This window comes from Gossypium hirsutum, chromosome D06 (assembly GCF_007990345.1).
Source record: "Gossypium hirsutum isolate 1008001.06 chromosome D06, Gossypium_hirsutum_v2.1, whole genome shotgun sequence".
Lineage (NCBI taxonomy): Eukaryota > Viridiplantae > Streptophyta > Magnoliopsida > Malvales > Malvaceae > Gossypium > Gossypium hirsutum.
In genome coordinates, this window is record NC_053442.1 from 14,481,340 (window position 1) to 14,553,428 (window position 72,089).

A 72,089-nucleotide genomic window follows, 5' to 3' on the forward strand; every position below is an offset into this window, starting at 1 on the left:
TCCAACATCACTCGAGAAGGCCTCGATATGTTTGAAGTTGTCCTCCAACCATTCCATCTCGATCCAACTAGCCATAAACTTGTTCGACACCTTCTTTCATAGTTGCTTACATGTTTCACTTCAACCGGCACTCGCCAATAGCCTCGTAACGACTTTCCCATTGACCGGTAGACTGAGTTGTAAACCAATATCCTTGAGTGTAATTGTACACTCACCGTAGGAAAGATGAAATATGTATACCTTCAGTCTCCATCTTTCCACCAAAGCACTGATAAGTGGGAGATCCAATTTAGTCCCCCGAGCATGCATGCCACGTATAAGAATCCCACATCTCGCAAGTGCCCATGAATGACAATCGATGCACTCACATTTAAATTATGTATGTACGTCTCCAAAATATGATCTTCAACCTGAGTATAAACATAAAAAATTAATAATGTTAACAACATAATAATTAACTAATTAGAATTTTTTAATTTAATAATATTTTCTTACCATTTGTAATTGAATGCCGGAGATGTACTTGTCATCTAAACAAATAAGTTGATTTTTCATTTTACAAATTATAAGGAATAAAACAAAATCGAAGAGAATAAGATTCAGAGAATCATTTAAAATTAAATTATCGAGAGAATTAAGAAGGCACAATTGTAAAAAATACCCTTAACATTTATGCGTATTGGGGTTTAAGCCCTTAACCTTTTTTTTGGATTGAAACTCTCAATATTACGATTTTTCCAAAAGTCAACCCAATTTTACTGGGATATGTAAGTTGATCGTCAATCAACCGTAGATAGATGAATGCTTGACCAATTTTAAATATGCCTACCCCTTCTCACATTTCTTTCTTTCTTTCTTTCCCTTTACTCTCGCAGTCTGCCTATCTCCAACTCCAATAAGCCCTCTCCATTTCACTTTCTCCCTAAACGTCTCAACCCTAACCACTGTCGCCTTCCCTTTCACTCCTCACTGTCCCAACCCCTACCACTGATCATTTTCCTCTCACTCCTCACCGTTGATCTCACCATAAACATCCCAAAATCTTCGGCATCATCATCGTTGTCATTCTTCATCTCTATCTCCATCCTCATCCTCCTTCTCCCCACCATCATCAACATCCAATCCATCTCTCTTATCCTTCATTAGGCTTGCCGCAGCCGGAGGCTTAAATGAATATGAAGATTGACCGCGAGTGTTGCGTCCGAGATCAGATTTCATTATCACGGTCCCAAAATCTCCAGCGTCGTCATTGTTGTCAAAGTTTGTAGGAAAAAGTAAAAAGATTACTCATTATTGTAACCCATTTTCGAGTATAGCTTGCTCTTCTATGGTCCAATCCATGGAAATACCAAAGCCAAATCAAACTCAGCTAACATAAATCCGCTAATCAGCCTCCTTCAGCTCTTCCAAAACATAACTAAAACCTCCAACAAAGAGAAAAAAATGCTCAACAAAGTATCCTCTTTGTCGTTTTGCCTTCTCAAGAAAACCCAAAACGAAAAACAAAAGAAGATCGACTTAAATTTTACTAGATCTAGAAGAAAAAAGAGAGGAAAAAAAGGATTAGAAATCTATGGCTCTGATTTTTCTTTCTCAAACATTATAATAAAAAAGTCGATGTGAAAATCTAATCAATCGATGATTGAACACAACAACGACAACAACTATAGGGGAAGAGAGAAAGAGAAGAAGAACAAATATGGAAATAAAATGAAAAAAAGAATTTTTTTAAACAAGTTTGTTTTTATAGATGACGCCATCTATAACCTTTTGCTTATGTGGCACGCCACATAGGCTACTTCGTTAACTTGCGATTTGATTAACGGTCAACTCACGTTTACCATTAAAATTGAGCTGATTTTTGAAAAAATCATAACGTTGAGGGTATCAATCCAAAAAAAAAAGGTTAAGGGCTCAAACTCAAAAACCCATACACGTTGAGGGTATTTTTTTTACAATTATGTCAATTAAGAATTGAAAGAATAGAAATGAGTTTGAATTGAAAAGAATGAAGTTTGAAAGGGTTTATATAGGAAAAAAATTATGGTTGTTGGGGTGTAACCTTTGGAATTGTAATAGTTGAGGGAAAGTTACTATTGCCCTGAATACGCATCTTATAGGGCACGTGTTTTCATTTCTCTCTCAAAAAATAGCATATCCCATAAATATAAAAGAAAAAAAACAACCTATTTAGTTAAATATTAAAAAATTCAGCATATTTCATTAATTTACTCTCAATTACATTCTCAAAGGCAACTATGTTGCACCTATGTTATGTCAGAGGAAAATCTTATATTTTTAACTTGACAATTTTTAGCCACTCACATGAGCTATTTTGAGCAAAATGAATGAAAGCTTTTTTAATTTTATTTTGTACTTGTCCTTTTACAAAGTTTTACTTATCCTTTTAATTTTAAGTTTAAATTTATATTAATTATTTGTCATGTTATGATAAACTATTTTAATACATATAAATAAATTTTTACACACTAAAAACCAAATAAAGCTATAATATTTAAAAAAGAAAGAAAGAAGCAGATTTTTATAAAATAAATTGTCACTTTAGAATTACCTTAACACACTGATTTGCATCACGACTCCATTCCCAATATATTTTATGGTAGTTAAAATACTAATACTAAATAAATTAATACGTTTTTTGTACATTAAACGTGACCACAGTCGTCAGCCCCGACAATATGAAAGACAGCTATAAATTATCCTCCCCTGAACGACGGAGAGGTAAGTAATCATTAACCAAAAAAAAAGAAGTGTGAAAAAAAAAATGGGAAGGAGTCCTTGTTGTTCGAAGGAAGGCCTTAACAGAGGAGCTTGGACTGCTCTTGAAGACAAATTTCTTACAGATTATATCAAAGTACACGGTGAAGGTCGTTGGAGAAATCTCCCCAAAAGAGCTGGTTTGTATAATTTTAACACCAATTTTTATATCTTCTTATTTCTGTCCAGAAACAAACATTACCCAAACACGTCTTTTATAGGGCTTAAGAGATGTGGGAAAAGTTGTAGGCTTCGGTGGTTGAATTATTTGAGACCTGATATTAAAAGAGGTAACATATCTCCTGACGAGGAAGAGCTTATCATCAAACTCCACAAACTCTTGGGAAACAGGTCTGTTTTCATATCTTGAGATTGATGTCGATTGAATGCTTATTAGTGTTTATAACTGTGTTCCCTGTTAATGCAGATGGTCTTTGATAGCTGGGAGGCTTCCAGGGCGAACAGACAATGAAATAAAGAATTACTGGAACACCAACTTAAGTAAAAGAGTTTCCGATCGTCAAAAGTCACCCGCCGCTCCTTCGAAAAAACCCGAGGCGGCTCGACGGGGAACTGCTGGTAATGGCAATGCTAATGGTAATGGTAGTGGTAGTTCCTCGACACACGTGGTGCGGACAAGGGCGACAAGGTGCTCCAAGGTTTTCATAAACCCTCATCACCACACACAAAACAGAGACCCAAAGCCTTCCTCAACTTGTTCAAATCATGGGGATCACGGGGAATCTAAAACAATGAATGAGTTGTTATTACCGATAATGTCTGAATCCGAGAATGAAGGGACGACCGATCATATATCATCGGATTTTACATTTGACTTCAACATGGGAGAGTTTTGTTTATCGGATCTTTTGAATTCCGATTTCTGCGATGTAAGCGAGCTTAACTACAGCAAAGGTTTTGATTCGTCACCCTCACCGGATCAGCCTCCTCTGGATTTCTCCGACGAAATGCTAAAAGAGTGGACGGCCGCCGCCTCCACTCACTGCTCTCACCAAAGTGTGGCTTCCAATCTCCAGTCCTTGCCTCCATTTCTTGAAAATGGAATTGAATGAGCTTGAAAAAATAAAAGATGAAAAATATTTTCTCATGTACACCAAATAAATCCATCTTCCATCAATAATTCTGCTCTTCTTCTTCTTCTTCGTTTTAGTCTCTCACAGGACTGTTTTGTCGACGAATTTTCCGTAAGATTTCCACGTGGGAATGTTGGCTTGTTTCTTCCGCATCAACTTGGACAATATTTTTCTATTAAGAAATTACAACATAAATTCTTTTATCATTGTCTTTTTATGTGTTATTTTTGTTACTTATATATATTTTTAATAAATTATATTAATTTTTAGATATGCATTAAAAAAACTTTTAAAAATATAAAAAGTCTATATTTAATTTTTTTTTCTTTTGTTTTTCTCCCGTGTATAATTTCTTTCTTCAAAACTTTTAACTAAATTGAAGCAAAATAAGATTTAATGAAATTAAAATTGAAAGTCTCTCTCAATATTGACTAAAACCATATAAACAGGTCTGCGCCTCACTTTCAACAATCAACCTTACTTAAATATATAAACTATGTTTTCATGTGAATAAATTATTTTACTTTTTATGTTCTTGAAATATAACATATGAAACATGAAATAATATATTTATCATATATTTTATTCACTTTTAAATATAATTTTAGAAGATGTGGTAGCTTTTGGTGTTCAAGACTTGACCCATAATAAAATTAATTTCAACACCAATATTTAATTTTACTAACACAAAAATCCTAATATTCCATAGTATTATCTAGGAAAGCGGCTTTTCTTTTTGAAACCTGTGGATTTTGTAGAGGAAAGTATGATTAATGATTTAAGCGTTAATTATAACCTTTGTAGGTTGTGGTAATTATTACCTGCTCCCATCTTTTTCAAGTTGATTAGTTGCCCCATTTTCCTTTCTTTTTATATTTCAACAGGAATATTATTCAATGTTTCTTCGCAATTTTTTAATGCAACAAGATCTGCTTCAGTTCTCTTCACCCACTAATCTAACTTATTTTCAATTATTATAACTTCTTTTTTACTTGTATAACATTAGATGCTCAGTTCATTTCAGCCCATTATTGATTACTGCTGTCATACCTAAACATAATTCAAATACTCGAGTTTAAATGATTTTTTTTAAAACAAAATCTAAAATTAAATATATGTTGGATCTATTATTTGCAATAATGTTTGACTAGTGCTAGAAGTTGTGTTGTGAGCCGTACTGATTGCCTCAGGCACTGGTAAAGAATAAAAATGAACACAAAATAATTGTTTACACAGTTCGATTTTTCTACATCTGCATGGCCTTACTCAGAGAGATAGCCCACTATCTTAACACCTCATACAATAAGTGATTACAATTTCTATCGCTTACCATGTTAGCAACATCACTTGCACCTAAAATCAAGACCACTCTCCCCTAAGTTTCTCCCTTAAAAACTTCATTTGTGAACCAAGTGATTCACTTGGTTACTTACAAAATGCACTTTGAAAAACAAGTTCTGAATAATAAAATAAGTGCTAAAATTCTCAAACTTTTTACCTACACAGACCTTTCAATATATAAGAGTTTAAGGTTGGTTAAGATAAAGTTTAATTACAATCACAATCAATCTTCTCATCAAACAACAAGAAAATCAACACAAAGAATATATTTAATAAGTCCAGGATAAGTCTTCAAATATTTAGGATATGTTACCAAGTTTCTTGATCCAATCCAATCACCTCAAAATAGGGAAGATGATTTGCTTAATCCAACCCAAACCAATCTTAAAGATATGTTACCATAGTAGATTTGGATATCATATATGGACTTGCACACATCCAAAGTATTAGCAAAGATTACATCCCAATCTTCAAGCAATGCCAAGAGCAGTGGGCACTGTTTCTGCCACTGTTTGCTTTCGCATTTGATCTTTCAACTTTTTGAAACACCTAGGTCTAATATGAATAAGAGCTCCAAAATAATGAAAAATAACTTAATGATTAGAGATTACCTTCTTTTTGACATGTATCAAAACAATCTTTTTGGAGTATTCACCGTAATCATCACTATTGGTAGTTTTGACAAAAATTGTTAAACTTTTCATGACATATTTTCCCTTCGTCTCAACATAGCCAATGCCACTATTTCCTAAACTCCCTTTTCCAATAGCAAGATTTTCTTCAAGTTTACCACTACTAGTATTGAACTTTTCTAGCATGGGCTATGTAGCCGCAAAATCCTTCTTATCAATCTCTAAACTAACAACCTTTTTAGCAAGCATAGTATCCTTCAACTCAATTTGTTTGACCAACTTCCAATCTTCTTCCTTGAGCTTGGAGTTCTTATCTACATGGTTTACATTCACATCACACACTTCTATTTTTTTAGCATCGTTTTATAGGTTTGTAGGAACTCGACATTTGACTCTCCATCTAAATCACTATTAAAGTCAGAGTTAGTTGCAACACTTTCAATTTTAACAATAAAGGCAATAAGCTCTCCATCCTCTTCATTGGTCATTACACTTTTATTTTTGTTTCTAGGAAATCTTTTGGCAATATCATAGTTTTTCTTTCTTATAGACATCTTTTTGACATCTTTGTTGAAGTTTTGAGTAGGCAAAGTCATCTGCTCTTAGAATTTTTCAATAGTAGTATTACTAGCTGTAACACCCTTAACCCGTATCCGACGCCACAACAGGGTTACGGAGTATTATCGGGCTTATAGGTCAAACAATCATACATCTTGAATTCATTTCTCATTCAAATTAACAACCATTCAAATTCATTCATATAGTCCCTAATACAATCCCTCAATGCCCTAAATAGACATTAAAAGTTGTTCGGGACTAAACCAAATACTCAAGAAATTTTTAGAAAACATTGAAAATTTTCAAAGTGCAAAGGACGCACGCCCGTGTGGCCAGGTCGTGTGTCTCAGGCCTTGTGGGTATTCGAAATAAGGACACACGACCGTGTCCCAGCCCATGTCCGACCCCATGTAACTCACTGACTTTAGTCACACGCTTGTGTGTTAGGCCGTGTACCTTTCGAAATGGCCTCACACGCCCATGTGTCAGGCCGTGTGTTAGGCCGTGTGAAAACTAGAAGGTATACTGACTTGAGCCACACGCCCGTGTAAACAAAAATAGGCCATTTTTCAAGCCATATTTCTCACCCAATTTGGTACCAACCTAAGCTCAACAATGCACATACAACCATGGCATAAATAAGTATTCAAAACCAACCAATATCAAGTTAATAACATATAATATCCATACATACAACATGGTATCCATAATCACATCCATTGACCACTTTAAAACATACCACTCACACTTCCAAAATATACCTAAATGGTCAAACTCATATATGAGACATTGTGCCTAAATTCAACATGCATACCACATCTCAATTTCAACCATTTGGTACCCAAAATACCAATTCACAAATAAGGCATTCATAGAACAACTATACACCACATACCAAAAGGTCATTTATACATATTTACATAACCAAACATATACCATTTTCAAGCCAAATTAAATGGTCAAAATACAACAAGACATATAGGCTACATTAGCCAAAACACCTATACATGCCATCTACCCAAAATATAAAGTTCAAAGTTCCAAAATAAGTATTTGATAGTGTGACGGAATCTCCGAAAACTTCCAAACCGAGCTAGCTTTCGAAGCACTATAAAACACGAAAAAATAAACAGAGTAAGCAATTAAGCTTAGTAAGTTCGTATAACTAAAAATACAACTTACCATTCATCCACAATTTATATAAGCAAAATTAAGACATAGATTAACTCTATTTGGCCCAAAGCCTAACACATAATCCACAATCATATTAGCCATGTATGAATATATCAAAATGAATTACTTCCCGTATTTCACATGAATACTTCTACTAGTTTGCATCAATCTCATATAACTTTGTATCATCACTTTGCCCATTGAACCATTTGGAATACTATCGGATACTCGGGTATCTCGCACACTAAGTGCCAATACGTGGTCAAAACCACCTCTATCTCATATCTCATATCAATGCTCACTCTCAAGCCATCACTGGGTCTGCTTACACAAGTTGTCAGTCAAGACGTAGCTACACGGTGCTGCTCACACAAGTTGTAAAGTAACTGCAACACATGCCGAAAACTCAACCACCGGTAGGACGTACGAGACCAACACCCAAAACACAATAACCCCTAATGACATGTCATTCATATCCTATCTATTCCTAAGGTTCAACCGGGATTCATACATTGGTGATACCTAGTCGAAAATTTCCATGGTGTTGTAGCATCACAATTGTATTAATTAAGCATTTAAAACACATATAATTTAATGTTTAATAAACATACGAACTTACCTCGAATCAGTATGAAAAAAATCGATCGATTAGTCCACTAATTTGTCTTTTTCCTGATTTAATTTCGAAGGTTGCTTTTCTTGATCTATATAATCAAATTTAACTAATTTAATCATCATTCTATACAATTCAATCCAAAAATTATGTTATGAAAAATTTACTATTTTTCCCCTATACTTTTGGCTTCTTTACAATTTAATCCCTAGGCTTGTAAAATGAAATTCATTCAATTTCATACACACCTAAGCCTAGCCAAATATTATATATACTCATAGCAGTTCGTACATTTCACAATTTCTCACATTTACCACAAAATTTTCATATTTCACAATTCAACCCCTAATTAACAATTTCATTAAAAATCACTTAACAAAAAGTGTTTAACTCACAACAATGATTCATTTTCTTCCATTAAACTTTACAAACAACTAAAATTCTCTCATGGAAGAACCCTATATTTTCAACCATTTTGCAAATTAGTCCCCTAGTTAGCTAGGTTAAATTGCAACGATCCCGAAAACATAAAAAATATTAAAAACGGGATAGGTTTTCATTTACATAAAAAGGAAATGGCTTAAACAAAAAATTTCCCCTTCTCCAATGGTGAAATTCGACTAAGGCATGTAAAATGGAAGAATATGATAACTTTTAGGTTTTTCTTTTTTTTAATTTAGCTTTTATTTACCTAATTTCCAAATTATCCTTACCTAACTTTAAATTTGGATATCACATATAGGCATATACATGTCCAAAATATCAGTAAAGATCACAACCCAATAGTTTTGTTACCAAAATTTGCCCACTTAATATATGATAAATTTATGAGTTTGAGCAATACTTATCATCAATGGCACTACTTTTTGATATAGCTCATAAATTGCCTCAACAATATCAATTGATTATATGTGTTAGTTACTTGTCATAGATTAGTATTTTTTTTGTGCAAATAAAATTATAGGAAACAAATTAATAAAACATTTTTAATAAAAATTTTCATAATTGTTGTATTTAAATAAAAAAAAGTTGAAGACAATTTTATAATGAATTTTAAACATTAGAATTAAAACCTAAACCCTATATATAACTTAATTATCAAAAAAAGGAAAAATATAAAACATTATTAACGTGTTTTCCTAGAAAAACAAAAAAGTAATCATTAACAAGAAGAAAACAATTTTAAACATTTTTAATCACCTGTCTAATTACTTTTTGAGTGAATCCGTAATTGTTCATCTACTATGCAAGAGGGAATTCACAAATTCTTTTGACAAAATTCGAAATTTAATTACAATTTTTTCATAAATCAAAATATAAATTTATCATGTTTTAAGTTATAATTTCATCATTTTTAAGGGATTAAATAGAAATTATTTCATTTTTATAGGAGTTAAAGTGCAATTGAAAAGTTTATAAGAAGACTGCATTGAAAAGTTTTCTATCTTAAAGGACAAAGTACAATTTCACTATAACACCCCAAACCCGGCCCAGACGTTATGGCCGGATCTAGCGATGTCACACGATAAGGTGTTTCAAAATCGTGTCATTGCGTTAAAACTATTTCCATTGAATTTCTTATCTTAATATCTTATTAGTTCCAAAATTGTGTTGCTCATTTAATTGATAGTTTCAAAATGCTATTCATTTGCGGAAGCTTTTAAAACAGATTAAACAATCGTGCGTATAGGAAAAACATTTGTTTCTTTTAAAAATCGAGGTTTCCTACTACTAGCAGTTGTAATCCATAAGGTAAAGATAATTAAAACCCAAAACCAAAGTCCGAAAGTCCAATTACAACCCAAAAACTTAGCCAATAAAAATAGAATAGAAGTAAAACCAATTATCGTAAATATGGGTTAAAAACCATGAAAGTCCCAAAACCGTGGTCATCGCCTAGTCCTCCGCCACACCGATCCGTCTAGATCTGGGGATTACCTGTGCACATTTAAACAAAACGGGTGAGTTTATGAAAACTCAGTATGTAATCCCACAGAAAACAAACAATAGCAAATCACAGTGCATAGTTAAAGCAATCCTAGGCCTAAGCCCTTTTTCAATATCAGTAACAGTTTGGGTCTTAGCTCATCTCATTACTGTATCAAATATGCAGTAGGGCCTTAGCCCATCACAGTATCAGTATCAAATATGCAGTAGGGTCTTAGCCCATCACATAGCCCATCACAGAATGAGTTTCAAATATGCAGTAAGGCCTTAGCCCATCACAGAATTAGTTTGGGCCTTAGCCCATTTAGATACATTCTCAGAAATACATTAGGGCCTTGGCCCATATCAGATACAAAATGCAGATACAGTAAATCAGAATCCTACCCACCAACCTCTACACACCATCTCCGTCCAACCCTACAAACCATGTGATGATTAAATCAACCCACCCATCCCTACAAACCATGTTGTATCGAAATGCAACACATAATCAGAAGGTTGCAGCTGAGCTGCCAAATAACAGGCTTAATAGCCTTTCAGACACTTCCTCCAAACATCATCAACCCATCCCGATGCAATGCAACATACAAAATATGTCATGCCATTATGCAATTAATAGTACATACATTCAGATATCATAAGTCATGCTCGGTATAGAAGTCAGACAGATAGATCACACATATAGGGGTCTAAGTAAAGCTTACTGACCCTACAGTTGGTCCACAGTCGACTTGGGCGACCCACGCAACCTTATAGAACTTTTCAGAAAAATGGGCTCACACGCCCATGTGGCCCACTCGGCCCAAATTTGTCTTGGCCACATGATCCACTTTTAATGTAACTCGTGCTAGTTAACTATTCATATATATTTTCACTATTTACTTATATGTTCCTTCAAAGCTGTCTACTTGAGCCATTGTTACTAAATTATTTATATCTTGAGCTACAAAATTCCAAATTAAGATACGCTTGATGTCTTTGAAACTAGACTCAAATACCTTTCTACCATAAAATTTTCATAATTTTTGGTTCAGCCAATAAGTACAGTAAAATCTTCAAACTTACCCCTATTCTACTATCTAACAGCTTCGTCCCTTCTTTGCTAAAAATTAATTATCTCTTAGTACAAAATTTGGATGATTTTTCCATTTGTTTATTTTGAAAATAGACTCATTAATAATTTAAACATGTAAATTTTAACCCTAATTATTTTTTTTCCAATTTTTGATGATTTTCCAAATTTAAAACAGAGGAACCCAAATTCAATCTGACATTGTCTCACAAATTTTATTATACCTCACGATTTAAAATTTTATTACTTACATCGTTTCTTCTATAAGAAACTAGACTCAATAAGCTTTAATTCCATATTTTTTCATTCTCTAATTCGATTTTCACAATTTATGATGATTTTTCAAAGTTAGCCTACTGCTGCTGTCCAAATAGCAAGCAATTTCGGCTTTTCACCGAATCTTTTTTTTTTTGCGTTTTGGGTACACACCTGGTTTCAATTGAAGCTAAAACGATCCCCAAGCACTCTAAAACCTATTTTCGACCATCCAAAAACCAATTTTAGTCACTTAAACCGATACCAAACTGAATTATTAAGAACAGACCATCCCCAAATATTTCCTACAACTCATACCTTGAACGCACAATAATGAAATCGCACTTCCTCGGCACCGATTGGAATTCATAGCTGCCTAAGGGTCTCCTGAACACAAAATAATTCCATTAATTATCGATTCAAGGATGCCGAAACTAAAACACGCTTACCCAACTTACCGAAACAGATGAAATCGATGGTTGTACCCAAAGAGACAATTTGCAAAAATAAAGAAAACAAAAGGAGTGGGGAAAGAGAAGAAAATTCGGCTATAGAGACAAAAGATGGAGGAAAGAAAGGTAAAGAAAAAAACTAGCAGAGGACGGTTACAAAGAGGACTTTTGGGGAAACTGGTTCACTCAAATCTCACTACCCACTATTCAGTTATCAATTATAACTCAAACTCTCAGTTACCAAGCCGAGAAAAAATAACTTTCCCTTGCACACACAAATATTCGAACCCCTACCTTCCAACATACTAACATTCCACTTAACCACTAGACCAACAAAATTATTCTATTAAACACTTACAAACATTTAAATAAAAGCCTATTATAAAAAGTTAAGGCTTTACTCAGAAAAATCCAAAAAATTTTGCCAAAGACATAACTTGAACTTGGAACCTCCCAAATACTCCCAGAATACATAACCGCTAAAGCTGACAAATATTTGTATTATATATTCACAATACCCAAAATTAAAATTTTGGGGCGTTACATTCACTATATATTAATTTATAATTTCTCTATTTATAAGAGGACCAAATTAAAAAATTACATTTTTAGGGGAGAAAAAATAAAGATAAAAATAATAATCATTGATAAAGAAATAAAAATAATTGAAGAAAAAACAGGAGGGTGGGTTTTGGTTATATTTTTATAATCTGAAATGATTTATATAACCCCACTATTATTTATGTTATTTCCCTAACTAACAGAATCGGTGTTGTTTTAAAATTTCAAATTATTACTGAAAAACAATGGAAACATATACAGTTGTCGATTCAGACAATCCATCCCTGTTGGAGGAAAATCCTTGTCTTTTAAGAATGAATATATACATATATATATATATATATATATATCATGGCAAAGGAATAGTGATTTTGATTTCACTTTGTTAACACCAAAAACCTGACCCATATAGCCAAGACCTATGCTACACGTTAATGTTTGTATTAGAATTTCTTGGGATATGCCTCTCTACTATAGTCTTTTCTTCTCTTTTGCAAGTATCTATTTGTGTATACCAAACCTACTCTTTTCTACTTTATTGCAGCTATCGATCTATTTATACAATACCTATTATTTACTCCAAAAAAACGGATTCTAATCAAGTTTGAATTTTGAAGTCGACAATATCAAAAAAAAATTATTTAAGTATTACCTTCGACTTGACCATAAAATGAGTATACCAAAATAATAATAATAATAATAATAATAATAATAATAATAATAATAATAATACGTGCTATTCAATTTCAGGTTGTACCTTTTTTATTCGAAATCAGGGTATCCATAACCTATAACAATGATTGATTCTCTCGTTGTAGGAGTTCTCTAAAAAGATAAACAATTAATTAGGGGTGAGCAATACTCTATTAGATTTGAAAAAAAATCGCATTTCGAGTTGTTTGATTTTTTTCAAGTTAACCCGAATAAGTAATTCGAGTTTCGAATTCGAGTCGAGTTGAATACAATTCGAATAACTCGAATAATAGGTTTGTGTAAATACTCATTTAGCCCCTATGAATTTTGAAACTGAGCAAATTGGTCTCTCACTCAATAAAAATTTTAAAAAAAGTTTAAAAAATATTTTTTAAAATTATAAAAAAAATTAAAAATCTAAAGAATATATAAAAAAAGTTAAACATTCAAAAAATTCTAAAATAATAATTTTAGGACCTGAATTTTTTTTTCAAATATATATGGTTTCAAATTTTTGTGCTTTAATATGAAATTAGTTATATTATAATAAAATTTTAATTTGACAAGTTTAATTTTTAAATTTAACTTGAACAATTTTATTCGATTTGAATTTCATTTCAGTTATCTCGATTTAAAAAAAAATTAAATTGAGTTAAGAAGATAAAATAGTACTCGTCAACTTGATTAACTCAAAAAATATTGTTCATGAAAGAAATCGAATCCAACCCAACAAGATTGTAGTTGAAAATAATGAATCTAGCATTATGTTGAAAAAAGAGGAGGCTACACATTTTGGGGTGATACAATTAATTAAATTAATTTGAAGACACCATTTCATACGTAATCTGAAAACATCATTTTTATACCATTTCACCAATATGGTTTTATGTACTACCTCAACCCATATGAACATTCAACGTAAGCAAAACTTGGATTAGAGTTTGGAGAAATGAAATTGGCATTCACACCCCATGTGTGTAGGAATTAGGACATGACAAACTTGCTTTTCGTTTTTGGATGATGTCTTAATAGCATAATTGTACAGTAAATACAACAACAAAAAGTCAATTGGAGGCCCCTCACTTGATCTCCCGATCCTTATTCACGGTTCACATTTCACATTACGTTCCTACTCCATTGTTTAAAAATATTATGTGAAGAAAATAAATTTAAAAGGTGAAGGGATAGCAAAAAGCATTCAAGTTTGGATGTGAAATGTGAGTAGTTTGCAGAGCCCTAATTCCAAATGCACGCATTGGAGCAACTCTGTGGGGGCACCCCAACCCTCTTCCTCAATTTTTGTTCACTTACTCCGCCAATCCTGTTTCAGTTTTTCATCAATGCCTTTTTTTCTTTTTTACATTTTATATAAAAACTAATGTGTTGGGATTTCAACCAAACTTCCATTCAATTTAAATATATTTTTTTACATGTTTATTTTTTATTTCACTACATAATATATTTTTTAAATAAATTAAGTAATCTAATTTTATTTCTTCAAAATTAATGTTAAATAATATTATTCAACACAATTAAAATAAAAAAAATACTAGATATTTTTAGAGTAAATATATTAACTATTTTAATAATTAAAATACATAAAAATAAAAATTTCAAACCATAATTATAGTCTAAAAGAAAATAACAATAAAATTCAACTCTTTTGTTTTTTTTTTGTGATTATTAAACTAATAATTGAATATTTATACATCTGGTAAGTCTTACTTTTTATATTATTAGAATACCAATAAAATAGTAACTCAAATTTCATTTTTTATCAAACGGAAAATTGAATTATTTAAATCATAATAAATACGAAATTTAACAAAGTTTAAAAATAAAAATATTTTCATCTATTCAAAAAAGTTATTCTCAGTGAAAAAGTAATCTTAAAATAACAAATAAACCTTAGGGAAGAGAAGACATTGGAAGTGGGAGATATGATGAGATTTGAGGCAATTATGATAATGTGAGTGTGAGTATTTTTATAATTAAATTTTGCATAACCTAAATGAGTATGATTGAGTCACAAAGTAACCCCACATGTCTACATTAAAGTTTAGCAATAAATTCTGGTCATCTCATACACTGTGGACCATGAATGCTTCACTTTCATTTCCTCACATTACTTTTCCAAGGTGCATTTTTAATGTTTTGTATAGATATCTGACCTAGAAAGAGTATTTAAGGAAAATTTCTGCTCATAAAAAGAAAGTTTTATGGGTCCATTGCTGCTAAGTAATTGGACATATTTATGTGGACTTCAAATTCACAATGGTAGTTGTTGAAATAAAGATTTTTAAATCAATATTTTCTTCAGAACCAAAACCTAAACACATTGCATGTTCTTGTGGGGAAAACCTTGATATAGAATCAGCTGAAAACTGTTGTGGGACTTCCTTTTCTCCCACTTTTCTTCTATCCAATAGTAATATAGGTAGGACTAAAGTCTAAAATTTTGTTTTTGAGAGTCGAATAAGAGCAAAGCTAATATTAGAATCCATCCATAATTTATAAACCCATTATCCGTTGTTAAAAGCTTCTTCTTCTTCTTTTAAAGAAAAACAATTTTGAATAAAATATTTTATTTGTTTATAATAAAAATATCTTAGATGAATTAGACGTTGAAATAACACAATCCCATATCTAAAAAAATACACGGTTGTGGAGTGCTTGTATTATTATAAATAGAGGTGGTTTCTCCACCTTTAAATCATCCAAAAAAGTTTCTTTTCATTCATAAGACAAATTTCCCCTCTTTCTATTTATAATTTCTCACAGTGAAATATATTTTGTAGTGCCCGAGTACGTTGGTATAATTTGTCGAATCTCGTTAAAATTCTGGTGTTCTTTATTGTTTTTCTTTCAATATTTATAGGGTACATTTGTAGTGATATATTGTGTTATATTAAATTACATTGGAAGAAGATTCTACCTAGGAGGTTGGGTTTTAAGCGGAATCGCCTATGACCCCTCCAAACTTTCCTGGGAATTGAACCTAGCGTAGTTTTCTAATACAATAATTTACTCTCTTTCACCCTATTTGCACAAGATGAGCTAGACTATCTAAATATGTTCTAGCTTGTTTTGTCGATGATTTTACAGGAAAAGTATTGTATTTAAATATTATTTTAAAATACCAATAGTATATGAAAATAGTATAATACTTTCAATTTAAAAGGAAAAAAAACATAAATTTATAATTACTTTAGAAGAAGTAAAATAAGTAATATCTAATGAAAAAATAACAAGAATTGTGGGAATTTTCTCTGTGTTTCATTCATCCCAAAATCAAGAACATATATAAACGGTAAAATACAAAGATAGAAACCAAAATATTATCTCCTAAACTTTAGCATCTAATCTCCTAATTAAACCAAAATATTATCTCCTAAACTTTAGCATCTAATCTCCTAATTAAAAGAAAATAGATATACACAAAAACTACCATACATATTTACAGAATTAATTCCAATACCCCCCTCAAGTTGGAGCATGAAGATCACGGATGCCCAACTTGCAAAGGAGAGAACGAAAAGATGTCTGACCAAGAGCCTTGTTAAATATATCCGCAAGTTGTAATGTTGTTGGAACATAGGTAGGTTTCACATTGCCTTGGAGAATTTCATCCTGAACAAAATGACAATCCACATCGATATGTTTGGTACGCTCATGGAAGACCGGATTGTGAGATATATGAAGAGCAGCTTGACTATCACAAGCAAGCGTTATTGAGTGCGGATGAGAGACTCCAAGACTACCTAATAATCCCTTTAACCACTTGAGCTCACATGTGGTCACTTCCATGGATCGATATTCGGCTTCTGCGGAGGATCGAGACACCGTGTGTTGTTTCTTTGTCTTCCAAGATACCGGAGAAGTACCCAAGAAAATCAACCATCCTGTGAGTGATCGTCTTGTCAACTGACAACCGGCCCAATCCGCATCGCACCAACCGTACAACCGCAGATCACTTTTCCTACTCAAAAACACTCATTGACCCGGAGTTCCTTTCAAGAAACGAACAACTCGAAGCGATGCATTCCAATTATCAATGCGTGGTTGTTGCATGAATTGAGATAAAATATGAACACTGTATGCAAGCTCCGGTCTTGTGAAGCATAAATAAATAAGTCGTCCAACCAAACGACGATACGGTTCTGGATCATTTAAAAAAGAACCTGTAGCAAGAGCTAACTTATGATTTTGCTCAATAGGAATACTTGATAGTTTGGCTCCTAAAAGTCCAACTTCTGAGATGATGTCAAAAATGTATTTGCGTTGATTCAAAACAATCCCCTCTGGAGAATGCGCAACTTCCACCCCAAGAAAATATTTTAAGGGTTTTAAATCCTTCATATGAAAACAATCACTGAGATAAGATTTAAAAGACTCAATAGCTTCATGATTATTACCTGAGATAATCAAATCATCAACATAGACGAGAACATTGACTTGAGATGTATCTCTTTGCAAAGTAAAAAGAGAGTAATCCGAATGCGATTGTTTGAATCCATAATCTTTTAAGGCTGTCAAAAGCTTGGCAAACCAGCATCTTGGCGCTTGCTTGAGCCCATAAAGAGATTTTCGAAGCTTACACACTTTTCCCGGTTGTGTTACTCGAAATCCAGATGGTATCGTCATATAAACTTCCTCCTGAAGATCCCCATGTAGAAAAGCATTATGCACACCCATTTGATGTAATTCTCATTGCTTGGCTGCTGCAATAGCAAGAAAAACCCGAACAGTAACCATCTTTGCAACCGGTGCAAATGTGTCGGTGTAGTCAATTCCAGCTAATTGATGATTACCAAGAATCACAAGACGAGCTTTGAATCGTTCAACGGAGCCATCAGAGTGATGTTTTATTTTATACACCCATTTGCATCCGAGTGCCTTTTTCCCTTTCAGAAGATCCTCAATCTCCCAACTTCTTTGCTTTTCTAAAGCCTCGATTTCACTAGACATGGCATCACGCCATTCTTTGCTTCTAGCAGCTTCAGAATAAGATTTTGGCTCTCGTTCTGCGGTAATGGCTGCAAGAAAATTCTGATGTTGCATAGAAAATTTATCACAGTTCACATAATGCGCTATAGGATAGGGCTTACCTTGCGAATGCCATGGAGGGGAGAATTTCGGGGATGGACTTTTCCTCTGAATGGTGTGTATGACAAAGTCTCGTAACCGAACTAAGGACTACTTTAAACGCCGTCCACGTCCCAACTCTTCTTCACCACTTCGAGTATCAGTTTCGCTACTTTCATTTTCAGACTGCTGCTCATCTACATCAGTAGCTTGACTATCATTTGAAACCGCTACCTCATTCCATGCCTCGTCAAGTCCTTCACTTTGAGGGAATGCAATTGTGTCGATCATGGACTGATTTGCAAAATCTGTAGCAAAAAGAAATTGATCTTCAAAGAAAACAACATCTCTAGAGACAAAGAATTCCAATTTTTCTAAGTCATATAAACACCAACCTTTCTTCCCATAAGGATAACCCATGAACACACATTTTCTACTTCGGCTGGCAAACTTATTCCTAGTCTTACAGTGAGCGTAACACAAAGATCCAAAAATTTTTAGGTGACCAAAATCTGGTTGTCGACCATAGAAAGCCTCATATGGCGTCTTTCCATTTAAACCCGAACAGGGAGTTCGATTAATTAGGTAACCTGCAGTCAAAATGCACTCACCCCAGAACTTGATAGGAAGTGATCCTTGAAATCTAAGAGCACGCGCAACATTTAAGATGTGCCTATGTTTTCTTTCGACTCTCCCATTTTGTTGTGGAGTGCCGGTACATGAAGATTGGAAAATAATACCATGTTCCACAAAATAATTCTTTATGCAAGTAAATTCTTTCCCGTTGTCACTACGTACCATCTTTACTTGTTTAACAAATTATCGTTTGATCATAGAGAATAAATTTTTAAACATTGAAAGTACTTCAGATTTATTGTGGATCAAGAAAATCCACACACTCCTTGAAAACTCATCAACTATTGTCAGAAAATATGATGCTCCACAAGTAGATAAAGTGTTATAAGGACCCCATAAATCACAATGTATTAATTCAAAAATATCAACTGCACGATGTTCACTTAAAGAAAAAAACTTCTCTAGTTTGTTTTGCTCGAAGGCACACATCACAACATTTATTCAAAATCTCATCCCTACTATCTCTATCTACCTTCGAAACAAGTTTCGTCATCTGCATAGATGGATGACCTAACCGCTTGTGCCACATTTCTAACGAGTTACCAGTGGTCACCCTCATTGCCTTGATCCTTGGAATTTCTCGAAAGTAGTAGAGTCCATCCCTTTGTTCACCCGTTCTAATCAGCATACTCGAGGTACGGTCCTGTATAACACATAATTTTTCAGTGAACTATATAAAGCAAGAATCATTTTTCATAAGTTGTGACACAGAGATAAGATTGCATGCCAAATTCGGCACAAATAGAACATTTCGCAACAATAAATCTCCTCCAATAGCAACAGATCCTTCCAAAGTAGCCACAAATTCACTCCCATCCTGTAACCCAACGGGAAAATTAGGAATTTTATGAATATTATGTAAAAATTTTAGATTACCCGTCATATGATTTGACGTTCCTGTGTCAATAATCCAAGACAATTTCTTACCCGTCATCTTCTCAATCGTAGTTAATCTCATACCCTTTAAGGTTTGGAGCAAAACTTGCCACTGTTCATTGCTAAGCCCAGGCAAAGTGTTTGCTTCAAATCATCAGTGTTATCATTTGAAGACGATACTCCCCCTGTGTGGGTCCGGACAACATTAGCTCGCTGCCCCCCTCGTCCTCGACTGTTTGATTGACGTTGGCCTAAATTCTTGCCACGGCTTCCACCCTTCATAGTTCCTCGGGGTCGATCTCCCCACCATTCAAGATAACCAATAATAGCAAAACAATTATCAATATCATGTCTAGGTTGTTTGCAATGAGAACAAACCCCCCCATTTCTCCTTACTTTCTCCATGACCTCGACTTTGCACTACCATAGCCATCACATCGGAGCGATCTTCCATCTCACGAGATATGGTTTTCACTCGTTCTTCTTGAATAACCATCGAATAAGCCTTGCTCAAGGATGGCAACGGATCGTTAGCCAAGATGCTAGATCTAACCGTGCTATATGTCCCATCCAATCCCATCAGGAAGTGGTGAACTTTTTCCTCTTCTTGTCGCTTTTCCAACTCGGCTGATAATTGACAAGTACAATTCTAACCGTGCTATATGTCCCATCCAATCCCATCAAGAAGTGGTGAACTTTTTCCTCTTCTCGTCACTTTTCCAACTCGGCTGATAATTGACAAGTACAATTCCCGCATTTACAAGTCAGCAATTGATCAAAAATCGCCAATTCATCCCATATCAGTTTCAATTTTCCAAAATAATTGACAATAGTTAATCCTTTTTGCTTGCATTCTACAAGATCAGATCTGAGTTGTTGGATTCTTGGACCATTGGCCATTGAAAATCTCTCTCGAATATCATCCCACAAATCCTTAGCCACCTCGACATGAGATATGGTGGATCGAAGAGTTGGTTCAATGGTATTCCGAATCCACGAAACTAGCAATGAGTTAATGGTCCACCAATCTTCAATGTCGTCTGATGTATCATCTGGTTTTTTAAGCGATCCGTCAATAAATCTGAACTTCTTCCTAGCACGCAACGCCGTTCGGAAAGAACGAGCCCATTCTTCATAGTTTTCCCCTTTCAATTGTACTTGAGTGATTGCAAGTCCAGGATTATCAAGCGAGGTTATACCTTACGGAGAAATCATTTTTCGCACAATCGCCCCTTCGTCGAATTTGTGACCGGAATCACCTTTCCCACCAACCATTAGCAAAACTTTACACGTTCAAAACCTGCTCTGATACCATGAAAAAATAACAAGAATTGTGGGAATTTCCTCTGTGTTTCATTCTTCCCAAAATCAAGAACATATATACACAGTAAAATACAAAGATAGAAACCAAAATATTATCTCCTAAACTTTAGCATCTAATCTCCTAATTAAACCAAAATATTATCTCCTAAACTTTAGCATCTAATCTCCTAATTAAAAGAAAATAGATATACACAAAAACTACCATACATATTTACAAAATTAATTCCAATATCTAATTTGTAATAAATATATTAATAGTTTAGTTTTTTTAAGCATAGAATAAAAATATTACTAATAAAATAACTAATTTAATCAAAGATGTAAAAGAATTAAGATAAAAGTAATAAATAATGTATAATTAAAAATGTTATCAGATTTATTGCACTAAATTTATTAAGAATTTTTTTTTGAGAGGTTAAATATATTTTAAAATTTTTAAATAATAGAATAATATTTTTTTGGGTGAAATAAAAAATAGAATAATTTAAAAGTCCTAAAAACTAAGATGCAAATTTTATAAAAAAAAAGTTTTTTACAAAAAATCCCATAATTTAAAAGAAAATTGAGGCGGGGTTGGGTCTGTCTCCCCCAACTATTCTCCTAAGTTTTAGATAAAGGAATAAAATTCTCCAAACACTAATTTACCTAATCACAATAATCTTGAAAATTCCAGATTTTACTTAAAAAGTATTGAACTCGATTGATAAGTTGCTAGATTCATGAAATAGAAAAATGGGTAGCTATGAACTATGATCTATGATCTACATTCTCATATCTTACCTACTTTACGAATTTAGAAAATGAAGTGAAATAAAGAAGAAAATTTTCAAGCACACCTTTCTCTCAATAAATAACTAAAACTATATAAATTTATTTAAGTATACATCATTTGTGGCTAAAATTCCCTGCATGTTTTGTCATCAACCTTTTATTCTCCACTATCAACTTACGGGTTTAACAGTATGTAAGTTTTTATTTCTATACAATTCCTATCTTTTATCCTCCTATTTAAATGTTGAAGAGGAATATGGGTAATTCTAACTTTAAAAGCATTTTTTAGTTTTTCTTTTATAATGTACAATTAAAATTAAAATTATTTCAGATTGAATTTTTAAAATTCAAAATCATAGCTAATTTCCAATTCTGTATCACTTTTCCAACTTTATTAATTTTCTGAAAGTGTAAGTCTTTACTCTGTTAAATGCACAACCTAAGCTTTAATCCCCTTTTACTACTACTACTACTTTTTTTTTTAATTTTTGTCTTCATTAAGCTTTTAGGGTGCCATAATTTGGGTTGTTTTCAGAACTTTCATAGAGCCCTGATGCAGGATAGCCATTTGTTTGCATCCACAAACAAGCCCATAGGAGTCTCCATCTACTCAAAGCTGGTTTACCATCACAAGTACTTTCTTTTGCAACTTGGATTACTTTGGACCCAATAAATTACCTTGGACCAAAGCATTAAATATTTCTCTTCTTTGGACTGAATCTGGATCAGCACAACCCATGTATTGACCTGCTCCCCCCTCTTAATGCTAATATTACACTTCTCTAATCCACTTTTTAACTGTAACATCAATAAAGAATTAGCACTAATATGCTTTGGATTCAAATTTTATAATATAATTATTTTCCTAAAACAAAAGAATTTTTGATAATTTTATATTTGAGTTGAGACTCAATTGATTTGTGATAACAATTTAAATAATAATATATACAAATACAATTATGAAAAGAAATACTTTAAAATGAAATTAATCCAATCAAATAAAATATACGAGTAAAAGTTAATTTTGTGTGAGTTTTAAGTCTGTTGGTATCACATCCAAATGTTTAATTCTATTAAATCTTTTCTCTCACCTTAATGCATTTTTTTTTTGAAGTTTTACCAATTTCAATATAATCAATCATTATAAGTACTAAATTAAATAACTAGCTCAACTCCAATTAATTAATTAACCTCGAGTTGAAATCATAAAATTTCTAGGATTTCAATCTTATCATTGAGTCAAGACTTTATTTGCCACCTTGATATAAAATTTGCATGTTTATTTTGATGTAAAAAATTATTAGATAAATTAGGAAAATATGTCGATTTAAAATGAAATTTAAGGAATTGGACCGATTTTTAAAAAAATTAGGAAATAGGTTGATTTTGGGGGTGTTAATGTAAATGTGGTGAAAGCGTGCCCTATTGAACATGTCTTCATTAACGTGGTGGGCCTACAAGGCAAAAGCTCACCCTATAGGCTTGCCATGTCAGCAACTGTCAAGCAGGTAAAATTAGGTTTAAATTAAGGACGTTGGATAAAAAAAAAGGAAATAATATGGTCGTCAAGTCGAAATTTTAAAAAAATCGAGAAAATTGTAATGGTTTTTATCTTGAGAATCCCAAAATAACTTGTCAATTTGAACTTTTTCTTAAATTGTCTCGTCTTTTCCATCAGATGGAAGAGTTTGTGTAAAATGGATGTAGAATCTCGGGCTGAATTTTTCAAAAGCATGGTTATAACAAAAAAACGTTTTTCTTATTTGTGCGTAGTCATGTCCAATCTTTTCCAACATTTTGAAAAACGTTTCATATCTGATGGTAGAGTTTTCCTATAAAATGAAGATGATATGAAGAGGGTTTCCAAATTAAATTTTGAACTGAAGATTTGCATGCAGAGGAGAATATTGTTGATGTTAAAAATTTGAAGTTGTTTTATACGTTTGCTCGAAGAAAGTTCGTAGTTGTTGTAACAAAAGTTGGAATATTGGCCCAACAAACTAATTTATTTCAAGTAAGTAAATAATTACTTCTTGTTATTCCCTTGTTTAAATTTGATTAATAAGTATTTATTTTTTGTATAATATTATCGTATTTATTTTTTATTAAACTTATGAAATAGGTTTTTATGGCAAAGATGAGTAAAAAAATTTTATTTATTATGATGGTCAAATTCATGACATCAACATCGTGGTCATTTTTGTATCTACCCAATCTACAGATTTGGCTTCCAGCAAGAGCATCGAACTAAACGAGCTTTTGTCAAGAGTTAGAATAAAAGTCTCAGATTCAAGCCGGATGAGAATTTAGATATTGAAATATAGATACCTAACGTCAATGAACCCTATAAGATATGATGCATTTGAGCTAAATGGCAATTCGGAATGTTAAGTTAATGCTTAATGCGCATTTCTCAACTAGGAATGTTGTAGTAAAGTTATATGCTCGGTTTTTCGATGTAGAGGAAGGTGGTCTGAGTCCATCAACAGTTCTAATTAATATGTTTTAGAGTTTTGGCTAGGAACAAGAAGCAAAAAATTCAATGAAGAGGTCATACGATAGTTTCACGACATTGTAGCAAAGCTCGTATAATTAATACATTCAGATTAATGATTTTAAAAACATAATTACCTAATTAGATTAATTAATACCTTTCGGCCTATAATTTTACCTAATCAGTAATTTAGACCAATTTATCTTTCAATCTACTTAAACTAAAAGGGACAATTGAATTTTTACACAATAAGGTCTCATTTGCTCTTCATTGTCTAAATTTTGATTTCTAGAGTTGTCAATTCCAAATTTTGATTTCTATTCAATTTAGTCCAATTATTCGGTTTAAGCCCTAAATCTTAAGTTAATTACTCAAACACTTCAATTAACCAATTTCCCAAGAATTTTAGTTCCTATTCATCATAATCAAACAAAGCTCACTCACTTTCTAATTCATTTAAACAATTAAATAAACAAAAAGTAAAGAGGTTTAGAAATTTTTAGTTTAGATTTGTAAAGTCCTTGTTTTGTTGATTGTGATAGAGAGAACAAAAGATCCTTTGTTGGTCGATCTGATTGCAACTTTTAATGAAGAAAAAGCTAATTTGATAGCTATCCAACACTTCTTCTTTTTCTTAATTCGCATAGAATGAATAATTTCTTGAGCTATAAGGATGTTGTCTATTATATTTCGTCTAGCTATAAAAATGACTTAATTAGACGCAATCAACTTCGAAAAGATAGGTTTGAATCGATTGGCGATTAATTTTATCACCAACTTTTAAAGAAAATTACAAAAGCTGATCAGACGAAATTAATTAATAGTGTTCGAACTTTGGCTTTTGGAGATCAAAACCAAAAGCGTCTTGCTAACGTTGTGATCCATGGATCAACCTGAAAAGATACGTCTCACCCATTTGCAAACCGAATGCTCAACCACATGCCATTGATTTGGAAAAAAAAATAGCATGTAAGTCATCCGATCTCAAAGCTTTCTATGGTCCCATATCAAAAAAAGCTTTTCTGGATTTCCCGTTAGAAACTTCCATAACAAGAGAATCAAGAATATAAGAAATCCAATTTAGAATATTTACCTATCAAAGGAAAAGTACCTCGTATCCACGTATCAGAAGAATATAGGTCTTAGAAAAAAGTAAGAGTCATATCTTGTAAGCGGTGCTCATCATAACACTAAGGGTGGGTTTGGATGGGGGGTGTGTTTATCTGCGATTAGTGTAAAAATAGCGGTGGCGGTGAGATTAGATATTGTAGCGATACTGTAGCGTGAGACAAAAGTACGCTAAACGCACCGCACCGTACCCAATCACCCATCCAAACTCACCCTAAGACCCATCATCGATTTTAATAGTTAAAATATGATTCATCTTACTTTTTAGTAAAGTTTTACTACGAAAGTATTTTGTGTTCCTATCTTCTTGGGATAACCAATCGCCTCGAGGCTTTTGCCTTCACAAAAGGTCCTAATCATCTAAAATGCGCTCAAGTTCAGCCCATAGATATAGTTTAAGATCAAAAGGAGAATTTGACCATTTTTTATCAAGAGCATTTTGGACACCTTTAAATTTTCGAGAGATGATGCGCTTCCTTGTATGAGTACTACCATAAAGCTCCTTATTCCATCTCTTCAAGTCTGAAGTGAGTGAATTAATGGAGTTCGTAATAGGAAGAGTGGGATCTCATCTCCCATTGATAAAAGAATTAAAAGTAGGATGTTTAGTCCATACTATTAAGAAGCGAAATGGTTGAGATACCTTCTTTTTAACAACGTCACCTAGATAGATGAAAAGAGGTATATGATTGAACTTTAGTTTAGGGAGATGGTAAACCAAAGCTTCTGGAAAATTTTGTTCCCACTCCATATTTCCAACTGTCGTATCAATTCTTTAAAAAATTCTCACCCTCTGCCACGTAAGTATAAGCTTTTTAAACTCGAGATCCCTTAATTTGTTATTAGCCAGAAAATCCATAAAGAGTGAACATCCATAGGTAACTGGCTGTCCTCCTCTCTTCTCATCAAATGACATGTAGGAATTAAATCTCCCACTAAAATCCAAGGTAAACGAGTTTGAGCAATTACATGAGTTAAACCTTGCCATAAAAACCTTCATTTACTTCTATTAGTACTATTGTAAATAAAAGTAGCAAAACTTTTACAGACACCCTGCCCATCAATCCAACAATGAATAAATTGGGGATGATTGAGAATAATGTCTAAATTCACAAAATTCTTCCAACAAAGCCATATTCCTCTAAAAAACCCCATAGATTCAATTCTTTAAGAGTAATGGAATCCCATTTTCAAAATAATTCCATCAGCTTTTAACCTATTAACTCTAATTTCCAAAAACGCAGCAACCTCAACCTCATAATCCTGAAAATAATCTCTAACCACATGAACAAATCTAGGGCTAGCACAACCCTAACAATTCCAGACAAACAAATTTAGAAAAATCATAAAAGATAGTTACAAGAAAGTACCGAGAAAGGCTTATAACTCAGCAGAGGTAGCTTCAATACCCTTCACTTCCATTGACTCCATAAGATCCTCAACAATCAAATTTGACTTTAAAGTATCAACACTATAATTCATAGACTCAGAAATAGGAAGTTTAGAAAGCCCACGAACCTTGAACTTACTGCCCTTGTTCTTTAAAATATTGGGTGGCTTCTTCAGTCTTTAATTAACACTTCCCATCTGCCCATGTCTTTGTAAATCAAATTTCATGTCAATATCCAAGTTTCTTTCAGCCAAAGCCATGTCTTCTGGAATGTTTGGAACACTATTTTCGTAGAAAGAAACAACAAAATATGCTTGGTGTAACAACCCATTTCCAGTGGTGTTGGAAACAATGATTTCAAGACCACAATTCTGACGAGTGAGTCCGTAAATATTATTATTTAATATTCACAAGTCAAGTATAATGATATAGTGAACTTTGATTTGATAATTTTTCTTAAATGGATAATTAGTTAAGTACAAGTGGTTCGATCCTAAAGTCAAGTGGTTTTGAAAAATGAGGTATCAAGACCCCGTTTCTATAAATCGAGCCCGTGAATATTTTTATTAAATATTTACGGAGCTTTTATATTGGTGAATTGAAGTTTGGTCCAAAAATTTTAGTGATGGGCTGGTTAATTTATGTATAATGACTAAATCGTAAAAATTGTATAAATTAATCATTATTATATTATATTATTTAAAAGGGAAAAATGGTAAAATTGAATGGATTTATATAGCTATTATACCATATTTAATTATGGTGGACAGTTGGATAGGTGTTTTAGTTAACATGTGTTAAAATAAATTAAAATTATATTATATTATGTTAAAAACATTAAAATATGGTGGTCATCTTCACCATTTCTTTGTTTCCGCCATTTGAAGAGAAATAATAATAGGAAGTCATGGTTAAACCTTTCCAAACCTTTCCATCCATGCAAGTAAGTGATTTTCAAACCCATTTTTCGTAAATTTTATATTTTTGAAATCGTTGTAGTTTTATCTAGCTAGCCCGGGTACTAAATTGTAAAACTTTTAAAGTTTTGAAAAGTTACCATTGTTGAATTTTGAGGTTTTTTATGTTAAATAGTTGAGTTTGAAGCTTTGATGGAAAATATGTCTATTTTATAAAGTGATTTTTGTTAGTTTTGAACATCAGGATTAAATTGTTAATATCTTGAAATTTGTATATAATTTCTGTAATTTTTTATAGTACAAAGCCGTAATTGAATATATTTGAAGTTGGTTTAAATTTTGGAGTCCAAATGTGGAAGGTATGATAAGTTTGATTTTATGGACTAAAATGAATAAAACGTAAAACTTGAAGAAATAACCGAAAAATGAAATTGAGCTTACATATATTTATAACATGTTGTTATATGATATTTGAGTGATTGAATTGAAATATATTTATATTATAGATCAAGATTTGAACAAGACAAAGGAAAATTATCAAGAAAAAAAAAGGAAAATTACAGAATAGTCCATGTTGTCGTGTTTATTGTTGTTTTGCCAAGTAAGTTCATACACTATAAGTAAGTTTAATTTTGTTGTTGAATTATGTTTTAAATGTGTGCACTTGCGTTATTGGAAGTTTGGAGTAGTTATGAAATAATATACAAGTTGGTATTAGATTTGATTGAAGTGAAATAATATTGAATGAAAGTATTGAGATAATCCCAATGAACTTAGTAAAAGTCTCATATCTGAGGTTACGGGTTGATGCTCGATGGTACCGAGCTCCAGCATTTGTTACGGACTCGAAGATAGATGTGACACTGATTTAGCCTTAGACTGGTAATCTGTTGTCGTTTTAAAGGTTTAGCTTGGACTAGTAACCTTACATGTGTGTATATATAAAGCCCTGGCCAGGCAATTTGTTGTGTAGGTTTAATCTGGACGAGTAACCGAGCACTAGTGTTTATGATTAGCTCAGACGAGCATTTGACATTATTTTCACCTGTGTACTTAGTTCTTTTACGATGTTTCATTAGGTAAAAATAAAAGATGGAGAAATGTGGAAATATGAAATTGATATTGGCAAAAGATACATATGAGATGTGGAAATATGATATTGATATTGGCAAAAGATACATATGAAATTGATATTGGCAAAAGATACATATGAGATGTGGAAAATATGATATGAATATGAGCAAAGTGATGTTTATAAATTGATTCAGAAAATATTATGAAGTGAAATGTGTAATTTTTTTTATTTGGAATTATATATATGGTTATGATCCAAATCCCATTTGGTTGATGTTGTTGTGAATGCCATGATAGGTGAAATTATAGCATATTGATTCATGAAATTGTTAAATGATTAATGTAAGCTATTTGTTTATATTGTATGAGCTTACTAAGTATTTTATAATACTTACTCATTGTTACTACTTTCTTTATAGATTGTGAATGTTCGGAGCGTGTCGATTGGATCAGCGAGAAGCATACACCTACCGTCTCTCAAATTCGGTAGTCTTTTGAATGATTCAATCTTGGTTATTTGTGGCATGTACATAAGTTGATCAAACACATGTAAAGGCACTTATATATGTTTTGGTTTGGATGGTCCTTGCAAATAAGTACATATTCTATATGGTAACTTGTTGGAATGATGTTTTGGTTAATGTAGAGTTTGATATTTAAACTTGTGAAAGTGAGTGGCATAGTTTAGAAGTTGATATGTTTATGATCTAGTTACTATAAAAATTGATACGTGCTTATAACTTTGATTGTGATGGTGCCAAATGTGGCATATTGGTTGTATGTTTAGTTGGTTATTAAAGTTGAAGTTTTGACATTGAAATGTACATGTTTTTGGACAGGTTAAATTGGTTATGGAATGCCTTAAAGGTTATTTTGGAAAGGTTGATTGTATTGTGCAACATATGGTCTATTTGTTGTACACAGTCTAACACATGGCTGTGTGTCACACACGGGCTAGTGTCACAGCCATGTGCTTATTGAAAGTTATGGGACATTTTCACACACGATCTCAGTCAGTTGCACGGTTTAGTCACACGGCCGTGTAACTTCTTGTCACACAAGTTCAGCCTGGCCACATGGTCGTGTAACCTTGTTTTTAGATTTTTTTCTTACTTTTTGTTAAATTTTCAATTAAGTCTTAATTTGTTCTCAGGTTGGTTTAAGAGCTTTCGTAAGCTCGATTAGGATTCAGATTAGTTTATAAATCATGTTTTGTATGGATTATAAAATGATTAATTGATTTTAAGTCTGATTGTATGTATGTTGTGAATCATGCTAAACTTGACTTATGAATTGTTTTGTTGATTTATTGAATATTAAAGTCAGAAACATGTGTGAATTGTTCTGTTAACTGTTGTAGCATCCTGTAGCTTGGGTCTGGCAACTGGACCTACTAATGGGTGTTACACTCGGGGACAAGAAAAATTTTCATCTTCCTTTGTACTAAATTTTTGGACTTCGAGATAGACTCTGTTGACACTTTGGAAATGACAATATTAATCTAAGGCTCATTGTTTAATTCATTACACTTTAAAGTGAGGATTGGGCTTTTGGGGCATTTATCTTCTTGGATCGAATTTAAAACAGTGGCAAAATCCTTGTTGGACGAGCCCATTTGTGTAGATGTCAAACGATGTCTTTTTTGCTCATTTTTGGTCAAGGATTTGAGCCCAACAGAATTGTTAACCAATTGGCCTGCCTTAACCAAATCTAATTTGGATGGTGTAGAAGTTACCGCATTACTCAATGAAACCTTACTTTGGTTTTTAACTTGGACAACTTCCATTTTTTTCTTCCCTTTAACAAATTCAATCTGTTTAGGAAGAGATTCCTTTTCAACAAGAGGATTGTCATAAATAACAATCCCATTTTGTTGACCACTACCAGAATTCGTGGGATTTGGAATATGATTTTCCAAGATTTTAGCTTCATCATCCCGTAAGTCATGTAATACATTGAACCTAGACGCATGTTGGTTTGTCGGTTGTCGCCCTCCCTTCACTGTTTCAAAATTTCGACTATCTCTCCGTTTTCTACGCTCAACAAGCATCCACAGTCCATATTTATCTTGAGTTTCCTGATAATCTCAATTAGGACGAAAAGGAGTTGGTACAAAGACATTCTCAAAAAAAAATTTCGATCAATTGCAAACTTCATGACATGACATGATTTTTATTATGCCCATAGAAAACAAAGGAAAAACTAACATTAGGAAGAGACTTGTATTCAATCCGTTGAACTTTATCCTCAATTTTGATATTGGAAATAAAAAGTTTATTGAGGTCTAAAAACACTGCCATCTTGGCAAACCAACCCTGAAAACTATTATCTGTATTATCATCTAGTCGAACAACTAGACCAATCCTATCACCAATGGCTTTAACCAATTTCTTCTTATACATATATCCTGGGAGACCCAGAAGGCGTATCCAAGCAACAAAATTATGTGGATATGGTTGTATTGTTGAAAAATTTTGTGTCCATGGTTGTATTGTTAGATACTATCCAAAGATCACCCACAGACCCTCAATCAGAGCTTTATTATAGTCTTCTATTGATCGAAACTTCACTAAGAAATAATCATTCTCTAAATCCATCAATCAGAATTGACCATCGCAATAACAAAAAGACTATTTAAGAGAGAGAAAAGAGCCCCAAATTTATTTTTTCAAGTATAGTACTTTTTCTCTTTTAACGGATAACCCTAACTGAACCATTTAAGTTCGAATTAGTACAATTATTAAATCTAATAATTTATTAATTTATTATAATTGTAACTATGCAGACGGTATTAATTACGTATAATCGTGATATTAACAGAATTAATGAATTGCAAAATTGTTGTTTCACCCAGCCTTTTTTTGTCAAGTGGGAACCCTCACAATTGTAACTGAGCTTTGAGTGTTGACTCATACTTCTTTGCAAGAGAGAGAGAAAAACTTTAGTCATTCTACAACTATTTGTTGCCTCAGTTTTTTTCTTTTCAAAGCAACAACCAGTCGGCAACAGTGATTGCCGGCGGAAACATATTTGCATCAAGAATCGCCACTGTTTAAATCAGCACATGAAACCCATGCCATAAATAGCACCCACCGACTCCTCCGCCCATCTATCTCCAATCAAAACTCCCCACGCAACTCATCAAATCAAAACAAAGGATTAAATTTTCAGCTATAAAATACTCCCGCAACCCCAGCCCTATACCGTCCAATTTTATGCCACATGCTTATATTCTCTCACCCTAAATTTCTTTATATAATTAAGTAAATCATTCTAGTAACTGTTGGTTTTCCTTACTTTTTCAACTGGAGTGTGTACTGCGGATAAGTTTTTTCATCTTCAGATCAAGTTCGTAGGAAGGTAACAATGCCGGAAACTCAATCTCAAGGGACCCCAACGCTCTTCTCTCCTTACAAGATGGGCAAGTTCAACCTTTCTCACAGGTCTGTGTTTCAGTTTGTCGGGTTTTTTTTTTTTTGCATCAGATTCCTTGATTTCGGAGGGGCTTAGATCCTTGTCTTGAGGGAACTTTGGTTGTCAGACACGTTCTACCGAAGATTTCCGGGGGTCTATTGAGTTTGGTTTGAATGTGATGGCAGGGTGGTGCTGGCGCCGATGACTAGATGCAGGGCGTTGAATGGAAACCCAAGGCCAGCGCTCGCTGAATATTACACGCAGAGGTCGACTCCCGGCGGCTTTCTAATCACCGAAGGGACACTGGTGTCCGACACTGCAGCTGGGTAATTTCGTAATTGAACCAAAGCCTGATACGACTATTCCACCAATTAGTTATACCACTTTCTAGTCTTTTCCATCAAACAGATAGCATTTGCCCAATGTTGTGTCGTTTTGCATATTGGAAGAGTTTTTATTTTTAAATTAAATTGAATATGAGATAATAGGGTTGGGAGATGCAATGCTTCACTTCAAATATAATCATTTTGTATATGATATAATGGTACCCTTGTTAGTCTTTTTATCCCTTCCCTGTTACAAAATGATTGTTCCAATAATATCAGATTTTCATAATATTGAGTTATCCAGATTCCTGGCATATCCTAAATTGTCTAATGGTGCAATGATTGAAGCAGGTTCCCTCATGTTCCTGGGATCTACAATGACCAACAGGTGGAGGCATGGAAGAAGATTGTGGATGCTGTTCATGCAAAAGGAAGCATCATTTTTTGCCAACTCTGGCACGTTGGCCGTGCTTCACATTCTCGTAACTTCCATCACCCTATGCATTTCCCCTTTCTTTCACCATTTATTGAAATATTTTATTTGCTTATTTTGACTAATGAAATAGTGTATCAACCTGGTGGGGCGGCACCCATATCGTCAACAAGCAAGCCTCTCTCCAACAGGTGGAGAATTTTGATGCCAGATGGGAGCTATGGCATATATCCTAAACCTAGAGCTCTACAAATCTCGGAAATACCAGAGGTTGTCCAACACTACCGCACAGCAGCTTTGAATGCCATTCGAGCCGGTTTTGATGGAATCGAGATTCATGGAGCGCATGGATATCTCATCGACCAATTTTTAAAAGACGGGATCAATGATCGCAGAGATGAGTACGGTGGATCACTGGCAAACCGATGTAAATTCTTAATGCAAATCATTGGATCCGTAGCCGAAGCTGTAGGTGCAGATAGAATCGCAGTCCGAATTTCTCCCGCAATTGATCACCTCGACGCCACTGACTCTAATCCGCTCAACCTAGGCTTAGCCGTGATAGAGAGGCTTAATGAGCTTCAGCTGAAATTGGGGTCGAAACTCGCTTATCTTCATGTGACTCAGCCTCGTTATCATGCCTATGGGCAAACTGAATCAGGCAGGCACGGTAGTGAAGATGAGGAAGCTCATTTAATGAGGACTTTGAAAAGGAGTTACGAGGGAACTTTCATGTGCAGTGGTGGATTCACAAGGGAGCTCGGGATGCAAGCAGTGGCTGAGGGTGATGCCGATCTGGTATCGTATGGCCGTCTTTTTATATCGAATCCAGACCTGGTTTTTAGGTTGAGGATCAATGCGCCATTAAATCGATACATTAGGAAGACATTTTATACGCAAGACCCTGTTGTGGGGTACACGGACTATCCCTTCCTGGTAGTACAATCACGACTTTGATGTGCAATGGCTGTGCTGTTGAATATATGTTAAAATTATGTGTGAAATAGGAGAGTCTAATTTGATATCAAACCTGTGTCTTGGTTTTTGTACACAATTCTGGGACTACCCTAAGCTCACCTGCTCAGATGTAACCAAACAAAACTATTATAAAATCCATGGAATGTAGTGGAAGAAATGGTAAGTAGTCCGAGCTGGGACTTATCTGTAGATTGGTTTGCTGCAGAAAGAATGAGAGCAAAGATAGCAAAAACACAAATCCAAAATGATTGCTGCATCCAATCCTATCATTACCCCAATTATTGCTTCTCTTTCGAATTTCTTCCTTCTTTTAAACAAATACCCATATCTGATTTATTAATTTCAGATTTTTTTTTCCTTTTTTTAATAATAATAAAAATAAGAGGGAATATACTAAGTAAGAACTACTACTTTGGGTCAAGGGTAGAAAGTCATTTGAATAATATAAATAGTATATTGGACCATTAAGTAATTGCAGGCTTAAAACATTGAAATGGTCCAATCAAAATCCCAATTCAGCCCCAAACGTTGAAATACAATTCCAAAATCCAGCTAAGACGACCCCACCCTCATTCATTTCTTTCATATTTTCCCAACTAAACTCTATCATTTTTTGCTAAATTTAATCATATATTTTCTTCTACCCTCATCCATAAAATTCATTATAATAATATAAATATATGTGCAAAAAGTTGTTTAACTGTATATGCCACTGTCATTATATGTTTAAAAAATTAAAACAATCTAATTAATTAATGAAAAAAAATCATATTTTCAAACTATATTGTGGGAGGGACTTTGTATAGAATTAGACCAGAAGGAAGCTTGAAATAAGTGGAATAGAATGCCAGGTAAGCAAAGGCCAAAGGGGGACGGGGACTGCGACTGTGTCTGCTCTTCCCTCTGGCTATGCTCTGTTCTCTCATATGTTCTGTTCTTTAACTGAGACAGAGCTCGCTGTCTTTGCCAGTCTGTCATTTATCTTCATTCCTTTCTTTTCCTATATATACTAATTTAATAATGTTTTCCTTATTTTAATTACCAAAAACCTTTCTCTTCTCTCCATTTATATATATATAACCATATACGGCTTTCTTGTTTTCTTTATCCTCTGTTTCCAGCATTTTTATTTTACAAACACAAAGAGGTTTTAGCACCGTTAGCAAAACGTCAACGTTTTGTCATTTTCCATGAGTCTCTTCGGCCTCGGTAGCAGGTTCGCACCCATTCAATTACCCAAACCTTGTTTCTGTGTCTTTTTCAATATGGTGGTGATCTCTGTTTTTTTCTTCTTTTCATTATGTGTTTTTGTGGTGATGATATATATGATTTCATACATGGAGTTTTCGAGAAACAATTATAGAAAAAACCCATTTGAATAGTGGTGATATTTATGACTTCATTTAATCCATTCAACTTCATGATTGAAGTTGTTTATTGGTTCTACTTTAGATGATTGATACTAAGCAAAGGATTTCGATACTTGGAATCCTTGAAACTTGAAACCCTTTCTCCTCATAAGGATTGGCTGATCCTTTGTTTTTTGCATTATGCAGAAACCAGAAGACATTTAGGCCTAAGAAGAATGCTCCATCAGGAAGCAAGGTTGGAGTACTGGTTCCCTTTCTCTTTTTCTTGTTTCGAGTTTTAGCATTTGTTAAACTTGTGTTTGGGGTCATTGGGTGCTTTCAATAATATTATATGAAGTGGATGAGCAGCAATTTTTCAATGAAAATGGAATTGCAGGGTGCTAAGCTTCAAAAGCACATTGATGCAACCTTGGGTAGTGGGAACTTGAGAGAAGCTGTTAGGCTACCACCTGGTGAAGATATCAATGAGTGGCTTGCTGTAAATAGTAAGAATCTGAGTTTAAAAAACTTCTTTGCTAGAAATTCTTAATGAACTCACTATCATTGGAACTAATTTTCTCTCCATTTCTATTTTCATGCAGCGGTGGATTTCTTCAACCAGGTGAATATCCTGTATGGTACACTGACTGAGTTCTGCACAGCAAACAACTGCCCAACTATGTCAGCAGGACCAAAGTATGATATTACTTAGTATAGTTTGCTTTGTTAGGTGAAAGTATTGTTGATGTGCCTCTGGCAAGGGCCCCTATGGTTTACAGGCCGAGGGGTAAACCAATGAGTCTGGTATTGTTCAACAGGTATACATAAAGATTGAAATTGGTTGGTTTAATTGGTTGGCAGATATGAGTATAGATGGGCAGATGGGGTTACTATTAAGAAGCCTATAGAGGTATCAGCTCCCAAGTATGTTGAGTATCTGATGGACTGGATTGAAGCTCAGCTAGACGATGAAGCAATTTTCCCACAAAAACTGGGTTAGTATTGTAATATATCATGTAATGAACCAAATAAAATGGAAGCTATTGTCATTGTTGATGAGATTGCTTTTGTTTTTGATGGAGTACAGGGGCACCATTTCCACCGAATTTCCGAGATGTTGTGAAGACGATATTTAAAAGATTGTTCAGAGTATACGCCCACATTTACCACTCACATTTTCAGAAGATTGTGAGTTTGAAAGAAGAAGCTCATTTGAATACTTGCTTTAAACATTTTGTTCTATTTACTTGGGTAAGTTTCTCCTTTTCTCAAAATCCCATGTGCTTTTCATTTTCATTGCTCAAATGATGATATTATTATGGGGGCCTCCATATCTGTAACATTGTCAAGTTATGCAGGAATTCCGGTTGATTGACAAAGGAGAACTTGCACCTCTGTCTGATCTTGTGGACTCTATTTTGCAGTTGTAGCCTCAAGGATTCACCCTTTTCTTTGAATATTTTGGATACACTTTTTTTTTTTTTGCGAGCTTCTAATTGCTCATCTAGTCTTTATTTAGTTTTTTCTTTTTTTCTTTTTTTCGGTCTCCTTTGTCTTCCAATGGTGTGTCTTTTCTTAATTATAAATGAAGACAAGTTTGACATTATTTATGATATTATTTGGATCACAGTTGATATTTGAGGAACAAAGGAAGTAATCAAGCAAGCATTGGGTCATAGTTTTAGTTAATATTTGAGAGACAAAGAAAGTAATCAGGCAAGTAGTTTATGAGTTTTGACATAAGAACGACTTGTTACAGAGGTCATATATGTAGGAACATATTTATAAGATATTATCAAAAAGTAGAATTTAACACCAAAATCATATTTTTCGTTTTATTAATTAAACATCCAGATGTAATACAATTCAATCAGTATTGTCCTATAGTATTTTTCATAAGTTATTCAAAACTGTTTTTAACTTTGATCAGCCACCTCATTTATCCCATCACCACCCAACTTCTTTACAGCCATAACCTTAAACCGGTTCTAGTATAAAAATAAATGTTCTCTAGTAAAAGAAAAAGGAAGTAAAAGAGGAAAAAGTAACATTTTCTTTCTCCAAGGGTAGTTTGGTGGATAGGATGTTTATCTTTACCGGTGTCTCTTGAGATTTCTATGACTGAGCTATCTGTTGTGGCTTTGCTAATTCCTCCATTGATGGATGATGCTGAATCAATATGTTAGGTTACAAATGACCCACCGGTTTTTCCCTTTGACCAGGCATTTTGCAACCAATGAATTGAGTCATCCTTTTCGGTCGAGCTTTTACTTTCTGGAGCATTGAGACAAAATTACATAAGCTGTGTTTTAGCTTTTCTATACTTCTGTTCTTTCACAGATGCATCCAGGAAGCGGATTTGCGTAGAAACTCTCCTCCAGTTTTGGGAACTCCCCAGACTCTCTATAATAGGGAGATCCATCTCGATCTTTGTGAAGCTTTTTCACTTTGGAACTGAATTTCTTCCAAGAAATATTTCCCTCGTCATAATCATCCACAAGTTTTACAAAATTCATCCTGCACCAACAGATTGATGTTTATTTATTCACATTTTGCTCCAGAAATGGCAATGATTAGATGGCTGTAAGAGCATGCATTCAAGAAAACAATGGAAACAACCTGATGAAGAAGGTTAAGAATTGTTGAAAGCCAACAGGTAGAAAATTACCTGTCTGGGTTGATAGTCTTCTTGAAGTTCTCAAATCGCCTATGTCCTTGAACTGCCTTTGCCATATTTCCATCATATGTATAAACAAATACATCACTCTTAAGGGCAACAACGTAGTCTAAACCAGCCAACATATTCTGGTGATTCTTAAAAGGTTCCAACTCCTCGACAGTAGAGAGGGAGGAATGCGAGAAAATGTTAGGAAAATCCTCCTTAAGAGACTCCATACTTCCATTTCCGTAAGCTTCACCAGCGACCAAGTAAATTCGAGTGCTTGACGGAAAACCCAATGCTCTGAGCAAGAGGGAAGTCTCCCTGGGGGTCAGTGGACAGCCACCAAGTAATCTTCTTTCTGTTCCATTAATCTCTTTTTCCTTCCAATGGCCAACTTCATAACGCATCCTACGAAGCTCATCATCTTCTTCTGCAGTCAAGCTATGACTGCAGCCAGTGAATGCCAGCATATCCTTCTCATATCTACAAAGTAAACAAATAAAAGCAAGAACATACATCAGCCTTGACTTATTCACAATAATGTGAACTTAATCGATATTATAGTTTATCATGAATGTAAAAATGATACCATACACACATCCATTTTCATGAAAAGAAATGCTTACTCATGCCAAACCAAACAAGAAGAGTATGGAGTAAAGGGAAAGAAGTATTTCTATACATAATAAATAAATTTCTTTTACTCGCCTCAAATGGAGAGCAAGATAAGGGCCACCATTCTCGCGCATTCTAGAAATCAAAGTGTCTCCAAGTTTTTCAATTGGAGCTGAATATTTCAATGCCACATAATTTACCCGGCACCTTAGCCTTTGAATAGATCTTGGGATATCATTATTAGCAAGCCGAGAATCTGTGTGAGTAAAATAGATTACTTTATGCTGCTTCAACAATGGAAGGACTTCTGCCTTGTAATATGTAACCTAAATAAAAAAATAAATGTAAGATAGTTACTCTAGTCTCATAAGGAACCAGTAAAGTACATACATGTATCACAATAGATATGGTTTGACTGAAGCAAAGCCACTCATATGAATGGGCTGCTCAACTTATTGCCATATCAGGCAGAAAACAGAACCAGCCATCCTCTACAATAGGTGCATTCTGTAGTTTCTGTATAGACAATTGGAAATGCAAAGATAAGTTTATACTAGCCTTAGACCAAGATATCGGTGTTTTGTTAAAAGGTTCAATTCCAGCATACTCAGGCGGTATTGTCTCAACTATATGGACATCGTCCTTCAGGGTCACAATGAAATGCTGCCAGTCAAACAGATCTTTAAAGCCACTGCAAATATATCAGACAATGTGTTATATGATATACAGATAAATATAATGCATACCACGCAACAGTCTTATGTGACTAAAGTACCTAAACATCAGATGTCAAGAATGTCACTTGGAATAACTATAAGTTAGCCATTCGTTAATAGCAAGAGAAGTAGGAGATATTCATATCCAGATCATGTAGATGAAGGTTATTAGCTTATGCATTCAACAGAACCAGTAAGGAACTGATGTACTGATAGGTGCAAAACAGGCAATCCAAAACATTAGCACAGCACACAAAGAAACTAACCTTTCATCAGCCCAATATGAGGTGTGATCAAGCGAGGGCAGGACAAGTGTTGCTTTCATAACCTTAGCAATAGCAATCATATCACAGATCTGCATTCTAAAATTATTGATACATCAGAAGATAGAAATAATAAAAGGTTAGGCTATAAAGACAATGAGAAACACACAACAGACAGACCCCAAATCTCATCTGATTCAAACCGCCATTAGCATTTACAAGAATGTAGCCATTTGTCTTTGCATCTATCTCTGCCAAGAAAGCAACAATTAGAAGTTTAGAACGAATGAAAACATAGAAGTTGATAGCAAGTTCCCAATACACAAAAACATCAATATATCTGTGAACACACACATAAAAGTAAACAGGGAGTGTTAACAAAGATGAAAGACTTCCATACTTTTCTGATTCTCTGAGTGGTCAATACACTGCGTGAAATTCTCGCTATTTGGTTGAGACCAAATACCTGAATGCTGGAAAAGAAATGGAAAATATCTGAAATTTGTTTATTGGTAAACAGAATAATCAACTCTAAGTTTCTTTGCATACAAGCGTACGTGAGGCAATAAATTTAAGATGCAGATTTTAAACTTACATCAGTTATGTCTGATGTCAATGTCATCAGATTTTGATCTGAACCACTTCCTCCGTACCCATAGTCATGATAGCCTTGATCCATTAGCCTTAGTCTATTGGTGGAGGACTCAGATAAACCCTAATCACAACGACGGAGATAGCACATTAGCAAGGAAAAAATCTAGACCACGTTATACAGTTTATCTGCCATTAGAACTTACCTTGTGCTCTGAGAAAAGAAAAAAATACATGGAGTAACATAAAATTAAAAACTTGACACTCAAAATTCTTTTCCAGTGATGTAAAAAGCATGCTTGTTAGTCCTCAACTATAAACCAGTTGAAAATTCAATTTCAGTATATGAAACGGGAATACTCTGGCTATAAAAATCTAGATTCAGATACAAGCTTTGATCCAAATATACGGGGTAGGGGTTATCCAGGAATCGAACCGGGATTGGTATCAACTTATCCACATTTCGAAGAAACTTTAAATTGTCTCGGATTGCAAATATATTACTTAAGCAATTAATATGCATACTCCCTAGTTTCTGCTTTGTACCCATAAATATGGCAATAAGTACACAAGACGATCACCCATTAATTTCCCAAGCATGAGAATTAAAAGAATCTAACAGTCGCCAAAGATAAACTACATTTTTCACATTGATCTATCAACATTGAATAGAAGTGCAAGTCAATTCATAAACAGCTATCACAAAAAGCTACGTAATATTCATGAAAGTACCTGATTTGATGTAGCGGTTTCGATAGCAGATCTAAACCAACCAGTAGCACAAATCCTGAAAACACCCAAAAACAAACAAGCCCCACAGAAAACCAAGAACATCCAATGCCCGAGCTTCTTCCTCTCTTTCAACCCAAATTCCAGAACCATAGATCCAACGCTCGGCTTCCTTAACAACCCTTTTCTTTGGCTCAACCCATCAATTGAAACCGAACCCACAGCCACAACTCCAACCTCCGATCTGGGTGAGGTTAACGGTAGATCAATCTCATGATGCACGCTCAAGTTGTTGTTGTTGCTTCCGTTAGTGTTGGAAGAACCGACGGCGTTATTGTTGCGCTTGAAGGAGTGAGCTCGGCGAGTCATTGGACCTGAGAAACGCGGGCTGTTAACTCTCTGTGAAACGCCATCACTCGTGTTCTGGTGGTGGTGATGGTGGTGAGCCATGTATAACTTTGGTGTACCTCTACAATCTCACTCACTACACTTGGTATATATTGGTCTATGTAGTAATCGAAAACTAAGTTTTCAATTAAACCTCCATTAACAAGAAAAAAGACTCTGGGATTTTGGGTCTGAAATCAGAGACTTAGAAATTTCTAAAAACAGAGCGTGTGTTAGGACATGACATGAGTGGGGTGTTGGCCCCTGCATTTATATTGTTGTCGTCTGTTTTTTGGCTAAAAATAGCAGGAAGCCCCTCAACTTAGGCGGATTGTATTTCGGCCACTTTAGCAAATTAATCCTTATATATTTTAAAACATGCAAATTAGTCCATATGTTAAAATTTTCTATTAAATAATAACGTAGAACTTGATTGTCGAAACCATTTTTAATTTCGGAAAAAAAAACAAAAATTAGTTGTCGATGAAAATTTAGAGTCGCCACCAATATTTTATTAAGGTGTGATTGGACCACCTAAAAACGACTTAGTTACATACGAGGAAGGCTTAGCACCCCAATACGCCCAAAAATTGGTACCAAATTGATTAATAAATGTCTTAATGTCAAGAGTAAAAAAAAGCACAATCCTTAATTAAATTAATGATTAAGACGCCCTCATTTTGAAACAGAAAACATCACACCCAATACGTCAGGGCACGATATTTTATTTCTTCAAAATGAGTTTATCCAAAAAAACTCGTGTGATAAAATTTAAGAAAATAGTTAATTGTTTAAAATTTATGAAGAAAACGCCACCCAATACGTTAGGCAACGATTTCCTAAAATCCCAAACATTCAATATTTCCTTTATTTTTTTAAAAGAAAATATTTGTCTCGAGAAATCAACGTGTCACATCCAATACGTTAGGACACAACATATTGAATTCCCGATGACAAGTTTTATTTTGTTTGATAAAAAAAACAATCCTCGATTGTTAGATTTTACGAAGAAAATTGAAACCCAATACGTTAGAGCTCAACTTTCTTGAAAATCATAAATACAAGCATTATCTTTATTTTGAACATTTTCTATTTTTAAACTCAAGTAAAAAGTGATGTAATGTTATATTGAATGCATGTACAAATGTCGCAATAACAAATAACAATAATAAATATGACAATTGTATAGAAATAATATAAATAGATAGATAAATACATAAATAAAAATAAATTAATGACATGCAAAGCCTCAAATAAATGAGCAAAATAAAAAAAATATGCTTTTAAAATATAAATGAAAACATAAATCAATAAACAAATGAAGGAAATAAACAAAAATATAAAGAATAAAAGGCACAAAATATATACATTTGAAATTATGAAGAATAAAAGACATAAAGATAATTTACGCATAAAGTTTTGGGTTATAAAATATATATATATAAAATACATAATGCATTTATGAAAACAAAATATATATATACATATGTACATAAATTATAAAATATGTGTTAAAATATAAGTAGATAATTAAACATTTTTCAAAAAAAATAAAAAAATAGATATATACATGTATATATATATAAATATAAAAGAATATTCATTAGGAAAAAAATAAATAAATATATGTACATATGAAGAACAAATATATAGATTAAAAATAATTAAATAATAACTACATTATCGAAATTAGTCAAATTTAAAAAATAAAAAAAACATATGTATATATATGTATAAATATGAGAAAAAATATTCGTTTAAAAAAAACAAAATTATAAAAATTATAAAAATAATAATAATAAAATAAAAAATAAAGCTTAAAGGGCCTAGGACCGAATTAAAATTAAAATAAAATTAGAGCGTATAAATTTAATTGGATAAAAAAACTGAAACTAGGACCAAAATTATACACACGCACAAAGTCAGGGATTAAATGGAAAATAATCTCAAACACCCTAAACGCACAGCTTCATGCAGGACTAAAATGAAACATGGATAAAATTACGGGGTCAATTTAAAAGAAACGGAAAAGGAAGAAAAAGGACCGCATTGCAAACCATCGCAAAGGCGAAGGGACCACGCGCGTAAATAGTCCATTTAAAAAAAACACGCGGATCTTGGCTATGGGTCGGGTCAATGCGCGGGTTAAAAGCGAAACGACGCAGTTTTGGGCTATTGGAATCAGCCCCAAAACGACGTCGTTTTACAAAGCCTTTATAAAAGCCAACTTTTTTAGAAAAACATCATTTTAACCCCTTACCCAAAAAAAACTGAATCCCTTCCCTCTTTTCTCTCTGCAATAGCCCTCACGGACGGTCTTCTCCGATCGTCGGACCATCGCGTCGGCCGCCGGTCACCGGCGACGATGCCGCCGTATGCAGTGGCCAGAAAAAAAATTATATATTTTTTTATGACCCAAAAAATGCATCATTTATCATCGGAAACGACGAACCTCGGCCTCCACGGTGGCGCTATAGAACCGGGAAAAGGTGAATCCCTTCTTTTTTCTTTTTATTTTATTTTCGCGTAGAAAGAAATAAAAATAAAAGTAAAAAAAATATTGAAACGAAGCAAGAAAATAGATATCAACCTCCGACCTTTGATTGATGTTTTTGTTCTCTTTGTATTCTCTGTTCCTTTTTTGTTGTGAAATATTCGTTTTTTTATTGATTTCCGAATCGGGATCCTCATTACAGTGTGTTGAGTTTGCTTTTATAGCAAACAATGAAACAAGAAAAGTAAACAAAATCTTCTGGTATCTTTCGTGATTTCAAAGATTTTTCTTGCCGTATTCAATTTTGTTTCCTTTCTTGTTGCGCAGGTATGAAGATCGTACGGAGATTCGGGGGCATGGTTGCGGCGGCCAAAGTTTGGACTGTTTAGCTTCACGTAGGCCGGGCAAATTTGGCCCATTACAGCTGCCCCTCTTTGCTCGTTATCGCGTAACGGGAACGGAGCAAAGACTTTACAAATGACCAATTTTGCCCGGTTGTGTTGGTCCTTGGTACTATTATTCTTCAGGTAGCCCTATTCCTTCCTACTGCATCTTCAGAGGTATAGGAACTAGTGCTTCAATCTACTTCTTTGCAACTTTAGGGAGATAAGACTAGATGTGATCTGCTCTCTGCAACTTCAGAGAGATAAGATTCAAGATTTTAATCCGCTCCACTGCACCTTCAGGGAGATAGATTATCGGCTTTAATCTGCTCCACTGCAACTTCAGAGAGATAAGATTTGCCATCTTTTCTTCTGCCTCACTGCAACTTTAGGAGGATAAGACTTGCTTACTTAGTCTGCTCCACTGCAACTTTAGGGAGATAGGATTATCGGCTTTAATCTGCTCCACTGCAACTTCGGGGAGATAAGATTCGTACGTTTGTAGTTTTTCAAGAGAACAAAATTTGCTATCTTTAATTTGCTCCACTGCAACTTCAGGGAGATAAGACTTATAGCTTCAACTTGATCTGTTGCGACTTAAAGATGAATTTGATGCGATCTACTCTACTGCAACTTCAGAGAGATAAGATACATCGTTCTAATCCACTCCACTATAACTTTTAGGGAGATAGGATTTGTTCATTCAATCTGCCCCACTACAATTTCAGGGGGATAAGACTTTCTTACTCAGTCTACTCCACTGCAACTTTAGGGAGATAAGACCAGATGCAACCTGCTCTCTGCAACTTTAGAGAGATAAGATCTATGGTTTTAATCCGCTCCACTGCAACTTCAGGGAGATAGGATTATTGGTTTTAATCTACTCAACTGCAACTTCAGGGAGATAAGATTCTCAATCTTCAATTTTTAAATTACAATTTTTGGGGAACAATATTAATCGTCGTAACTTTAATTCGTTCCACTACACCGCCAGGGAAGTAAGATTCGCCGTTGCGGCTTCAATCTTCTCCACTGTAATGCCAAAGAGATAAGATTCGCTACCCACAGCTTCAGTCCGTTCCATTTCAGCTAATCCAAGCCTTAACGTTAGGGAGATAAGATTTGCCATCATGGCTTCAATCTTTTCCATTGCAACATCAAGGCGATAGGACTGATGTCTTCGATCTGCTTCACTGTCGGTGCAGGAAGGCAAGATCTGCTATTTTCAACCTACTCCACTGCTGCTTAGGGAGATAGGGTTCACGATCTTCAACCTATTCCACTCCTGACCAGAGAGATAGGACCTACAATCTTCAATCTATTCCACTGATGCCCAGGGAGATAGAATTCTCAGTCTTCAACCTATTCCACTGCTGACCAGGGAGGTAGGATTCACAATCTTTAACCTATTCCACTGCTATCCAGGGAGATGAGATTCTTTAATCTATTCCACTGCTGCCCAGGGAGATAGAATTCTCAATCTTCAGCCTATTCCACTACTGACCAGGGAGGCAAGGCTGGTATCTTCGATCTGCTTCACTGTCGGTACAGGAAAGTAAGATCTGCTATCTTCAACCTGCTCCACTACGACCCAGAAAGGCAAGGCTAGTATCTTCGATCTGCTCCGCTACTGCTTAGAGAGATAAGATCTGTAATTTTTAACCTATTCCACTGTTGTCCAAGGAGATAGGATTCACAATCTTCGATCTGCTTCACTGTCAGTACAGGAAGGCAAGATCTGCTATCTTTAGCCTGCTCCGTTGCCACCAAGGGAGGCAAGGCTAGTGTCTTCGATCTACTCCACTACTGCTTAAGGAGATAAGATCTGTAATTTTTTTAACCTACTCCGCTGCTACTCAGGGAGATAAGGCTAGGGACTTCGATCTGCTCCACTACTGCTTAGGGAGATAAGATCTGTAATTTTCAACCTACTCCACTGCTGCTCAGGGAGATAGGCTGAGGACTTCAATCTGCTCCACTACTGCTTAGGGAGATAAGATCTGCAATCTTCAATCTGCTTCGTTGTCAGTACAGGAAGGCAAGATCTGTTGTTTTTAACCTTCCCCGTTGTAACCCAGAGAGGCTAGCTTTGTGATTTTACCAGTCTATTCTCTGAGGAACATGCTCTGTATAATGAACCTAATTATGCTTAATATTAGGATGGCATGATCAAAATGCATCAAATGCTCCTAACTAGACATGTGTGAATGGTGCTTGTATGAATGTAGAATGTTTTTTTTCTTTTTTTTTGAGAATGATCCTTCTTAGGTTATCACTGCTTAAAGTTTATTAAGACCTTATCATTGACGTGCTACAATGCCTTCCTGCTCTGCTGGCGTCTCCCAAGAAACACTTAGTCAGATTGCCCCCACTCAAAGTTTAATCCACTGGAACGCAAAAATTTGTACCATCATTCTCCCACTGCAACCCGAGGGTAGAAATATATGGCTTTTTCTCAATCCACTCCTATCACAATTCAAGGATACAGAATGTGAAATGCTTTGGTCCTTTACACCATACCTAAGGTGTCGCACCAAAGGCTCATATGCAAATGAAGGCTTTTTTCTCAGAAGAAACCTCTTCCTATTGCCTGGTGATCATTACTCGCTTGTTTATTTTAGCTTTGTCACCAACCTGACATCCTGTCACCTTGCTCAATCAATGTTTTTGATAACAGAATCCAGAGAAAAAGTCCTAATTTAGACTTTTCCTTCTTAAATTTCCAACCTTTAAACTTAGTGTGTTCTAAACAATAGTCTTGTTTTAGGTTCCTATATTATTTAAAAACTTCTAAAGTAATATGCCAAACTTCCCTTGTGAAAGTTTTACTAGTCTATTAATCATTATTCCACTGCAACATGCTTGCAAAAAAGGTCATAACCATGGATAAGAATAAAATTAGCTCTGAGCATAGCTCGAAAGGAATAAATTATCAAAAATAGTAAAGAATGGTAATAAAGAAATTGATTGGGAATGTGTATCTTGGAAAAGAATGAAGTATTCCAAGAACAACAAATTCAATAGTATGAAAATTGGGTGCCCCAGATATCGCAGCTTGAACTTCTCTGTACAAACTTTCTGAAGACCCTCCTGAGTTTGACATGTGTTTGAGAGATCTACAGTACTCTGTCGATGCCTCAAGATGTTACCTACTCTTTCCTGTTGATTCAGATATAACTAGATCATCACATGCCCCAATCTGATCAAGATTCGAGTTACTTTGCCCCATTTGATCAATATTTGAGCCGCCCTTTTGGGTTTTCAACTCAAATCCCCTTTTGTTTCAAGGTGTCCTTTGCAGATTTTCACCTTGGCCTCTCCTTTTTCTTTTTTTGCTTTTTCTTTTTCTTTTTTTTTTAAAAAATTTGAATCTATACTCATTGGATTAGGCATGTCTTTGTTATCCCTTCTGATAAAAATCGATGCTTTTCAGATAATGCCTTCCACATAAGATCTTTTTCAGCTTGGGATGAAGTTCTTATTGTATGGGAAGGATCTTCTTCAATACTAGGTCCCTCAAAGAATTCTATAGGGCGGACTTTTTTGTGAGCTCGTATCATTTGCTTTTGGCGTATTTGACCATGATGAATAACTTTAAACATTCCTCTTCAATCATAATTAATCCAAAAACTCAGAGAGAAAGAATCATGTCTTCAATAGGCAATACCGCAATGGGCCCAAGAGAAAGGCATTGCCCCGGCGGAATTTTTTTCTTTTGATATGGCATTAATTGCGAACAGACTACAAACTTTTGATATTGTGTTGTTGTTCAAATTTAGTACATTGTCAGATATGATCTTTTTGGGGTTCCATACTGACATAGGATTCTTCAAGAATTTGCTGACTGTCGACTTTATGACATTGGCATACGAGGCAGCTTCCACCCATTTAGTAAAATAATTGACGACCACAAAGACGAATCGATGACCATCAGACTTTTTTGGCGAGATCGACCAAATGACCTTCATGCCCCACATAAGGAGAAGTCATGTATCCCAATGATTTTTTTGTGTAGGGTAAGATCCGTTTCTCGACTTGTTCTACTATCCTTAACAAGTTCAGAAATAGGCTACAATCTATATCATCTTCAAAGTTATGAGATCCTTCTAAACACATATCTCGCTCAAAAGGAGATTCTAAGTTTGTACCAGCGTCACTCGTGTCATTGATATCTGAGGACCCATTGTAACTACAAAAGAATATACAAAAGAATGTGTGAACTTACGAATAATTATTTGTACAATATAATTATGAATGAAAAAATGATGTGAAAGAAAATCCAAAGAATAAAATAATAATTACTCATAAAGAATGAAAGAATATTGGCTCAAAAATAACTGTAAAGATGTATTTTATTAGAATAATGATGTTCAGACATGAGCCTATTTCACAAAGGAATTCCTATCATTTTTAGGCTAAAAACAACAAGAATGTTCTGAACATTACTCTAAATAAGCTCTAAAGACTACAAAGATTTCTTCAGCAATCCAATTATTTTGAACACTCCCAAATTTATGAGGGTGGACATTTAACAAGGTCCCTTTTCAATTGTGTCTTCGTATATGAGATTGATGTGAACGTTTCCCAACACTTATTCATTCATTGCATTCTCTCTATTATCAATGTGGTTGGGTAGCAGATTTTCTGCACTAAAGGCTTCACCGAACTTGACAATGTCTATATTAATAAATCTTTCAACTATCTTTTTGAATGCGGTGCAATTTTCTATCGAGTGCCCCGCAATTCCTGCATGGTATTCACACTGAGCATTTGCGTTATACCATTTAGGAAATGGAGGCAACATTGGTTTCTGGTAGAAAGGGGACACCACATATGCATTAAATAGGCTTTGATATAGCTCGCTATATGACATCGGTATAGGCGTGAACTGAGGCCTTTCTGTATTTGCCTTCGTGTAAGATTCTCACTTTAAAGGGTTTTGATGACTGGTGGTTTCTGTCTTTGGCCGGCCTACAGCGATTGGTTTTGAGTGACCCTTGTTATATCTGCTTGCATTATCCCCCTTATTCCCCTTCCTCTTTGGGGCCTTTATAGTATTTGGGTACTCTACCCTTGCCTGTATTATTTCTGTTGAATTATCAAGAGTAATAGGATAGGCTAGATTGTTTCTCAGATTGGATCTTGAGCCTATCGGGCGAGTCATTGGTACTAAGGTATCGGTCTGATATTGTTGAGATTTGATAGTAAAGGGTGCCCCTTATGGACGCATATCTGGCTGGACATTTATCGAGGTAAAATCTGAGGGATAAACAGGGTCTTCATCATCCTCCTCAAAGTGGACCACCGAGTCTTTCACTTCTTCTAACTCTCCAACTAGCAATCGGTTGAGCTGCCTCATCATAGCTCTCTGTAATTCTAGCATCTGACCTCTCATTTCCTGTTGAAATTTGGTCAGTTGCTCCCGCATCTGCATTTGCATTCGCTCTAATTTCTCTAACCTTTGGTCCATTTCTTTAGTCTTTGATCGAGTAGCGGTGTATGGTGGGTTGGTTGGTTTCCAGATTAACTGAGGAATGATTTATATCAATTAAAATCTTTTAGTGGACTTTAATGCTATGATATCATGTAATGCATGAAATGAATGCAAAAAGACGTCAATTTTGATTCAATTCCATTTAAGAAAACTTTACTAGAAAGCAAATTTCTTTACATAAAATGAATTACAAATAAAGCTTTGCCCTATTACTCAGAATTCTAATCTTCCTAAGTAACAAAGCTAACTCTTGCCCCCGATCTGATTCTAATTCATACTTCACACTCAGCATGTCAGCCTGCACTGCTAAAATCTGTATGTGATCAGCTACTTCTCGAATCTAGACCACAGCCTCCTCCATGATATGATTTCTGCTCCTAACTTGATTCTGAAAGTAGTGAAGTTGTTCATTATTACGACTTTCATTTACTTCTAAGTACTTGATTCGGATCTCACAATTCTGTATTGCCGCTTCTAACTCTTCTATTATTTTCTTCATTTCCTCGATCTTGCTCAAGCTTGCTCTCAACTCTATTACAGAATTCTGATTTCTGTACTGATGAAGAGATCTTTCCAATTCGATTACCCTGTCCTTTAACTCGCCCTTTTCCTTTTGGCTTTCTGATAAACTCTTCTCTAAAGCTTCATTTCGTGTCTGAACCTCCTGAAATTTTTGTTCCCATCTATCGACCTTGTCTTTTTCCTGTCGAATTTCTGCTCGCCATTGTTCTGAAGTTTTTCCTAACCCAGCGGTTCTAATTGACAGACGCAACTTTTTTATAATCCGTCTTCAAACTACCCAGCTCTTCTTCAACCCTGTCTTTCCCTTTTCTTAATTTTTCATTTTCAAGCTTTTGAACATCTATGTTTAACCTCAAGTTCATATTCTCTTCCTCCATTTGCTCTATCTTCTTTTCTAAATCCGCATTTCCTTTTTCAAAATCCTGTCTTATAATTTCCAACTCAGAAGGGGCGACTCGCAAAGATTCCTCTATTGACTGGCTGTTTTCCTGATTTAACTTAGGTGTATTGTCATTAATCCTCCTAACCCACCATTCATGATACTCAGGGGTTGTCATCGAACCCACAGCTAGCCTCTTCATTCGGCGAGTTTGTTTCCACGCACTAGACATCTCTTGAATCTTCTTTCTATAACCATCGTCCTTGTACAAAAATTCACAATCAATTATCCCTTGGGTCGCAGGTATAAATTGCCTTGACCTATATTGCCTTAGCACCAATAATGGAGTATATCCAACAGCTCCCCAAATACCAAGCAAAGGAACCCAATCAAAATTACCACACCTATACAGGATCTCATCTGGAAGCAACCAAGGAGCTCTCCACTCAACGTCCTCCTCCTGAAGATTTTGAAGAATCGCCATCCACTTCTCTTCCGAAATGTCGTCTCTCCTCGGCGTAGCTACTATCTCCTTTAGCGGTGAATAATTTTCAGAGAAAACTCGATACGAAACCTTATCCACCTTTCAAAAGTGACTGTGAAACCATGCGAGTAGAAGCTGTGCACATCCAATCTACCTTCACCCGTCCTTCGGCATGCACTCAATAACCTGAAAGTTTCTGCCAAAATTGCTGGAATCAGTGTAACCTTCTTATCGAGCCGGTCGAATAAATCAGTGACTGCTTCATCCACATGCCTCAAAGCTTTAGGGAAGACAACCAAGCTGTATATACTTAAAGTAAAGACATCTAACCTCTTTCTTACATCTGGGTGTGTTAGAATTGCATCTTTCAAGCTTCTCCAAGGAACGCACTTACTATCCCTCTTTTGCTTAATCCGTACAACAACCCACTACTCACTCATCCCTGTTATACTCATCAACTTTTTTTGAAAAAGTTGGCACATTTACGGCTCTCGTGTAGACCCTGTCTATTTGAAACTTTGAACAACGGAGTAAAGCCACATATTCCTCTATCGTAGGCTCCAAATCGACTTTCCCAAATGTGAAGCAACTGTAAGCAGGATTCCAAAACTGAGCGAGGGCTCGAAACAAATGCTTGTCTACTTTTACGTCAAGTAAATAAGGCAAATCCCCATAATTATCATAGAATAGCTGTCTATCCTCAACATTCCACTGATCTCAGATTTCCTTCAACTCTTGCAAACTATTTTGAGTTACACTAATGCGAGTAAAGTCCTATAATTTCGACACATACCCGTCAGCCAAACTATCACCCTTTTCTTGCTGCGTTGTTTCAGACCAAGTTCGGACAGCCGCATTGTCCTCCACTTTATCAAGAAACCCTTTTTCCATGTTAAGCTTTCTATCTAGAAACTGAATATGAACTGACGACTTTTATGACGAAATGCAATGCCATGCCATGCAATAAAAATAAAACACAAAAGTCAGTATCAAATATAATCAAGGAAGAGTAAAACGTCTATTAGGACATCTACAAGGGTTTGGTGTGGTTCTTCCTAAGGCAAGCTCCTAAGGCTCATTATATGCGGTTTGGCTCTAAAGTAAAGGTACCTGAACCAGCAGATTCCTCGATCTTCACCCATTATAGTCTCATATAGATCAAGTTCAGTTTAGGGGAATACATTTTCCCTATGACTATACGGAGATGAAAATCTCACGAAGGCATAGGTACCGATGTATTCCGAAAGCAATCCACTATCCTATACGAAGGTGAAAACCTCACGAAGGAATAGTTTCTCACTCCCACTTAGAAGGGTAAAATTATCCAACACATGTAATGTGCAATGCAAACAATATTTAAATCAATTAAGTAAGAAATTAATGAATGCAAAAGGATATCATGAAAAAAAATTTAAAAATATTTTCTCGACCATAAGACAAGAATTAATCAACTTTGTGGCTCGACTCTCTTATTTAAAAAAAAGTCCCCAGTGGAGTCGCCAAGCTGTCGAAACCATTTTTATTTTTGGAAAAAAAACAAAAATTAGTTGTCGATGACAATTTGGAGTCGCCACCAATCTTTTATTAAGGTGTGATTGGACCACCTAAAAACGACTTTTGTCTACGAGTTTTAGAAAAGCGGGTTCGGGAGTCAGTTACGTACGATGAAGGCTTAGCACCCCAATACGCCCAAAAATTGGTACCAAATTGATTAATAAATGTCTTAATGTCGAGAGTAAAAAAAAGCACAATCCTTAATTAAATTAATGATTAAGACGCCCTCATTTTGAAACAGAAAACATCACACCTAATACGTTAGGGCACGATATTTTATTTCTTCAAAATGAGTTTTTCCAAAAAAAACTCGTGTGATAAAATTTAAGAAAATACCTAATTATTTAAAATTTATGAAGAAAACACCACCCAATACGTTAGGGCGCGATTTCCTAAAATTCCAAACATTCAATATTTCCTTTATTTTTTTAAAAAAATATTTGTCTCGAGAAATCAACGTGTCACATCCAATACGTTAGGACACAACATATTGAATTCCCGATGACAAGTTTTATTTTGTTTGATAAAAAAACAATCCTCGATTGTTAGATTTTACGAAGAAAATTGGAACCCAATACGTTAGGGCTCAACTTTCTTGAAAATTCTAAATACGAGCATTATCTTTATTTTGAACATTTTCTATTTTTAAACTCGAGTAAAAAGTGATGTAATGTTATATTGAATGCATGTACAAATGTCGCAATAACAAATAACAATAATAAATATGACAATTGTATAGAAATAATATAAATAGATAGATAAATACATAAATAAAAATAAATTAATGACATGCAAAGCCTCAAATAAATGAGCAAAATAAAAAACATGCTTTTAAAATATAAATGAAAACATAAATCAATAAACAAATGAAGGAAATAAACAAAAATATAAAGAATAAAAGGCACAAAATATATACATTTAAAATTATGAAGAATAAAAGACATAAAGATAATTTACGCATAAAGTTTTGGGTTATAAAATATATATATATAAAATACATAATGCATTTATGAAAACAAAATATATATATACATATGTACATAAATTATAAAATATATGTTAAAATATAAGTAGATAATTAAACATTTTTCAAAAAAAATAAAAAAAAATAGATATATACATGTATATATATAAATATAAAAGAATATTCATTAGGGAAAAAAATATATGTACATATGAAGAACAAATATATAGATTAAAAATAATTAAATAATAACTACATTATCGAAATTAGTCAAATTTAAAAAATAAAAAAAAACATATGTATATATATGTATAAATATGAGAAAAAATATTCGTTTAAAAAAAACAAAATAATAAAAATAATAAAATAAAAAATAAAGCTTAAAGGGCCTAGGACCGAATTAAAATTAAAATAAAATTAGAGCGTATAAATTTAATTGGATAAAAAAACTGAAACTAGGACCAAAATTATACACACGCACAAAGTCAGGGATTAAATGGAAAATAATCCCAAACACCCTAAACGCACAGCTTCATGCGGGACTAAAATGAAACAGGGATAAAATTACGGGGTCAATTTAAAAGAAACGGAAAAGGAAGAAAAAGGACCGCATTGCAAACCATCGTAAAGGCGAAGGGACCACGCGCGTAAATAGTCCATTTAAAAAAAACACGCGGATCTTGGCTATGAGTCGGGTCAATGCGCTGGTTAAAAGTGAAACGACGCAGTTTTGGGCTATTGGAATCAGCCCAAAAACGACGTCATTTTACAAAGCCTATAAAAGCCAAATTTTTTAGAAAAACATCATTTTAACCCCTTACCCAAAAAAAACTAAATCCCTTCCCTCTTTTCTCTCTGCAATAGCCCTCAAGGCCGATCTTCTCCGGTCGTCGGACCACCGCGTCGGCCGTTGGTCACCGGCGACGGTGCCGCCGTATGCGGTGGCCGGAAAAAAATTATATATTTTTTATGACCCAAAAAATGCGTCGTTTATCATCGGAAACGACGAACCTCGGCCTCTACGGCGGCGCTATAGAACCGGGCAAGGTGAATCCCTTATTCTTTCTTTTTATTTTATTTTCGCGTAGAAAGAAATAAAAATAAAAGTAAAAAAACATTGAAACGAAGCAAGAAAATAGATATCAACCTCTGATCTTTGATTGATGTTTTCGTTCTCTTTGTATTCTCTGTTCTTTTTTTGTTGTGAAATATTCATTTTTTTTATTGATTTCCGAATCGGGATCCTCATTACAGTGTGTTGAGTTTGCTTTTATAGCAAACAAGGAAACAAGAAAAGTAAACAAAATCTTCTAGTATCTTTCGCAATTGCAAAGGTTTTTCTGACAGTATTCTGTTTTGTTTCCTTCCTTGTTGTGCAGGTATAAAGATCGTGAGGAAATTCGGGGGCATGGTTGCGGTGGCCAAAGTTCACCCTAGAACTCTAGGGTTTCTGAAATTGTTCTTGGGCCTGGGGGTGAATTTTGGGCCATTCGTTATTGTATTTTGTTTTGGGTTTTGGGCCCAAAAAAAACTGTTGTATTTGGACTGTTTAGCTTCACGTAGGCCGGGCAAATTTGGCCTATTATAATGATGAAATTTTTTTATGGGTAAACTATAAAAATATCACCCAATTATACGTTTCATTCTATTTTGGTCACCTAATTATTAAACTTTTACAATTTAGTCATTAACTTTTCAAAATTAAATATTTTAATCACTCTGAACTAATGTGGGCTTTTTTTTATTGGTCTAGTAGTAAAATTAGCTCTCTAGTGTTTACACTTTCTATCAATTTAATGTTAAATATAAAAAAAAATTCAACAAATTTAGCACTCAATATTTACAAAATTTTTCATATTACTTCTAATTCTAAAGAGTTGAAAAAATTTGGCACTCAATATTTACAAAATCAATTAATTTGGTCTTAACTCTAAAAATAAAAAAAAAAACAATTTTAAAATAAATTCATTTTTAGCCCTTTATAACTCACTGGCTAGCTAGTGATGGCAATAAGGCGGGGCCCCAATGCTCTACCGCCATGCTCAGACCCTAGCCTAACCTTCGACTTTAAAAAATGGTTTCTTTTTAATTTCTAGAGTTAGGACTAAATTGATAAGTTTTGTAAATGTTAAAGTCTAAATTTATTAATTATTTTAGAATTAAAACTAAAATTTTAAATTTTTTATATTTAGTATCAAATTAATATAATATGTAAATAAGAAAGAAATTTTTGTTAGGCAAATAACAAAATGAAGTGACAGCGGGAAGTCCAAGCCACCAAAATTGACTTGAGTGAAAGTACGAAATTGGCGACCCATGTAATTTAATAAAATCAGTGAGGATTTAAAATGATTAATGTAAACTTGTTATTAAATTATAATTTGAATTGTGGGGGTCCACACCCACTAATATGCGCTCGCCCTGACACCCAATTACAATAATACCTGTTTTCTTTCCTTTTTTTATTTTTATCTTTTTGGGGTTTTTAGAAATAACCTCAGTAAAAATAAAAATAAGACACGACATTCGTCTCCTCTTTTTCAACCTAGGGTTTAGGGTTTTGCATCTTCTTTTTACATCCTACCAAAACCTTGCAATCAATTAATATTCAAGTTTGGGTATCGTAATATTGCCTGAAGAGTGAAAAATATTGTAAGACTCCAAACAAGTTTATTACTTGAGAGTAAACAAGGTACCTAAAATAGCCAATAAAAAAAAGTTCAGGGTTTTTTTTGTTCAACTCTATATTTTATTATTAACGTATGTATGCTAACTATGTTTCTTAAATTTAAATGAAAATAGTATGATTCCCTCCCTTCACATTAGGTCGATTATTTGTTTCTATCAAATTATGGAGTATAAATTTGAAGGTTAAAATATACTTTAATTCTACTTAGAAAAATTAAATATAGCAACATAGTATTTTAATTGAAAAATTAATGCTATTAGTTATTTGGACTAATTAATAGCATTATAAAAATATAATGACCAAATTACATTATAAATTAAAGTGTATTGGTTAAATCTCAAATTTAGGCATAATAGAGAGATCAAAATTGAAATTTAATCATTTTTTTTAAATTGTAAAAAAAAGGAGGTAAAATCAACGCAAACCTAAAAAAAAAAGGAAACACATATCAATATCTAAGATTTTTAAGGTATTCAAAATTATATATAACAATGTAATGCTTTAATCGAAAAGTTAATAATATTAATTATTATGACTAATTAATAACATTATAAAAATATAGGGACCAATTTATATTAAAAATAAATTAGAAAAATTAAATCTTAAATTTAGACATATCAGAGGAACTAAAACTAAAATTTAATTATTTTGGTAAATGTAAAAATAAAAAGAAAAGAAATATAACCCAAAAATAGAGGAAACAAAATTACAATTTAACCATTAATGTAAAAAAAAAAAAGAAAAAAAGAAGAAAAAAAAGCATGAATGACTAGACATAGACATGACTTAAAGAAGGAAGGTCCCAAAAGACCTTTCATTTGTTATAGGTATATAGATTTTAATAAATTAATAAATTTTCAATATTAAATAGCTGTTATAAATTTATTTGAATTATCAAATAAGTTAAAATATTAAAAAAGAAAACATATTGCATTTAATTTTTCTCTTTACCACGTTTGACATTCATAGTTCTTGAAAAACTAGGTGGATCAAATTTACGATCATTTTACCAATAAAGGTCTATTTTTAACTTTATTTACGGAAATGGGTTATTTTTTCTATTATTTATCGGAGCGGGCCGAAAACTTCAAAACGCAGCGTTTTAGGGGGAAATTCTAGCAAAACGCGTCCTTGAGGGAGCGATTTTACCATGTCAGCATAAAACGCCCTTATGTGGACTCACTTTGCTTACGTGGCAAAATTGCTCCCTCAAGTACGCGTTTTAGCCCTTGTTTTTCTAGGGTTAGGGCTATTTGCATGTTTAGTGCCTAGGGTTTGTGGGTTTAGGGTTTTAGGGTTGTAGTGTTAGTATTTTGTTAAAATAATTTAGGGTTTTATTTATTTAAGGTTTAAGAATTTTTTTAAAAATAAATCAAGGTTTAGACTTTTTTAAAATTAATTAAATTAGGGTTTAGTTTTTTTAATAATTTGTGTGTTTAGCTTTTAGGGTTTTTGTAAAAGGGTTTAGAGGGGTTTATATTGACAAGAAGGATTTTGTTAAATAGGACAAAATATAAAAATAATTTATTATTAAAATATTCAAAACAACTTTTATTTTATCAAATGAAACAATATAAAAATAGTTTGTACAAATATATTAAAAAAATCAATGTATGTGCCGGTCAAAATTAGTGCCACATGGGGGTGGTCAACGGTTACATGCTGGATTCCTTCTTGGTTCAGCTTCCGACAGGGGTTGTGGGTGTTGGGAGGATGACCCACCTTGATAGAATAAAGAATGCGGAGGTGTTTGCATCACCCACAGTAGAGGTGTTTGAATCCCATAAGGCGATGGGGATTGGAAATGAAATGAGCTCCCCGAAGGTGCCTCGTGCGATACCTCCTGCCACAATGGCCTAAATATTGTCAGTTAAGTTGGAGTATCAAGAAAGGAGATACACCGGGCCATGCATTCCAACCTGGCATAGGACTGGGAAAAGGAAACATATAAGGGTTAGAATATATATAAAGGCTAGGATATGCACCTGGCATAATCTGAAGGGGCTGTGGTGTGGATGTTGTCGCTTGAGGCGTTGGGCCCAATGATTGTGTGGGCACAGTTGATCAGCCCGTGCTGTCATCCATTCTCCTTGGATTTAAAGGGCCCCGTCGTTCTCTTTCAACACGGATTTACCGATGCCTCTACTCTTCTGAGAGCAAATATGGCTTGTCATGGATCCTAAATCATGACATGTAATCTGGCACACATGCTAACTCTGGAACGATGACCGGTTCGCTAGTAGGTATATGATCATACCGATTTTCCCAAATTTTAATATATTTCGAGTATAATACCAGCCAATTCGTATTCAATTGTCATAAGTCGATTTTGTGCTCATCTTCAAGCACCTCAGGTGTCACGAGAATTGGTTGTTGAAATCTAAATTGCCGCAACACTCTATCCATCTGGTGCATCTCGATAGTAGCATAGTTGACCAATGGGACCTTAACATGCCAAATGTTCGGATTTTGAAAGAATTCATCCGGAATTACTGCCCGAATTACTAGATCCTCGTATGGTGTACATTGAAACTATATGAACGTGAATAAAATATTAGTTATATACATAATACTAAATACTAAATATGAAACAACTATGTTATGTATATGTATTTTATTTAATACTTACATGCGCTTTCAACTGTTGGTCTAATAGAAGCCATATATCTTCAAGAGCGTAGGTATTCCAACATAACTCGTCGAATAGTTCCACCTAATTAAAAAAAATTTTAACATAAAATTATATTTTAAATCTATGTAATAATTGTAAAATCTAATATAAATTTTACATTGTTATGAGTGAGAATATATATGGGTGGTTCACTCGATGACGTAAAAAAAGAAAGCGAAACTGAGCCCATGATTGTAGTAGTGATAGGAAACCTCTAATTTTGACTTTATTTGGTAGCGTCACCTTGCACATCTTCCGGTACAATATTGCCAACACGGTAGACCCCCAACTAAGTTTGTTAGTTGTTTTAAAATCAACGAGTTTTAGCAGCCACCTTAGATGTACGAGGTTTCATGACAAGTCTAGCATTAGGTAACCTCTAATAATCTTAAAGATGTATCCTCGAGCATATTGTATTCTTTTTTACTTCAGTCGAATCATTCTCCGGCTCCGGAAATATGTCTCGTAACCAGCCCATCTCGATCCGACCTCCATAAATATTATCTGGAATTGCACGCAAAAGATAGTAGCATATGGCTCCCCAATCAGCAGATTGAACGGACCCATCCACCGGCAATCCCAATTGTAATTGCACGTCCTCTAAAGTGATGGTACACTCTCCGCATGGAAGATGAAATGTGTGCGTCTCGGGTCTCTACCTTTTTATAAACGCGTTAATGAGTTTCGAGTCCAACTTGCACCCCCGGCCTATATTGGCCACGTGTCAAAAAACCTGCTTCCTTCAAGTAATTTTCTATCAACGGTGATGGAGGACCAGACATATTACAAATATAACATTGTAACACCCGATTTACAGGCTATTATAAAAAAATATAAAATTAAAATTACATAAATAAAAAAATATTAAATAATATTCAAAAATTAAAATTAACCCTTGCCATTTTCATTTGTTCGACGGAGATATGTTTATGATTGAGACGAATTAATACCCCGGTCATTGCTAACATGATCAAATATTTTAGAAATTATAAAAAAATAATAATACTAATTTAGAAAAAAAATGAAGGAAATAATTAATTAAAGAGAGCTTTGTGAAATTTAGGGAGAAGTTTGAGAGCTTTTTTGATAAATTTGGAAGAAATGTTATGTGAAAAAAGTTAGGAAGGGGGTTTTTATATTTTTTTACTGTTGGACCCACCAACGATCAAAATTTTAAATGACCGTTGGTAAAAGCACGGGCTAAAAAGCGCCCTGATGAAACGATTTTGCCATGTCAACAAAGCGTGTCCACATTAGCGTGTTTTGTGCTGACATGGCAAAATTCCTCCATTAGGGACGCGTTTTGCTAGAATTTCCCCCTAAAATGCTCCTAAGTAGACGTATTTTGAAGTTTTCGGCCCATTCCCGTAAATAATGGAAAAATTGGCCAATTTCCGTAAATAAAGTTAGAAATAGGCATTTATTGGTAAAATGGTCCAAATTTACATGAATTAGTACTTAAAAATCTTTCGCTAAAAGATGAAAACATACAAAAATTGATTCAATCGATTTATAATATTCAAATCTGATTACTTGCATCCTCTATCTTGATCTCATTCATCAAGGATTTTTTTGAGATAAATCCTTCCATTATGATTATTAAAGAAGGTTTTCAAGTCCAAGTAAAATAATCAGCTTGATCTCCAAGTAAAATGATGATGTTAGGGATAAATATAAGCTTTTGAAATAAGACAAGTCGATCCATCTTTTCTTCTTTAATGAAATTTGATTAGTATCATTTAGGAAGGAAGAACATACAACCTGAATATCATTTGCTTATAGAGCAAGCAATTATGAAGGTCAAAATAAAAAATGCCAACATCTTAACTCCACTTGAATTGTCTTGAAATCATATCTAGACTATTGTCCAAAGATTTATCTAGACATTTATTTAAACATTTATTATCGAAAGTGACAATGAAGGCACAGATAAGGAAGGAGATGTAAATGAGGAAGAAAGGGCTGCGGATGCAAACGAGGAGAGGAGCTAGAACCTAAGCCAATCCGACAGTGCGGGCCGAATAGTTCAAAAGTGGTACTATTTTTCAAATCGAATCCGGTTGCAACAATGCTAAAACTTTGTGAGTCTGACGATGACATCTCAAATCCAAATGCACGATTCAGGGCGTATGAACCTCTTCCCCATATGACGAACATTGACCTATCGGCCAAGAGTGGTTTAGAGTTTTCACAAACACTTGGCCATGCAAGCACATATCATGATGTACAAGTACTAGAAGTTGGAATGGAATACCTCAACAAAGATGCTTTCCTTGCTGCACTGAAGTGGTACAGCTTCAAGAACGGTATGAAATACTACGTCACGAAGTATCGTTCTGAGAAATTCGAATAAAAGTGCGTAATGTAGGACAATAGGTGAAAATAAGTGGAAAATCATAACTTCTTACCAGAAGAAAGTCGAGATGTGGACGATAAAGAAGTATCTTAGTCCCCATACTTGTGTTGTAACGGGTGCAAGCCAAGACCATTAGACTTGGACATGATTGCTGAAATTATTCTACCAATGGTGAATGTCAGTCCTCAAATTCAAATATCGGTGTTGATTGCGAACATATGAAGCTAGTACCAATACACTCCAACGTACTACAAAATGTGAGTTGCAAAACAAAAGGATATGGAGAACAGGTGAGAGGGTTCGTATAACTATATATGGAAATAGTGTCAGGTATTGGATCGATACACATCAAGTTCCGTAATCGAGCTCGAAACCATCCAGGCTACTGAGGCAATTAGTTGGTCCTTAGGAAAAATTTTCCACCTGTTCTTTTGGACATTTAAGCAATGCTGAGAGGCATTTCAACACTGTAAGCCTATGGCCCAAATTGACTGCACTTGGCTATATGGAAGATATTAGTAGCGTCTGTTACTTGTCGTTGCTTAGGATAGTAATCGAAAGATTCTGCCTATAACATTCGTAGTAACTCTCAGAGAAACGACAAATGATTGATATTTCTTCCTGAGCCAGTTAGGTCACCGCATTTGCTCGTAACATGACATATGTGTCATATTAGACAATAGACTCAGAATACTCTTGGCGATTGGTCGTCACAGATTTCTTTGGGATTGCACTCATCATCAGTACTGCATACGACATGTGGGATCTAACTCCCATAAAAAATATCATTCGGTAATTGAGCGAGATCTAATCATTGACATGGGTTTGTAGTTTGAGCTATGTATTCACTACACATCGAATATTCATATCGGGTTATTTCATTACACTAACTAGTAGCTATTTCTTGATAGGTTACAAGCTTGTCCAACATCAATTCCATCAAATGTTAAACAATTTAAGCACCATTAACACCTACGATGTGATGTATATATAGAATATACCGTTTGAACAGTAGACGTAGTCGTACAACGGGGGTCTACGATATGGGCACACGATGTCAAACTTGGTCGAATGTATTAATTCTATACTGAAGGGATGCGTAAAGAAACATACATTCGATTGGCTGCCTTGTTTCCTAAGAGGGAGTCGGCATATGCTGGACAGATAATAGGCGATAGTACATTTTATGATGAAAAAGATTTGGCAAAGTACAACAAGAGCGAACACCATGTATGTAGTGTGCCACTCACGTTGAAACCTCAATTTTTGAGTCACGAAGCATGCTAGGCCTGACTAGAAAATGTCAGGTGCATCCTATCGTGTGAACCTAACGGAAGGGACCTGCGATTATGGGAGATTCCAAGCACTTTGGTTCCTATGCGCACATGCAATTGCCACATGTGAGAACATACGAATTGAGTACACACCTTACATCAACGACGTTTACCAACTACAATGCATTCACAGTATGTGAAGTCCTGAATTCCCACCGTCTCAGATGAATGTATATGGCCGTCTGTGTCCAGCGTGCCATTTGAGTTGGTGCCAAACAGGAACCCTAAAAAGTTACACAAATCCCACTCGAATAAAGAATAATATAGATATTCAAGAGAGAGACAATCAACAGAAATTATGCGGATATTGTAGAAACCCAAAAAATACGAACCAACATGTTTCCTGTATAGGGATACGTTGGGGCCTCAGCATCGATAACATTACTTTCTACTAAATTTCATATTCATTAGTGTGTTTCGCATATTTTCATTGGTTTAATTTATTAATTATTATTAACTTACGCATAACTCATGGTAGATAGTAATAAAGACAAATGTATTGTTTGAATGAATAAGCTTGGTTTTTTTATTTATGACATATCTATATTTACATTACAATATTTATAAGAAAAAAAATACACTCAACTGTGTCATTGGGGAGAATGTGTGCAATATGACGGTGGACGACGGTCGCGTGGAAGATTTCTACGTATAACTAATCGTACAACAAGAGGTTCAACAAGAGTGTATCCGGAGGTGCGGGCCTGTAGACTTCTCATCATCATCATCATCACCTAAATATGTATCTAGCACGACCCATTGGACAGTTGTTTCTTTGGGATCGGCAGCGTAATCATCTTTCTCTGTGGTCGATTGCTGCATCATCCTCGCCTTCCATCATGTATCCACCACTCTCGTGTCTAGTGGTTGGATGATGAGCCACCCTTGTAAAACAGTGATGTGCGCAGTGTTTGGGTCACTATAGGCTTGTAATCATAAGGTGCCTCAAATTTCGAGTACGTCAGCAAGGTATCGAGCATCGATATTTTCATTGATTACTGCATGAACATCTGTATCGATATTTTCATTGGTGGCGATGCGTCTGCCCTAACATGGGGTTCAGCGTCTGCCCTAACATGGGGTTCAGCACCGACATCTGCATGGGGGTGTAGTATGCAAGGGATGTCGATGCCACGAAATATGTACATGTGGGAACAGAAAAACTAGCCACGCACGACAGTGGTCTGTAGTGTGATGGTGCTTGTGAAAAAAACATAGGCTTACTTAATTGAAGGGGAATAAGTGGAGTGCACTAACCTATATATTGCGTAGCGACAAACGGCGCATCTTCTGCCGGAGTGGATGACGAACCCGTCTTGCGATCGTATCCCCTCCTACGCTGTTATAGCGGTCGATGTTGCATCTTCACCCAAATTTGCCTACTCCTTACCTCTAGTTGTAACATATATAGCTTGCCGATGGCTTTGAACTATGCCAAATAATCATCAGTTACCACCATGTCCACTGCAAAAAATGGTTTGTGAACGGGTTAAGATTGCCCTACGATCCCACGCCTCGATGTGCTCCTCGTGCTACACCACCCAGTTGTTATTGTCATTCCCCCGTATGTCCATATTATACAACTCCTTCAAGTCTCGCGGTGGTAGTAAAATTCGTTGCCTTCACTCGAACTGTTGTAATACCAAATTCGTATACACTACCAACGACACCTTGGCAACCCACATCTGCCGATTGTCCCACATTTCTAGCAAGATGCAAGATATGACATCGGTGTCGATGTACAACATCCATTCAAATTGAAAGGTAAAATTGTAAATATCATTATGTATAATTTTTTTTACGAATCATTAAGTAATTAATATAGGTTCAAAAGAATAAGTAACTAACCTCAGTTTTCAAATGTTGATCTAATAACAGTCTAATATCTTCTAGCTCATTGGACAGTCCCATATAGCTGGGCCACGGTTCCACCTATACAAGCGACATGTTAGTCAAAACATATAATATAAAAATTTACTGTATAGACTACGTATTTGTTAATAAATAATGTTTACTTCGTCACCAACGGGAACATGTATGGGTTGGTACGTAGAAATGGTAGTCGCCACTAGGCTCATGACTACAAAAGGAGTAGGCAACCACCGATCGACGTCGCATTTGGTATCGTGGCCCAACACATCTCCCAGTATAACATGAGCACTATGATAGATCCCCAACTTAGTTTTCCGCACCCATTGAAGTTCACTAGATGTAGTAGCCACCTTACGTGTACCAAATTTTGAGATTTTTCGAGCATTAAAATGCCCCAGATTAACCTTATGATGTATGCTTGAGCGTATTTTTCTATGACCTCTTTCGTTCAGTATTTAAGGAGCTCGTTGAAATTATCATTCAACTAGTTCATCGGTATCTGACCACTTTCGAACTTGTTCCGGACCTTTCCCATCAGTGGTGTGCAGAGGTTTACTTTACCCGAAACAACCGTTGATCCCGTGATGATTGGCCCATCCATTGGCAGACTGAGTTGTAGCGCTAACGTCCTTGAGTATGATTGTACACTTACCGCATGGAAAGTGGAAAGTGTGTGTTTCAGGCCTCCATCTTTCCACCAACGCACTGATTAGTGTCAAATCTATTTTGTATCCCCCGGGCATGCAAGACACATGTAAGAATCCAACCGCTTGCAAATGGCCACAAATTTCAAAGATTGCAGGCTTTCCCATATAATGAATGAAGCCCTCCAAAACACGATTTTCTACCTATTTACACAATAAAAATAATTTCAAATTAAAAAAATTAAATTTAACCTTATTGAAATTAACGAAATTAAATTTCTGTCTTACCATTACTGCTTGGGCGGCAGAAATATTATTGTCGTCGAAGCGGATTAAAGAGGCGGCCATTCGTGAAAAATCGATTTTGAACGAATACAATATGAGATAATTAATAAAAATATTATTTTTAAATGAAAATATCGAACACAACCAAAATGAGAGACTTGAGAGGGTTAGAGAGAGTTGACAAAAGAATGTGAATGAAAAAAATGAAATTTGGGGGGTATTTATAGGGTAAAAAAAACTTATCGTTGGATTATTATTTTTTTACCGTTGGCGTGGCACTGTTCAAAAAGCCAATGCTTTTTGACCTTTTTGAATGTTGAGAGAAAGTGCGTCCGACTAGACTAACTTTCCAGAAAACTTGTCCAGCTAAGCGCGCTTTCCTGATACCTATGCAGAAAGCTTGCCCAGTTGAACTCGCTTTTCATTTAAATCAAATTATTTCCTTAATTAATTTTAAAATCAACCTAAAGACCTAATTAATTAAAAAAAAAACTATTGACGTTATTTAACCCTATAGTCCCAATAATATATGATATATGTGATTAGATTAGATATGTGATGATTGGCTTCTAATATAAGAAAATAAGAATTTGATAGGAGAATTAAGATGGTATTTTTTAATGTTGATTTGAATTAAGTAAGTTTAAGTTTTGATCTTAATATATAATGCTCAACCTTATATATGGTAAGTTGAGTTGAAGTGTAGTTAGTTATGTTTAAGGTCTAAAATAATAGGTTGCAAGTGTATGCTTAAAGTTAAAATTCATCAAATTTAAGGAAATAGATTATAAATTTATTTGAACTTACAATTAGTTTAATTTAATATTAATACTTTAAAAACTTAATACAATATTTTAAAATTCTATGTAAATTTAAAATTTAAATCTACATAAATTAATAAAAAGATATTATAAAATAAAAATTTATTTTATTTCTCTTCCCATCTCTTCGGGCCAAAAACAAAAACAGAAAAATGCCAGCTGGCTGACCATTCAGATTCAGGCCCTTAATATTGGCGGGAAAATTATTATGGAAAAGCGTACGCGAGAAGCTTCTCTTTCAGAAAAACCCTAAATTTGTTAAAAAAACAAAAGGCCGCCCTTTTTTCTTAATACGACTCCTCCCGATTATTCTTTTGTTGAGTGTTCATACTGGTTCGTTTTCACTTCCCGCCATTCTCTTTCAGCAGCGATGCCGGTCCTGAGATCCCGCAAAATCCTTCCGGTCCAACCCAAGCCCCGAAAAGCTCAGGCCAACATCGACCCGCCCGCCACTCCCACTCAAGGCCGCGAACAACCCGCCACTCATTCATCGCCGCCTTCACTCACTCCCTCCCCTAAAACTCTTGGTTCAGTTTCCGGTTCCGCACCCTTACTTCGGCGGAGCCTTCGTCTTTCTACGAAAGCTTCGTCCAATGCCGGCCAGGATAGTGTTTTGGAGGCGGAGGAACGTATCGAACGACGAAACGGGGACGTTTCGAGAAAGAGGAAGTTGAGTGTGGATAACGATGTCGGTTTTGAGAGCGGCGAGGATGATGAGAGCGGCGAGGATGAAGGGGTATTGAGTTTGCGGTCGGGGAAGAGGGTTACTAAGAAGGGTCCATTTGGCGACGGCAACGGCAGCGGAGGCGATGTAGAGTTTGAAATTGACAGGAAAGGTAAAAGCATGTTAGTGGAAGAGAGTGAAGATACTGAGAAACCGGAAAGAAGCAAGGAGAGAGTGAATGTGAAGGGGAAAAGGAGATATAGTAGAGAAGAGAAAGGAAAGTGGAAATTGCTTGTAGAAAGTGCTTTGGACTCTAAAGATGAGAGTTTAGTTGACGGTTCAGTTTCCGACGTTGAACTTCTAGCACAGGAAGTGAATTTGTCCGATGAAAAGCCAAGTAAGAAGAATAATAGGAGAACAAGTCAGGGGAGAATGGAGCGGTTTCGAGATACGGCTAGGCAAAATGCTTCTCGATTTGCCCATTTCAACACCCAGGAAGAAGATGATAACATATTATCAATGGAGGCTGAAAGCGAAATTCCGTCCGAAGAACTTGAAGAAAAGGGTGTTGAAGATTGGCCGGGTCCTTTCTCTACTGCTATGAAGATTATAAGGGATAGAGCAGCGAATTTGAACGTAAGACAGGGGAGTTCTTCCTCGGACAAGGTACAGTCCTTACAAATTAAGTGGGTTCCTCAAAAGTGTAAAAGAAAAGACTGGTCAAAGCGGCTGCCTCCATCATTGCTTGATTTGAGCTTGAGGGTTCTTGTCGATAATGCAGATGCGATTGCTTCGCTTGCTCATGTGCCTGATGCTCTGAGACACAAGCTCTGTCATATGCTCTGTGACTCGAGGCGAATGGATAGTAACTTTTTTGATCTCCTTCTTAATGGATCCCCTACTGAAATTCGCCTCAAAGATTGTTCATGGTTAACTGAGGAGCAGTTCACTCAATGTTTTGAAAAGTGTGACACTACCAACTTGACGGTACGCTGTATATTCATCTACACGTCGTATTGAGTTATTGCTATTTGTCCATTTCCTGATATTCTTTTTGCGACTAGTCTAAAGTTTATTGTTTTTGGAATTCAGATTCTCCAACTTGATTTCTGTGGCCACTGCTTCGCGGATTATAATTTACCTTCTACCTTAGCTCGGTCACCGAACAGCTTGCCTGCACTAACTACTTTGTCATTAACTGGTGCATATCGTCTTTCGGATGCGGGGCTTAGTGCTCTTGTTTCTTCTGCCCCTGCATTACGATCTGTAAATCTCAGCCAGTGTTCATTTCTTACCCACAGCGCTATTGACATTTTAGCTACCTCCTTGGCATCGGTTCTACTGGAACTATTTATCGATGATTGCCAAAGTATTGATGCAATGCTGGTTCTGCCATCATTGAAGAAGCTGGAGCATTTGGAAGTGTTGTCAGTAGCAGGGTTGGAGTCTGTAACTGATAGTTTTATCAAGGAATTTCTTATTGCAAGAGGTGATGGTATCAAGGAACTGATTTTGATGGATTGTTGGTATGCTTACTTATCACTTGTTTTATCTAAAATCTTTTGGAGTTCCCTGGTTTTGAGTTTCTTTTGATCCTTAAATATGTTTGATACTGTAATTTCCTGCAGGAAATTAACTGATTCTTCCTTGAAAATCATTGCGGAAACCTGTTCAAATTTACGAGCTCTTGACATTGGTAACATATCCAAACTGACAGACACTTCTTTCGGCTATCTGGCCAGTGGTTGTCGGTCATTGCAGTCATTGAAACTCTGCCACAATGCATTCAGGTATTTACTGTATCGTCTGGGAGGGGTTATTTTTACTTACTATGTCATATAATCTTATGATGTGGTCTCGTCTATTGTGTTTTGCTAGTTGATTCCTTATAGTTGACATTGTGTGATAGTTGAGTTTGGCACATGGGTATTTTTTACTATTTATTCCAACGGGGCACAAGGCATTTGTTGTATAAATAAGTATTCCCCCTATTTCTTATTGAGTAATAATATAAGAGTGGAGTGCCGTTATGTGTGTCTAATCAATGAGGTAGCCATATGGTTGGTTTGGAGCAGTTGTCTTTCTCAATTCTACCCAATATGTTGAAAGTACATTGGAGTTTGTTTCATTCTTATATTTCAAATATGATTTCTGTTATATTCGCTGTAGAGTTCACTTTCTTTTTTTTTTCCCTTGCTTGCAATAGTGATGATGCTATAGCTGCATTTCTTGAAATGTCTGGGGAGGTTTTGAAAGAGCTAGCACTGAACAATGTTGGGAAGGTACTTGATTAATGCTTCTCTTTTCTCTCACACATATGCGTAGACATGCACACACAATAACTCCCCGCCTACACACAGGGAAATAAAGTAAAGAAAGAAAACCATTTCTTAAGGCTTCTTGCTTGTTTTTGTATGGTATTATTCTAATTTCTTATAAATGGATGAACCTTTTTAGGTTGGTCTTAATACAGCCTTATCACTTGCGAGGCGTTCAAGAAATTTGGTTAGTCTGGATCTATCTTGGTGCCGAAATCTGACTCATGAAGCTACGGGCTTGATTGTAGATAGCTGTTTATCGCTGAGGGTGCTTAAACTTTTTGGATGCTCTCAGGTACTTTTGCCTGATCAGATTTTCCTTTTAGCAACGAAACCTTTTCTCAGTACCAATTAATTGTCCCCTTTTGTATGAAATGCAATATGATGCAGCTTGAGTAACCTGCAGACCGTAACTATTTGCTTGACATCTGTTGTTTTATGTTGTCTTGGTGCTATGTTTGCAGATTACAGACGTCTTTTTGTATGGCCATTCTAATGCCAAGGTAGAAATCATTGGTTTGAAGTTGTCTCCATTTCTGGAACATATCAAAACACCAGCTCAGGGTCCATTTCAGTACTCTTCAGTATGAGTTGGGTGTCAGTGACCAGCCATAGCCATGTGATGTATACAGGAAACGTGTAGGTGGCAACTAATTTTACTAGTGAAGTGCTAACAGTTTGATGTCTAAAGAAACAAAGACATTTGTTTGTCGTTCTGTGATGCTCTCTTTTGTTGAATACCTGTCAATGAGTCGCATCATAAATGGCTTTTTCATGAATGAAATTCATGTTTTGAGAAATAACAAAACCAATTATTGTACTCAACAAAATTTAACTTTACGATTTATCATGAAGTTTTTAGTTTCGCTCAAAACACTTTTGCTTTTGAATTCTGATTTAATACAAGGGTTCTTCACTGTGCTTGTCGAAATTCCATGGCCATAAGTAGAATGAATAGAACATATCGACAAGTTGTGGAAATTGCAAATAAACAAACAAGGTTACCAATAGACAGGCTGATGCAGCCACAGATAGAGCGTGGAGCTAAAGGCGGGTTTTTTACTTAAATATATTAAAAAAAATTAAATACATGAATAGGTTGTTAGCTAGATTAATTACCAAAATGATACGTTTTCTTTTATTGCGCTTATTTGAAAGGTGTGAATCAATTTTTTATATTAAAATTTTTTTTGTTTAAATAAAATATTAATTTTTTATTTTTATTAAAAATATTTAAATATATATACAGGTAAAAATACGGTCAACGGGTCAAAATACAGGTTGCGCCTGTCAGATAGACGCGATTAATCGAGCCTGTCAGATAGACACGACTAATCGAGCCTGACAAGTAAGCGCGAATGGTCTGCTGTTGCTGCATGCATGCCCCCTCCCCCGCTCCATCTGCTAGCAGCTATTGTTACATCATGCTGCTGCTGTCCCTTCAATGGGAAAAGTTGCAAATGGGGGACCTTATAAGCATGGTCCCCCAAACGACATCCACTTGAAGAGAGAAAGGAAAAGAAAAAAAGAAGAAAGAAAGAAAAAAAGGTAATGTATTATTTTAGTAAATAATTTTGTTTATAATTTAAAGAGTTAAATTAAGATATTGTGATTTTTTTGTTATTAATTATAAATTATAAATTATTTATGTTTAGTGTTTATAGTTTTGGATTAATATTTTGTTATTAAGTATTGGTATGTTAATAGTTGCTGTTAACTTATTTAATTTTTTTATATATCAACTTGGATATCAATTTGTCCAAGTTTAATCATAACTGACTCTTTTCATAAATTTATATACTTTAAAATTATTTTTATAAAAAAATGATTGTAGAAATATTGAAGAATATAAATCAATTATTAACATACCAATACTTAACAGCAACTTAAAAAAATTAAAAAATTGATAATAATACATTAATAGTATCAATTAAAAACATTTCCCAAAACTCATAATTAAGATTCTTATTTTGAGCAATGGGAGTAGAGTTTTGGCTGTGTGAAAAAATATGGGATATGAATATTTTTATCTACAATAACATGTAGGATATGAATCTTCGAATTCCATTTAATGCACTTTTAGGGTTGACTATAAGTATGAATTAAGATATTGGCAAATGCTTTTATTAAAATTATTTAAAATTTTAATTAAAAAATTTAACACCCACAAATATCAATGTTCAAAGTTAAATGCATGTACATGAATTTATTTTATACATGAACATATTGTTGGCATAAGTAATTTAAGGGAGAAAAATCTGTTATCAACCTTGACAGATTGTGTAAACATTTTTTCAATCTATATTAGTTATGTGTTTTGTGATTTTCTAGTAATGTATTTTAAAAAAATAATTTTATAGTTATTTTGTTAGTAATTTATGATTAGGTTATATAAATTGTTAGTGTTTAGTTTAGTGTTTTGTGATTTTTAATGTAATTTTTATATAATGTAATTTTATTTGATTTTTTTATTTATTTAACAATTTTTATTGATTTATTAAAATGTTGATTAAATTTGTTGTTATATAATTTTATAGGTTGTTTGAAATAAACTACTCGGGTATGTATCTATTTTTATTTTTATTTTTTTAATTTGTATGTTTTTATGTTTAGATAGTTTATATTAATTTTAATTATATTATTATTGTAATCTAACATAAATTTTTTTATTGTAGGTAAATTATGGGAAATTATTAGATATTTACCGTGATTTGTTTCTAAAATTTGAAATAATTTATTGTATTTTTTGAAACAAATTAAATTAATTCATTTTTTTAATTGCAGATTTGCAGCAAATGAGTTCTTTGATTAATAATAATCACATATCAAGTACTA

At 34.5% G+C, this 72,089-nt stretch overlaps 5 protein-coding genes and 1 pseudogene across 6 annotated transcripts; 4 read left to right on the forward strand and 2 right to left on the reverse strand.

The window, feature by feature from the left end:
• Window positions 1-2,703: 2,703 nt before the first annotated feature.
• On the forward strand, window positions 2,704-4,075 carry LOC107901071 (transcription factor MYB1). Its single transcript, XM_016826916.2, has 3 exons — window positions 2,704-2,918; window positions 3,000-3,129; window positions 3,206-4,075. The coding sequence occupies exons 1-3, from the start codon at window positions 2,786-2,788 to the stop codon at window positions 3,849-3,851; spliced, it is 909 nt and encodes a 302-aa protein (XP_016682405.1). The 5' UTR covers window positions 2,704-2,785; the 3' UTR covers window positions 3,852-4,075.
• Window positions 4,076-31,692: 27,617 nt separating this feature from the next.
• On the forward strand, window positions 31,693-34,203 carry LOC107901069 (12-oxophytodienoate reductase 3). The gene is made up of 4 exons (XM_041095349.1): window positions 31,693-32,306; window positions 32,463-32,603; window positions 32,955-33,085; window positions 33,170-34,203. Exons 1-4 carry the CDS (start codon window positions 32,230-32,232, stop codon window positions 33,991-33,993), a joined length of 1,173 nt encoding a protein of 390 aa, XP_040951283.1. The 5' UTR covers window positions 31,693-32,229; the 3' UTR covers window positions 33,994-34,203.
• A 652-nt stretch (window positions 34,204-34,855) lies between these two features.
• On the forward strand, window positions 34,856-36,976 carry LOC107901070 (MOB kinase activator-like 1A). Of its 2 annotated transcripts, none has more exons than XM_016826915.2 (7): window positions 34,856-35,230; window positions 35,571-35,619; window positions 35,761-35,869; window positions 35,966-36,059; window positions 36,225-36,358; window positions 36,451-36,614; window positions 36,714-36,976. In XM_016826915.2, the coding sequence occupies exons 1-7, from the start codon at window positions 35,205-35,207 to the stop codon at window positions 36,732-36,734; spliced, it is 597 nt and encodes a 198-aa protein (XP_016682404.1). In that variant the 5' UTR covers window positions 34,856-35,204; the 3' UTR covers window positions 36,735-36,976. The 2 variants fall into 2 exon arrangements, with proteins under 2 accessions (XP_016682404.1, XP_016682403.1); XM_016826914.2 differs by having other exon boundaries at window positions 36,722-36,976.
• Window positions 36,977-37,171: 195 nt separating this feature from the next.
• LOC107901068 (O-fucosyltransferase 35) lies at window positions 37,172-41,578 on the reverse strand. The gene is made up of 9 exons (XM_016826911.2): window positions 40,943-41,578; window positions 40,215-40,334; window positions 40,020-40,092; window positions 39,800-39,870; window positions 39,623-39,711; window positions 39,199-39,331; window positions 38,734-38,966; window positions 38,032-38,508; window positions 37,172-37,880 (listed from the first exon to the last, which is right to left on the reverse strand). The coding sequence occupies exons 1-9, from the start codon at window positions 41,387-41,389 to the stop codon at window positions 37,682-37,684; spliced, it is 1,842 nt and encodes a 613-aa protein (XP_016682400.1). The 5' UTR covers window positions 41,390-41,578; the 3' UTR covers window positions 37,172-37,681.
• A 7,153-nt stretch (window positions 41,579-48,731) lies between these two features.
• On the reverse strand, window positions 48,732-55,640 carry LOC121218379 (uncharacterized; annotated as a pseudogene).
• A 10,855-nt stretch (window positions 55,641-66,495) lies between these two features.
• Window positions 66,496-70,128, forward strand: LOC107901067 (lysine-specific demethylase 2B). The gene is made up of 6 exons (XM_016826910.2): window positions 66,496-67,923; window positions 68,029-68,462; window positions 68,565-68,726; window positions 69,143-69,218; window positions 69,394-69,549; window positions 69,719-70,128. Exons 1-6 carry the CDS (start codon window positions 66,643-66,645, stop codon window positions 69,842-69,844), a joined length of 2,235 nt encoding a protein of 744 aa, XP_016682399.1. The 5' UTR covers window positions 66,496-66,642; the 3' UTR covers window positions 69,845-70,128.
• Window positions 70,129-72,089: the final 1,961 nt, after the last annotated feature.

Excerpts from the sequence above, each read along its gene's own strand:
- LOC107901071 (XM_016826916.2), top strand. The coding sequence starts at position 2,786 with ATGGGAAGGAGTCCTTGTTGTTCGAAGGAAGGCCTTAACAGAGGAGCT. Across the intron at positions 2,919-2,999 it reads AAATCTCCCCAAAAGAGCTG|GGCTTAAGAGATGTGGGAAA; the intron begins GTTTGTATAATT and ends CGTCTTTTATAG. Across the intron at positions 3,130-3,205 it reads CACAAACTCTTGGGAAACAG|ATGGTCTTTGATAGCTGGGA; the intron begins GTCTGTTTTCAT and ends CTGTTAATGCAG.
- LOC107901069 (XM_041095349.1), top strand. The coding sequence starts at position 32,230 with ATGCCGGAAACTCAATCTCAAGGGACCCCAACGCTCTTCTCTCCTTAC. Across the intron at positions 32,307-32,462 it reads AAGTTCAACCTTTCTCACAG|GGTGGTGCTGGCGCCGATGA; the intron begins GTCTGTGTTTCA and ends ATGTGATGGCAG. Across the intron at positions 32,604-32,954 it reads GTGTCCGACACTGCAGCTGG|GTTCCCTCATGTTCCTGGGA; the intron begins GTAATTTCGTAA and ends TGATTGAAGCAG.
- LOC107901070 (XM_016826914.2), top strand. The coding sequence starts at position 35,205 with ATGAGTCTCTTCGGCCTCGGTAGCAG. Across the intron at positions 35,231-35,570 it reads CTCTTCGGCCTCGGTAGCAG|AAACCAGAAGACATTTAGGC; the intron begins GTTCGCACCCAT and ends TGCATTATGCAG. Across the intron at positions 36,060-36,224 it reads ACTATGTCAGCAGGACCAAA|ATATGAGTATAGATGGGCAG; the intron begins GTATGATATTAC and ends ATTGGTTGGCAG.
- LOC107901068 (XM_016826911.2), bottom strand. The coding sequence starts at position 41,389 with ATGGCTCACCACCATCACCACCACCAGAACACGAGTGATGGCGTTTCA. Across the intron at positions 39,332-39,622 it reads TCATATTGGGCTGATGAAAG|TGGCTTTAAAGATCTGTTTG; the intron begins GTTAGTTTCTTT and ends ATATATTTGCAG. Across the intron at positions 38,967-39,198 it reads CACCGATATCTTGGTCTAAG|GTTACATATTACAAGGCAGA; the intron begins GCTAGTATAAAC and ends TTTTTTATTTAG.
- LOC107901067 (XM_016826910.2), top strand. The coding sequence starts at position 66,643 with ATGCCGGTCCTGAGATCCCGCAAAATCCTTCCGGTCCAACCCAAGCCC. Across the intron at positions 68,463-68,564 it reads CTGATTTTGATGGATTGTTG|GAAATTAACTGATTCTTCCT; the intron begins GTATGCTTACTT and ends AATTTCCTGCAG. Across the intron at positions 69,550-69,718 it reads AACTTTTTGGATGCTCTCAG|ATTACAGACGTCTTTTTGTA; the intron begins GTACTTTTGCCT and ends CTATGTTTGCAG.